This window comes from Quercus lobata, chromosome 5, assembly GCF_001633185.2.
Source record: "Quercus lobata isolate SW786 chromosome 5, ValleyOak3.0 Primary Assembly, whole genome shotgun sequence".
Classification (NCBI taxonomy): domain Eukaryota; kingdom Viridiplantae; phylum Streptophyta; class Magnoliopsida; order Fagales; family Fagaceae; genus Quercus; species Quercus lobata.
Genome location: NC_044908.1, coordinates 16093570 through 16165658, shown reverse-complemented (window position 1 = coordinate 16165658; position 72089 = coordinate 16093570). Strand labels below are relative to the sequence as shown.

Sequence of the window (72089 nt, the reverse complement as noted above, 5' to 3'; positions counted from 1 at the left end):
CATTTCACTCTCCCCAAGGGTGATCATGACGTTGGCATGAGTCAGGGACACTATTCCCTTTGCCAATATCCCCTCCCCTTTCCTCATGGCTTATCCATGTGTGTGTGTGTGTGTGTATATATATACATATATATCCTTGACTGGTGTATTGTACATTAGCCCCCTCACTGTAAATGGAATTAATAGCTAAGGCTATTGACAGTCACATCTTCTCAGACTTTAATGCCTTTGAAATCATGCCCTGTGACATTTGAAACTGAGACATGCGACATCCGCGGGTGATTCTAGCCATTTTGGTGTCTCTATTTCCCGCGCTTGGCAGACAGACATTAAGTATCTTAAATGTCACGGTTTTTCACTAGCTTCAATTGGTGATATTTAAAAAGAAGGCAACCTTTGTTAGGATATATGTGGAACTTGTTATGAACATATGTCATTTAGAATTCGCTAATCCTTTGACAAAACGCACTTTACTTGTAATTGGGTAGATCTAGGATATGTTTAATACTTCAAGGAACAAGAGTTTAAGTCCAAGTATTGAAGCCATACAAATCTACTCAAGAATCAAGTGAAGAAGTGTTGTTCATTAAAGTTCGACAGATGTATCTATCGAGATTTAATATACGAAACTCGACAGATATCTCGATAGCTATATCTATTGAAAATTACGAAATTCAGATTTCCAGATCTGTTTTTCACGCATATCCAAGTTATGTGTTTAGGTTTTCTTTTCTCACAACCTTAGATATATATAAAGATTATTTTAAGGGTCATCTCAGATGATGCAAAGCTTTTATTGATGCATATTATGACCGAAGACAATTTTCCCTAGTTCATCTTTCTCTTAAAGATGCTGTTGCGTTTGTACGTCGTAAGATTTTGTAACCAAGGAGCTTCTTAATCTTCATCGTGTGGATGAACTGAAGAACTTTGTAGCCAACATCCTTCTCAAGTTGGTGTGTTAGTCACGTACCGAAATCCGTCCATTAATTGGTTAGTCACGTACTTGGAGCCGTGCAATGAAAGGAGAGATTGTCACTACATTACAAGCCCAATTGTGTATTGGGGTAAGGATTCAACTGTAGGTTGGTATAAGATACTAGGATTCCTTTACTTGTAGCCACTTGTTTTGATAATAGTGGATTCTTAGGAGTGGTGACCTTAAATTCATGCGGTAGGGTTTTGCTTTGGAGGTTTTCCCCATTCGTAAACAAATCACCGTATCAAGTTTAATTTTCGCTGCAATTAGTTGTTTGGTGATTTGTTTATGCTATCACGTTTATTACATGTTAATTGATTTAATTAATTCACTTTACTAATTAATTGGTTAATTTACCCAAGGGGTCAATACTTTCTTGGTCTATCAAGTGGTATTAGAGTGGGCACACTCTGATTTGGGTTAATCTTTGTTATGTGATCCATTGACCCCTGTTTGTCATGGATAGAGGACAATCCTTAATTATCCCTCCTTTATTTGATGGCACTAACTATGCATATTGGAAAGTACGTATGAGAGCTTTCTTGTAGTCTTTAGATGAGAAAGTGTGGCAAGTTGTGAAGATAGGCTGGACCAAGCCAAAAGAAGCACCAATTAATTGGGATGATGCTAAGATCAAAATGGCAAACTTCAACAGTAGAGCATTGAATGTGTTATAAAGTGCGATCACAAATGAGGATTTCAAGAAGATATCCTCCACTGAAACTACGAAGGAAGCATGGACCATCCTCTAGACAATCTACGAAAGAACTAAGGCTATCAAGGATTCAAAACTTCAAAGGCTTACCATGAGCTTTGAAGAGATTAAGATGGAGGAGGATGAGTTGTTTGCGAGTTCTACACCGAGCTCAAGGACATAGTAAATTCTGCCTTTAATATTGGGGAAACCATTCCCGAACCTAAGATTGTTGAAAGGTGCTCAGATCTCTACTTGAGAGATTCCATGCCAAAGTCACTGCCATTGAGAAATCAAAGGACATTGATCAAATTCCTTTGATAGAGTTGGTTGGCAACTTGCAGACCTATGAATTGGGAAATCGAGCAAGAGCAACAGTAAGAGCATGGTACTGAAGGCCAAAAGCAGTGACACTGATGAGTCTTCAGATGATGAAAATTCTAAGATGAAATCCTATAACATAAGGCAGTTCAAAAAGTTCATGAAGAATGCCAATGCGAAAGGAATTGACAAGGACCGAAAGCAATCTAGTTCTTCACAGTTCAAGAACCAAGATAAAGGGAAGAAGGATGCTAGGGATGGCGATTAGTACATTGTTCCCTCCAGACCAAAGTGCTTCGGATGTCAAGGTTTTGGACACATGAAACAAGAATGTCCAACTTACCTCAAGACCATTGGGAAAAGCAAAGGCCTTGCTGCTACCTTGAGTGACACCAAACCTGAGGATGATTTAGATAATGATGATGAGGGAATCTTGAATGCCTTCACTGCCACTGTGAATCCTATTAAAGGGATTGTTGAAGAAGTGGATGAAGAAGAAGACTTGGTAGAGTCTAAGTTTGAGAAGATGGATGAACAAGATGACATCCATATAGCCTATGTAAAATTGTATAAGGTCTCTGAAAAGCATGAGAAATTGTATAGGTTGGCCACCAAGGAGCTCAGTGATGTGGAACTTGAACGAGAAGAAATCTCCACAAAGTTTGATAAAGCTAATCAGACCATTGGAGCCTTATGATTTGAGAACAATTTCTTGGCTGAAAGGACCAAGAAGCTTAAAGCGGAGCAGTTTCAAGTCAGAGCTCAATTGGAGAGGACTTCGAGTGTAAAGCTTGATGAGATGCTTAGCTTGATGAAATCTGCTTCTGATCAAACTGGTTTGGGGTATGATTTCTCTTCTTCTAATATTGCTTCTTCTAGTACTATTGTGTTTGTTTCACCTGCTAATAATGTTGAATCTGAGAATAATGAAATGAAAATTTTTTTAGCTAGTGAGAACATACACAAGGGTAAATCTATCTCAGGAGCACCCCCTAAACTTGATAAGAAAGAAACTAAAAACCCTAGGACTAAGAAAGGTAATAACCAAAAGTCTAAACAAAAGAATATGTCATAATTGTGGAGCTACTGGACATACTCGACCTAATTGCTACAAGTGGTTAGGCACTCAACAAAGTAACAGTATGATCTCAACTGGAAACCAGAATTAGTTTGCATCCTCTTTTGCTCCTCTTGGAGATCTTCTTAAGACCCTCATGTTCCTTTCAAACTTGAACGATTTCAATTCTTCCCCCTCACTGCTGAATCAAGGGGTTTGCCAAACAAAAAGGTTCTTCCAAGGTGTGGAAGAAAAAGGCTCAAAGTGATTTAGTTACTTTTTCTCTCTCCCTCCCTTCTTTTTGTTTATGCATTACTTGTGTGTTTTGTTTTCTTATTTTTAAGTCAGTCTAGTTTTTATGCTATGCTTTGTTATCATGTTTTTGTTTGTTTTTTCAATGTTGCTTTATTTTGTTTTTTATAAAAAAAAATAAAAAAATAAAAAAAAAATTGAAAAATCAAAAAAATACAAAAAAAATGTGTGAAATGTGTAAATTGGTACTTGTATACCTTTGATGGTCATTGAAACAAAGTTTTCTAAACTTTGTATCTTTTGTAGCTTGGATGAGCATCTCTATGCACAACTAAGCAAGTGAGTTTTGTGGCTCATGTTTGTGATGAGTACGATTAAATAATCTCTTATACTTAACACTCATATCACTCTTTTTTACGGAAAGGACTAGAAAATCCTAAGAAAAAGGCATAAATAACCATCTCACCACTAAAGCCCGCCAATCATGAAATAACATATGTATGCTTCAGCATAGCAAAATTGTGATATTTAAAGCTTAACATAATTGGGTATTTTCTTCTCTCACTTATATGCCCATGCATGATATGCTAAAAAGAAAAATATGCAAAGAAAAATAAAAGCTAAAAGAATCAAAATGCTTTTAAAGATGATTGCAAGCATGTTTCTTGGAGATGTGGGAGTTATAGAATGTACCTTGAAAGTGATAGTCCCTATCAAGTAGTTATGATTATGTGTGAGTTAAATTAATTTTCTCAAATCTTAAATCATCATAAGATGTAGACACTTATGCAATCTTGCGATGTTTTCACACACAACAAGCAAAATTCTTTGCTACTTGATGGCACATGTGTAGGTACAATGTGAGTTGGTCATTATAAGGAATACATGTGTTAATGTATGCTCACTAAACTGTCTTGACTTGTTTTTGAAATATAAAATTGGTTAGACTTGTTTAGTGTGTGTGTGTGTGTGTGTGTGTGTGTGTGTTTTGGATCTAAATGCTTTACATTTTTCTTGTTGAGAGATGATTTTGGAAGCTTAAAATGTTGTTTGGATTTTTGGTTGAGTAGCTTACTTGATTGCATTCATTTATGTGTTTTTCTCTTTTTTGAAAAACTGTTTTTATCAAGCTCAACAACTTCTTGACAGATCTCAATAGATAGCTATCTACTGAGACCCTTGGACTGCTTTTTCTCGACAGATCTCAACACAACTTCGATCCATCGAAGCTTTCTGGAATTTGTCTTAATAGCTTCTCGACAGATTCTCGATCCATCGAGAAAGTTTCTGTCTAGCCAATAGCTTCTCGATAACTGTTCGATCCATCGAGGTACTTTTGCCATCTACAGATTCTCGACAACACCTCGATAGATTTATCTGTCGAGAATTAGTGCTCAATAGATTCTCGACAGATCTCGATCCATCAAGATGCGTTTTCTTTTAATAGATCCAGCGCAATTTCTATTTCATTTTTCTCCGATCTCTTTCTATAGAATCTCTCTTTTTTCTCTCCTAAACACTTTTCCCTCAACCCCTTCATCTTCCCCACTAGTTTTTTGGTCTAAATCTTGCTTCTTACCTCGGGCATGCTTCTCTAATCTCTCATTCTTCATGCATTTCACTCATTTAGACCTAGGTTTTAGGTTTTGTGAAATTTTTGGGGTTTTTAAGAAATTGATGAGTTATTTGTGAAATTTCTGGGTTGGGTTTTGCTTAAATGATGTTATATGCTCATGCATTGCATTTCTTTTGCATTTTTAACAATATTTCATGCATTTAGATGTGTGTTCTCTATGTTGGAACCTTATGTGCTGGTAGGTTTGGATTGGGCTGAGCCCATGATGATTTTTTTGTTGCACATTACACAATCATGCATTATTCATGCATACGTACCTTCTTTTCTTTCTCTTTTGTACTATATCTATTGATTGGTGCTTTTCTGTCTCTCTCTCTCTCTCTCTCTCTCTCGGATAGTTTGCGCATGGCACCCAAACGCAAATCCACTCCATCCCATAACCCTCTTTGTTCCGAGGCATCATCTTCTTCCGAGTCTACTCCACTCTATGTCAGGTTCCTGATGAGAAGGCCCGTCAAGACTTCTCAGAGAACTTCTCCAAACGTGGCATTCATTCGAAACGCCATGTTATCTTATCGAACTTCTCTGATAGCACTCTACCCACTATCATTCACAGTCGAGGTTGGGAATCTCTTTGTAAGATCCCAGTGAGTTGTCCTTCCATGATCATATAGGAGTTTTACTCCAACATGCACGGATTGGTGCTTTTCTGTTTGTCTTTCTCTCTCTCTCTCTCTCTCTCTCTCTCTCTCTCGGATAGTCTGCGCATGGCACCCAAACGCAAATCCACTCCATCCCAGAACCCTCTTTGTTCCGGGGCATCATCTTCTTCCGAGTCTACTCCACTCTATGTCAGGTTCCCTGATGAGAAGGCCCATCAGGACTTCTCGAAGAACTTCTCCAAACGTGGCATTCATTCGAAACGCCATGTTATCTTATCGAACTTCTCTGATAGCACTCTACCCACTATCATTCACAGTCGGAGTTGGGAGTCTCTTTGTAAGATCCTAGCGAGTTGTCCTTCCATGATCATACAGGAGTTTTACTCCAACATGCACGGATTCGATCATTCTATACCTCGTTTCATCACTTCTGTTCAAGGTATCCGTATAGTAGTCACTCTAGAGCTTATCTTCGATGTGCTACATGTTCTGAGGGTATCACATCCTGATTACCCTAGATTTCCTCATCAATGGACTGTGTCCAAAAACAAACTCTTGTCTCTTTTTTGTGAGACACCTTCATCTTGGGGTAACCATCAAAACACCCCTTGATCGGGCTTTGCAAAAGGCCCGAGGTTCCTTAACATGGTGATGACATTCGTTCTTCATCCTTTGTCTCACTATAGCTTTATTACCGAGCCTCGTGCTCGCTTTTTGCTTTCCCTCATTGAGGATCTTACTATAGACTTCCCTTTTCACTTCATTCTCTCTCTCATCAATGTCTTTAAAGACACAACGACCCATGATAAGCTTATCTTTCCTTTTACTATCACGAGGATCATTCACCACTCCTCTGTTCCTTATCTCAAGTCTCCTCATTACTCCATCATGGGTGCCATTATCGCTGTGTCCATTAGAAAGAGCGAGGCCCAGCTTCTACAGAAGCAGCCACGGACAGAAACGGTGACTCCTTCAGCACGTTCCACCCCATCCACCTCTGCTCCTTCTTCTTCCGCGGGTGGTATGACTTTAGAGGCCATTGTGGCACAGCTTGAGCACATGGATGCTCACCTCGACACTTTCAGTGATGAGTTGTGTCAGGTGAACTCCTGTGTTGGTCGTATCATACGACGACAGGCTGTCATGGGTGGCTTCACCGCGTCTCCATCTCCATCTCCATTTCCATCTCCACAGGCTTCTGAGGATGAGGATGCTAGCTCTTCCGGAGATAAAGAGATGACTGCTTCTCAGTAACTTGCCCTTTGTCATTTGTGACAAAAAAGGGGAGTAGTTTTAGTATGAGAGTGGTCGTGTACTTAGAGAAAGAGTTAGCATAGGATTTTTTCTATTAGGGGGAGCGTTTTTTTTTCTTTTTTTTTAAAGGGATGTAGTAAGGACTTTTGTATCTTTTCTTTTTTTTTCTCTTTTAGATACATTGGTATTGTGACCACTTAGTGATAGCAAACATTGTATTCATTTTGATATATATTTGATGATGTTGTTATCACATTTCACCTATCTCTCCATGTGTTGTTTCTTTCTCTCTTTATATACATGTTTCTTATTTATTGTATGCAATCTTATATTTATGTTTCACACTAAGATGCTATGATGAGTTTGTTTAAAGTGTTTCAGAAATATAGGTTGTCAAAATCTTCCATGCCATGAACTCTCTTCTTGCAAAGTTTTTCAAGAGTTTGTTTTAGGGTAGATTTTATTGTATTCAACAAGTGATTTTGAGTTAAGTGATTTATGACTTCTCTCATATTTCATTTGTTGGTTGTGGTTTTGTCATGGATTGCCAAGGGGGAGATTGTTAGGACATATATGGAACTTTTTTAAGAACATATGTCATTTAGAATTGGCTAATCCTTTGACAAAATGCATTTTACTTGTAATTTGGTAGATCTAGGATGTATTTAATACTTCAATGAACAAGAGTTCAAGTCCAAGTATTGAAGCCAATGCAAATTTGCTCAAGAATCAAGTGAAGAAGTGCTATTCATTAAAGCTCGACAAATGTATCTATCGAGATTTGATATACGAAGCTCGACAGATATCTTGACAGTTGTATTTATCGAGAATTACGAAATTCAAATTTCCAAATCTGTTTTTCATGCATATCCAAGCTATGTGTTTAGGTTTTCTTTTCTCACAACCCTAGACATATATAAGGATTATTTTAAACGCCATCTCAGATGATGCAAAGGTTTTATTGATGCATATTGTGACCAGAGATAATTTGCCTTAATTCATCTTTCTCTTGAAAAAGTTGCTACGTTTGTACGTCGTAAGGTTTTGTAACCAAGGAGCTTCTTAATCTTCATCGTGTGAATGAACTTAAGAATTTTGCAGCCAACATCCTTTTCCAGTTGGTGTGTTAGTCACATACTAGTATCCATGCATTGATTGGTTAGTCACGTACTTGGAGCCGTGCATTGAAATGAGAAATTGTCACTACATTACAAGTCCAATTATGTATTGGGGTAAGGATTCAACTATCGGTTGGTATAAGGTACTAAGATTTCTTTACTTGTAATTACTTGATTTGATAATAGTGGATTCTCAAGAGTAGTGACCTTAAATTCACCCGGTGAAATTTTGTCTCGGAGGTTTTCCCCATTCATAAACAAATCACCTTGTCAAATTTAATTTCCGCTGCATTTAGTTATTTGGTGATTTGTTTGTGCTACCACGTTTATTGCATGTTAATTGATTTAATTAATTCACTTTACTAATTAATTGGTTAATTTACACAAGGGGTCAATACTTTCTTAGCCTATCAACCTTCCTTATTATTCATTCCTTTTGTATTTGTATCTCCTTTTGCTTGCATAGAAAAACTCTCATTCTTAAAAAAATTGTCAGTCCTTATTCCGCAGCCTCCAACTCCCCAAAAAATGACTCGAATGCACCGAGCATTGGGAATACCCCTCATGTTGCTCCATATCCCATTCCGCCTCCTCTTCCTTCCCTATTCCTCCCCTTCCCCCTCATGTCTTCCTGCTTGAGGCCGAGGAAGCCCAACCTTGGGAGGAGGTTAATGAAGAGGAAAATGAAGATGATTACAACTCTGAGAAATTTTAAGCAAAGGCTAAGGAGGATGCTGAGGAGAGAGCGTATCGCGACTTTATAGGAAAGCTCCCACGGTGAAGGAGAAGGCATAGAGGCTCTCAGACTAGTTCTAACTTTAGCACGGAGGGATCGGACACTTCAAGTGGTTCTAGCTCCGAAACAAAGGAGTCAAGTTCTTTAAAGACTTCAAATTCTAAGGCAGAGGAGTTAGACCTCGTCCTAGACCTTCCATAGGAGGGTTCTGAGTCCGACACTTATGGGCAACCTTCTCCTTGAGTTGCTCGCCTTTAAACCTGCAACCTTTTTTTTTTTTTTTTTGGTTCTATTTTTATGTAAATAGGCCATACTAGAGGCCTTGGGTTGTAGGTTATTTTGTTTTTGTCTTTATTTTCTTAAAGTGTAAAAGGGGGCCATAAAGGCCAAACTAGATGTAATCATTTTTTTTTTTTTTTGAATATATAAAAGTAGTTTTTATTTTATGCTTTTGAATAAAATGTTTATTTAAATGTTTATCCTTATGTTTTGAAAAATAACTTAGTAAATAAACTGATTTATTAAATAAAAGGGACCCTTACAAAGGAAAATAACATCTAAGTTTATCAGTTAAACAAAGGACAAAGCAGAAACGAAAAAGAACCTATTTGTGATACGTTGTGCCTTTTTACAGTTCCTTCAATGGCAGTTTTCTTTTCTTTCTTTAAAAAAAATGACTTGCCAAACATAATCTAATCTTCCCTCCTTTCTTCTCTATAGGAACTATATTGGCTAACCATTCTAGACACTTGATTTCTTCTATGAAACCTGCTTTCAACAGCTTGTTTACTTGAACCTTGATCTTTTCCTCAATATCCAAATAGTATTTCCTAGCTGGCTGCTTCACAGGCTTGGCTTTGGGGTTAGCATTCAACTTATGTATCACTGGCTTAGGATCCAAGCCTAGCATTTCTTCATACTTCCAAGCAAAGACATCCTTGTATTCTTTTAGCAAAGCTATCAACTTTCTCCTTTCTTCCTCCAGTAGGTTTTTGCTTATCTTGACCAATCTTTCTTCTCCTTCTTCATTTAGGTTGACCTCAATAAGTTCTTCCTAAACATTCTTGACAATGTTATTCATGCATTCGAGGGCTTCTCTCAAGGGTTCTTCTGCCACATGCACCCCTTCTCTCAAGGCCTGCCATTCTCCCGACCCTTTACCTCTAACCGTCAGAACTTATATATCACCTTGCCATCAAGCTTGGTGATCCTCCTTATCTTAGGAGGCCTGTCAAGCTCTATGACTTCTCCTTCATCTTCCTTAACACTCCTTAGCACTGTAGAATTAAAAGGAAGGATCATGTTTACCCCCCTCAAACTCAAACTCTTGGTACATGGCTGCTTCTACAATGGAGTTTTGCTCTATCATAGGACATCCTAGTGGCCTCAATGGTCATAGGCCTTCCTCGCCAAACAACTTACACACACCGGTGATAAGTGGAGGCCACATATTTGTGCGCATTAAGCTAAGGGCAGCCCAGGGTGATATGGTATAAAGTATCCCTAGCCATCACATGCATAAGAGTGCGTGCTATGATAGGCCCTAGTCTCAAATCCAAGGACACATGCCCCAAGGTGCATTGCTACAATGTTCCTATCCCAGACACTTAGAATGATTCTTGGATGATTCTCTCTCATAAAATACTCAAGGCATCCAGTGTTTGAAGGGGCAAGATGATAGTTGAAGCACTAGTGTCCACCAAGGCTCTCTTGATTTGAGAAGCTCCCAAAAGGGTAGTAACATACAAGGGTCTTTAGCCATCAACTGCTCGATTGGCTAAGTCTCTCAAGGAAAAAGTCATAAACTCCCTAGTTTCTTGATAAGTCACCTGTAATAAACTTCCTTCAGAAGTAGCAACTCCTTAGATTCTCTTCATTACTCCGGTTAAGGCTTGCATTGCTTCTCTTCTAGCCAATGGCCAAAGACCTATCCCTTCCAAAAAGGAATGGACTTTATCATCTTGCTAGAATTTCAACACCATTTATTCATCTTGTACAGGTGGACATGTGAAGCTATTACTGGCCAAACTCCTAGCCTATCCATAGGATCTTCACATCCCATAAAGAAGGCCATAGCCACCTCGAGCCTATGCATCTTTTGATCTACACGCTTTCCATTCTTGATGACCAAATTGCCCTTGGCCACCTTTTCATGGAAGATATTCCTTAGAGCATAGCAATCTATGGTATAATGGTCACTCCTCCTGTGGTATCTACAATAAAGTGTGCCTTGCTTTTCTTCTTCTGTTGGCTCATGTTTATAGGTGAGTAACACCACCACTAGTACTCCATCTTTAACCCAAGCATCTATGATGCTATACAGCTCTTCTGCTGACATAGAAAAAGGGGGAGGAATACCACTTCTCTCCCTTTTTCTTCCTTCGGTAGCTTTCTTCGTCTCCTTTACTACAACTACTTCTCTCTTTTTGCTCTCCCACTTCCAAGACTGATTAGAAGCACCAACAGTTTGTGAAGTCAAACACTTGGAAGGCCTCCTTACTGACATGTTGGTCCTTTTGGCAGATTCCACTAGCCTAGTGAAACTAGGAATACGCAAGTTCTTTAAATAAGGACGATATTCATACAACATCCCAGCAATGCACATGTCCATCAGTATTTCTTCCTCCACGAGGTCGTAGCATATCAAAGAGAGGTCTCTAAATCTACGAATGTAGTCTAGTAAGTCCTCAGAAACCCTCAGCCTCTCCTTTTGCAGAGGGTTTCTACTAACCCTAAACCTAAACTTGCGAAAACTGGACTCAACAAAACTTAAACAGAGGATTAAAACTAAGCAAAATAATCAAAATTGCAAGAACCCTAAATCTGCATTTTTGGGTATGAGTATGTGTACGCATACATGAGTATGTGTACGCATGCGTCTAGTATGCGTACGTATACATAAGTATAAGCACGTATACACACCCAGAAACAGAGTTTTAAGGCAAGCAACAAAACAACAATCAAACCAAACCTAACATGCTTCTAATATAAAACTAAACAACCTAAACTAAGAACAAATATATAAAAGATAAACAAAACAAAAACTATTCCTAACATGCATTGGATCTAACATCAAACAAAAGTAACACTTAACACATCAAAACATACTCATCAATATATGTTTTGATGAGTTGAATGATGTTTTTATTGGAGAGTTGAATGATTTCATATATTTATATATATTATACATACATACATATATATATATATATATAACAGCAAATTATTAAAATTTCTAAGGCAACCATAAAACACATGAGAATTTTGAGTAGGGAAGAAATGGAGTGGAACATATACATCATTTATAACAAAATTAATTTTGGACTTTGTAAATGTTAAGCCCTGGATGGGAAAGTTACTTGTATCTACACAAAAAATCTTGTGGCTTCTTCAACATCCAGAAATTGTGTTTCTTTGTTTAAAATATGTTTCTTACTGATTTTTTTTTTTTTTTTTAATTTAACTACACTATGCAAAAAATATATATATAAAATAAAAAACCCAAAAGTAGGTTTCTTTTTCACCTTGACAGGTCATCCTTTGGCTTGAGGTTAATTTTCTGGGTTGGTCCTATATTCTTGGAATCTTCATTTAGAATGTTAAAAGACTAAATAGAAACCCAAAGTTCAAATTCCATTTAATATTGACACGAAATTTTTCAGAAATTTTTTTGAAGTGCTACTTTCTATGGAAACATAAAGGGAATAAAGCCTATACAGGTAGTGGTACATACGGAGTCGCTGAGATTCTCAAAGAAGATGATAATCTTTTTATTTTTTTCCCCAAAAAAGAATGAGAAAGAGAAAGACCTTAACATTTTATTTTTAAAAGAAACAGAGATAGAGAGATTTAGGCACCTGGTGAAATTGATGCCACGCATGGACAACATCTTGGTCGTGTCGTGTATTTGAGAGAATTGTGTTACGAGACAGAACTTCAAAAGCACTACGTCGCATGTTCTCTGTACATGGGGTTAATTGTAGCTATTACTTATTAGTACTTTTTAGAGTTTGGCTGGGATTAAAAATGGGCTTGGGCTTGCTATGAACTTTGATCTTGCACAAAACATTTTCTCAATTTTAAATGTCAGCCCATGTTTTTGCAAAACTACTCTTTTAAAGCGCACATAACCTCATGCGGGATCCACTTGACATAATTTCATGCTCTCCCGTATGAAGTCTTTGCTTATATATATATATATGTGTGTGTGTGTGTGCGCGCACGCACGCACGCATGTATTGATTTTGCATCTAAAATAAGATAATAGAGCTTAAGAACCCATACCCAGGCTTTAAAGAAACGTCCACTATTTAGTCCACATACCTTTCAATCTCAAAGTTTTAATCAAGGTCCACTGCAGCTAAATCTTTAATAAGGTTCTTTGGATTGCCAGAGGTTCTGGCCTCTGTGAGGAAATCAGTACATAAGGATTCCAAAGGTTTTGGGATTAATGTGGCAGGAAAACAAGTGAAGCATTTACTAGAGGTTGCTTAGAGAGTCTATGCTACAAATGTTTTATGAGTCGTCAACTATAGTGGTTTTTCCTTTGAAGAGATTATTTATCTATTTCCCACTTCATGACCAAAATTTTGTGTTGTTAGCTTTATTGATTTAATTGATTTGGTTTATTGCTTGACTACGGTTAAATTATTTTTTTCTGTTGGGAAATTTTTTCCTGATTTGATTAATTATTAAATTTGTTAATTTCGCGCAAAATTAATCACAAAGGGATCTTAACTTCCTTCTTTTTTCACAATCCTTCCCAAGAACAAAAAAGACTGAGCTGAGGGAAACCAAAAAGAAACAAGGGCAAAAAAAAAAAACCCAAAAAACAATTTCGTGTAACTAACATCTTTGAGAAGTAAATATGCCTTTTTTAAGAAAAAAAAACTTAAAAGCACAATGGCTGCTCTAAGCTCTTTTACATATGTGCTTGTCAACTTGAAAGGCACATGCTCTGCCACATTCCCTGCATTGATTTCCAGCCTTATTTGGCTTAGCAAGGCACTTTTGTTTAGACTCATTCTCAATCTGCCTTTGGTACTCCAAATTCTTTTCAATCATTCTTTGCTCCTCCTCAACCTTACACTTTTTCTCAGCCTTAAGTGTATGATGCAGCAAAATACATACAGAGTATACTAAAAATTAAGAAGAAATGAGAGTTGCTTAGAGTAGCTCTCAAGTGGACACACATCTGCACAAAGAACTAATCTCTGAAACAATACCGAAAGCTTTGAATTTATTTACTAACAAATGATTCAATTACAATGGTTCAAAGAATTTATACTACTAAGCCTAGAGGTTGAACTAGCTGTAATAGAAAGTAACTAATTGATTACAGAATCTGTTAAAAAAGTAGTTACATCAACTAACTGTCATGTACACTAATGGATTTCAACTACCAACAATTAACTATGAAGCTTTTCAATTATACTGAGATGCCCCTGCATCAGTGTAAGTTCCCATTCCTTTTGCTCTAATTCATTAGTGATTACAGGACCAACAACCTTAGGATCAAGAGGATAATGTCTGCCATGTGCAGCCAGAAAGGAACTGAAGCACAACAGATTTAAGTCTAGAAAGTAGGGGCACATTTTGCCTCGAATCTCCACAATTGACATGTTTTAGCCAAGCAAAAGAAAAGAGGTTCCATAAATTTCTGCTGCTCCTCACTGCCTCCAGTTGCCTACAATAAGGGAATTGCATATTGTTAGGACATTCATTTGCATGATAGATTCTGTATACTATATAAATGAAATTACAATAAAAAGAAAGAAAACAATAACCAGTGTATAAGACCTTAAATTCCTTAGCGTTTCTGTGATCTATTTTTCTTCTTTTTATTTTTCGATTTCCCCAGTCCTTGTCTTGCACCATCACCTCCTTTTTCAGTGTTCTTGTCATCAAGATCAAACTTGGACAACGGAGCTTCTATTGCAACATTAGACTTCTCTGTAGCATCTTTGTCAACCATATTCTCTAGTTGTGCCTATAAAGGAGAGATTTATACCAAAAAACATTAAATCCTAAGATGACAAGTTACTAAAAACATTCAATAGAACAGCCCAGAGGATAAAACACAAACCCGCATGAATGACTTCAACAATGGCACAACAATTGATTGATAGTCAAAAGAAGATATCATCAAAAGTTTCTTCCATGTATTCCACTTGGCAGCATAAGTACCCAGGATTATAGCATCAAGTGTGAAAAACTGAAAAAAATAAACATAGTGAGATCCAACAGCAACAAAAAATTATCTAATTTCTTATATTTCAGAATCATTCCTTCTTTAGGCAGGACAGATTCAAGAGTAAAACTACAGTGCATCTCACCTAACATTTCACATGTTTCAAACTATTTCATCTAAATTTGGAACCATCTAAGGAGAGAAAATAGATATACCATTTAAAATTTGGTACCGTACCTTCCCCATTAGCTGATCTTTGTGCATCTGGATAAACATTTTAATGTCCTTTTCTGCTTTTGCTTCTAAAATGATCCTAATGATTTTTAACTCGAGTTTTCACATCTCATCATCACTTTTCTCCTTCTCAATCTCTTGTTGCCGCTTTAGCAGTGCTTAAGCAGCATTTCTGGGATTCGATTCTTCAGCATTTCCAATGTCAAGCCCTGCAGCATATAGAGATGACTCGGAGCAAAACATTCAGTCTTAATAAGCACTTCCAATATTGTTACAATAAGGCCAGGGCTTCAACTTCAAATCTTGTGACTCGTCTTGATCTCCGGACTCATTTCTTGACCAATCTTCCACCAATTTTGCAGCGGCAGTCACATCCACTGGCCTCCAATCACCGATTTCAATTTCTGAGTTAGGAACAGGTATTGGAGCCACATAATTCCACTCATATGCTCGGACGTCATATGCTCTGTATATTTTCTACCATCCAAGAACGTCGTTCCGTAACAACAACACATTATAAACTTCCAATCAACATCTTTTGACATTACCGCATGGTCCACATCGTTTGATTTTTTTGACAATACATATATATATTTTTTTTACATTTTGCATGAAAGTGGTATAAAGGGTTTTCTAAAATAGTCCATTAACAAATATTGGGCTTGCACTGTTAATTAGACTCTTAATTTATTTACTATCTTGGGCTTGCACAATTTTTTTTTTTTCTTTCACAATTCAGAAGTTGAGGATGGGGGATTTGAACATGGATGTTTCTATTGAAAACACTATGAGTTGACAACTAATCAAGCTACAAGATTAGGTGGCACCTCATTCGTTTTAATGTAAAAATAAATTTTTTTTATTTAATTCAATTGTTTATTCAAAAAAATTTGAAAACAAGACTTAATTGTTATTGTTGTATGATTTAAATCGGTCAATAGGTATTTACCAGCTAAGAATTGCATCATAAATACATGACCAAGGAAAAAGACTACTGTGGGGCCCAAATGATTTATGGGCCAGGCCCATCTACTCGGGGAGAATCCGAAGGCCCAAGCCGAGGAGGGCTATGGCCCAAGCTCGACAAAATGGCCTATGGATACCGCCGAGGATAGCTCAGTCCTCGGCAGACCCAAAGTCCCCCCTGAAGGAAGGGTAAAAACGGTATAGGACTGAAACTGGGAAGAAATATCTAAAATATCCAGGGAAAGCTGCCCTTACTGCCATTCAATGCTCTGAACCTGACAGAGCCGCATTCTTTGGCTTTTACAACCACCCCCACCGACTTTGAATATGGGCTGATGGGACAAGTATCAATCCTGGAAAGGTTGACCCTATACGTGGACGAAGGACAATGAACGCAGGCAAATATAAAAGGAAAAATAAGTAACCTAAAGGAGGGGGTTGGGAAAAATGGCCAAAAACCAGAGCCTCCCAGCCCACCTCCAGGAGAAAGACTCCAGGGGTGAAGGAAAACTTAAACTTGTACGAACACCGCGAAAAACCCACCGCCTGTCAACCTGGGCCTAGCCTTCCAAACCCACGCTCTACAAATGATATTGTTATGGGCTTTTTTACATGCGAACCCGACACTGTTATGATCCGCCACGAATTGCGTCCTTACAATTGGCGCCGTCTGTGGGAAAGGCTTGTGTGTAGGTATAGGATGTAGGTCGATAGAGTTTCTTCGTTATTTCTAACCGTTGGTTATAGAGTTCTAGTATAAAGTTCTGCTAGGGGCTACGTTTCTTGACTAGGGGCTCGGCTGAGGAGCTAACACCCTTAAAGCCAAGGTCCCCCGTAAAGAGCAAACTAGATACTTGATAGCGTTAATCGTATGGATAAACTTTAGGGGCTTGGTTGAGGAGCTAACTCCCATAAAGCCAAGATCCCACACAAAGAGAAAACTAGGTTTTGGACAGAACCAGGGCATTGCATGGTCCTCGGACTCAAGCCTATGGGGAAACCAACTACTTGGATGAGGAAAACTAGGTTTTGGACAGAACCAAGGCATTGCATAGTCCTCGGACTCAAGCCTATGGGAAAACCAACTACCTGGATGAGGAAAACTAGGTTTTGGACAGAACCAAGGCATTGCATAGTCCACGGACTCAAGGGGGAAACCAACTACCTGGATGTGGAGCCCTCGGACTCAAGCCTATGGGGAAACCAACTACCTGGATGAGGAAAACTAGGTTTTGGACAGAACCAAGGCATTGCATAGTCCTCGGACTCAAGCCTATGGGGAAACCAACTACCTGGATGAGGAAAACTAGGTTTTGGACAGAACCAAGGCATTGCATGGTCCACGGACTCAAGCCTATGGGGAAACCAACTACCTGGATGAGGAAAACTAGGTTTTGGACAGAACCAAGGTATTGCATAGTCCTCGGACTCAAGCCTATGGGGAAACCAACTACCTGGATGAGGAAAACTAAGTTTTGGACAGAATCAGGGCATTGCATGGTCCTCGGACTCAAGCCTATGGGGAAACCAACTACTTGGATGAAAAACCAACTATTTTAAAAAAAAAAAATTATGGCACATAAACCTCAAAATCCATGGGAAGAAAACTCTTCGTTAACAGATGAGTTAATCCCTCGATTGCACGGATTCCCCGGTCTACCCTCGGATCCCCAGTACCAAAGGAGTTGGTGCGGTACGGTGTAATATATTACCCAAAAGCACAATCAAAGTCCCTCGCTACTCGGCTACCCTCTCGGACGAATTATTTAGAGTTTATCGTTCTCGGACATTGGTCTAGCATGCATCGCGCAGCACTCAGCGATTATCCCGGTTAGTTCCAAGAGTTTAATTTATTGAGGATTAACCTTGTTATACTTGATAATATTTGTGAGTTTAAACCAGTAGGACTCTGTGTTAAGGGATTTTTCTGCCTGGAGTATCATTAAAGGCGAGCTTACATTTAATATTCATGCACCAAGTAGTTGTTGCAGAGAAGGAAAGTATGTAAAAAGAAATAAACACATCTTTTATTAAGACAAAGGAACAGTACAGTGTACAACGAAAAACTGAAACAAGCTTACATTAAAGCTAACTACGCAAGTAAAGAAAAATACAAGAGAATGAAGAAAAGCCGAAGAAAAAAGGCGCAGATGAGAGATTGGCTACTGTTCCAAGATGTCGTCTAAGGAAACTATTCCTAGACGCTTCTACATGCCCATAACTCAGGCAGCCAAAGAACCCAACTTGGGGCCTGCACCGGTGAAGAAAAGGTGCAGGGAACCTGACCTCAGGCTAACACCATCTACAGAAAAGGTGCAGGGAGCCGGAAGTTGGGGAGCCCCCGCAAAAATTTGCCTGCTACAAGGCAGACGGCGCTGATGGCGGAAATTCCTTATTCTGACATACCAAAAATCTGGCATGACCAAAACCTGCTTCGGATTTTGACTAAAAGAAGGAGGAATACCATCTTCCTCCTGTCAAGACGGAGGACTGGCTTGAATCTGTGCCATCCTTGTCCATACCATATCACCTTGAGGATTCGGTGCCTCTAAAGCGTGCGGAGACCTTTCATCCCCATCCACGCCTCAAACATCTTGCTTTGAGGCAGTGGCACTAGAAAGAGAGATCGCGGATATAGAAGAAATATGGTTCTGAAGGGAACAGGAGAGTACATGTGCAAGTGAAGTGACCCCCTATCCCATTTATACCCAGAAGTAAACCGGTGGCATTTAATTCACGCAGCGTCCCAAGGAACGCTACAGACAAAGCGTCTCTAGCTCGATTTCCAACGTCGTCTGCAACCCTGAGATTAAAGGAGTCTCGAGAAGGCGCACCTCGAACACTGGGACGCCAAAAAGTACCGCGTGATCAAAGACTATGGAAATACCTCTTAATTTGTGGGCCCAGTAAATTCGCGGCCCAGGCCCGTTCAGCATATGGGCCCAGGGACAGAACCAAGGCCTTGTATGGTCCTCGGACTCAAGCCTATGGGGAAACCAAGTACAAAAACGAAAAAATCACAAGTTTTGGACAGAACCAAGGCCTTGCATGGTCCTCGGACTCAAGCCTATGGGGAAACCAAGTACAAAAACGAAAAAATCACAAGTTTTGGACAGAACCAAGGCCTTGCATGGTCCTCGGACTCAAGCCTATGGGGAAACCAAGTACAAAAACGAAAAAATCACAAGTTTTGGACAGAACCAAGGCCTTGTATGGTCCTCGGACTCAAGCCTGGGAAACCAAGTCAAAAACTCACAAGTTTTGGACCAGAACTCAAGCCTATGGGGAAACCAAGTACAAAAACAAAAAATCACAAGTTTTGGACAGAACCAAGGCCTTGCATGGTCCTCGGACTCAAGCCTATGGGGAAACCAAGTACAAAAAGAAAAAATCACAAGTTTTGGACAGAACCAAGGCCTTGCATGGTCCTCGGACTCAAGCCTATGGGGAAACCAAGTACAAAAACGAAAAAATCACAAGTTTTGGACAGAACCAAGGCCTTGCATGGTCCTCGGACTCAAGCCTATGGGGAAACCAAGTACGAAAAAGAAAAAATCACAAGTTTTGGACAGAACCAAGGCCTTGTATGGTCCTCGGACCCAGGCCAATGGGGAAACCAAATACTTGGACAAGGAAAGGTTTGAATTTTGTAAGATGGGTTACTTGATAAAAATGTCAGGTCACTTCATCCACGGCTTAAACACCATAAAAAGGTTAAGACCAATAAAGTTGTGAGGAAGGTGGTGAAACGCCCCAGCATTTAGTCGTATAAGAAGGCTGTTCATTTGGTGGGTGATATATCTTCAAATGGTTATTCCTCACACGGCATCAAACCTTCGTTTTACTCCTCGGCTAGCATGGGGTAAGTATTACTTTTCACTGGTCGGCCTTATTGTGCCAAGCGTTTCTATTAAAGTTATGGCGACATCTTTTTATTATCAAGTATTTTGGTCTTAGTCGTCATTGATTTAGATGCTATATTATTGTGCCGAGCAGCGTTTGTAAATTTAAAAAGAAAAGAAAAGAAAAGGCATAGAGACAAAACATGCGAAATAAAATAACAACAATTTTTATTAATACGAAAAATTATTACAACGTACAAAGAGGGGCTCAAACGAGCCTATACAAAATGAGAACTGCCTAAGCAACAATTACATCCGTAGTACAGATAAGTAAACTGTCAGGCGTCTTTTAAACTCGTCTTCAAAGTCTCTCCAATCTCTGCCTCAATACTGCTCATATTACGATAAGAACCTTCTTTGGGAAAAAAAAATGAATGAAGAGAAGGAAATAGTAAGGAAGAAATCAATGAAGAAGATGGAGGAGATGAATGAAGAAGATGGAGGACATGAGTAAAGAAGGAGGAGAAGAAGAGAGAAGAGATGAAAAGAAAGAAAAAGGAGCAAAAGAGGGAGAAGTGAAAGCACCAGGATGGAACTGGTGCTGGGAAGACTAAGAAAGGGAGACGGAGGATAGCACCAGTGAAGGAAGAAAGGAAGAAGTAGAGACACTTAGTCCCTGCCTCGATCTTGACTCCCAACACACTGGAGCCATACTAGGTATGCTCATAGGAGAGCGGTTGGTACTGATGATGGGTGTTCTCGACTCAGTCACGCCGAAAGTTTGACGTGACAAGTCCCTGCTTCGGATTTTGACTGAAAGAAGGGTGAGGTTGATTTTGAGTCTTCGCCATCCCTGTCCCGATCGAGTTATAATGAGCTTTATTGGAACATGGCGTTTATGGGAGGGATTTGGCTCCTGCATCACTCGTTGTTATGATAAAGTGTATCACGATTTAGTTTGTGAACTAGTGGGTAAAACGAACCCTAGGGGAGGCCAAGTATTTCAAATCTCAGAAGGATGAGAAGGAATTCTTTACAAAAACAATAACCTCCTCCCTTCCTTCTTATACCGAGGGTGGAGCGGGAGACATTTAATAGGTTCAGATCTCCAAAGGAATCTGCCAACACAAACATGCCGGTTCCGTTTCCCCACCCCATCAAAACAAACCGCCGAATTAAAGTAGTCTCGTAAATAGTGGTCATTAAAAGCACGTTTTGGGATACCCAAACGATAAGAGCGCATCAAGCGCGAAATCAAAAACTGTCTCATAGACCGGCGCATTTCTTGGACAGATGAAGAGCCGCCAGCATTATTAATAGGCCAAATTGATTGGGCCGTAGGAAGAGGTTCGGCATCACCAAAACCCCCATTTCCAACCAAGAGGTTGGACAGCCGGGTTTTGAGGGGCTATTGTAGGGCCCAAATGATTTATGGGCCAGGCCCATCTACCCGGGGAGAATCCGAAGGCCCAAGCCGAGGAGGGCTATGGCCCAAGCTCGACAAAATGGCCTATGGATACCGTCGAGGATAGCTCAGTCCTCGGCAGACCCAAAGTCTCCCCTGAAGGAAGGGTAAAAACGGTATAAGACTGAAACTGGGAAGAAAGATCTAAAATATCCAGGGAAAGCTGCCCTTACTGCCATTCAATGCTCTGAACCTGACAGAGCCGCATTCTTTGGCTTTTACAACCACCCCCACCGACTTTGAATATGGGCTGATGGGACAAGTATCAATCCTGGAAAGGTTAACCCTATACGTGGACGAAGGACAATGAACGCAGGCAAATATAAAAGGAAAAATAAGTAACCTAAAGGAGGGGGTTGGGAAAAATGGCCAAAAACCAAAGCCTCCCAGCCCACCTCCAGGAGAAAGACTCCAGGGGTGAAGGAAAACTTAAACTTGTACGAACACCGCGAAAAACCCACCGCCTGTCAACCTGGGCCTAGCCTTCCAAACCCACGCTCTACAAATGATATTGTTAGGGGCCTTTTTACGTGCGAACCCGACACTGTTACGGTCCGCCACAAATCGCGTCCTTACAACTACAAATTTCAATTATTCTTGCTCCTTGATCTAAAATGCCTACAATTGAGCAATTAAAACAGCTAGTAAGTTGCTCGTACGATGATAATATTGTGATGTCTTCTATAAGACAGTTTTGGAGAATGTTGTACATATATTACAAAGAAAAAAGTAAACTAATTTAATAATTAGAGTAAAGATACATATACATTTTCGAGATATTAGAAATTAAATTAATAGTAACGTATCACAAAGATCAACCTACTCAAACTATATAATGAGTTTTCTTTATCACAACAATGAGTTAATGATTAAAAATAGAGAGACAAACTACATAGGAAAGAAAAGGCAACAGTGCAACAACATATATTAATATTTTCTCTAATATTTCTCCATAAGCATATTTTGTTTTAAAATTATTGCTTTTTGCTTTTGTTTTTAATACTAATACAGTGGGTTTGCTAAAAGTCACAAAGAAGTGAAAATTTTAGGTGTAAGCTCTGACAATTAATGAAAGATTAATAAGATAACAGTAAAATAAAAAGTGTTCTCCATGTTGATGAATTTTAGCTATATATTCATCTTGATTATTTTTCCAACAATTACAATCTTGAGAGTTGAGAATACATAGGACCATCATATTATTAATTATGTAAATCTCTTCATTAAAACTTAAAAGCCATTTTTTTCACAAAATAAAATCTTTTGAATTTTGTATTTAGAGATTTTGGAATGCATAAAAGATTTATTCTTTTTCCATTTGAAGAAAATATCCTATGATATCCTTTTTTTTAGAAGCAAAATTTATGGTAACTAGTTTGGGATTTGTTTTACTTTTATATCCATAAACAAAAGAACTTTTTTTTTTTCATTATTGATGTTATTATTATATTTCTCTTATATTAAATTTTATATGCTAAAACATATTAAAGTGACATCAATTATTTAATTTATCTAAAATTAATTGAATTTTATACATTATATATTTTCTAAAAACTATAATTTTACTCTAACATGTAATCTTTAATTTTGACATTAAAAAGAAAAAAAAAATTCCTGAATAAAAATGAGAGTCTTTTGGGTTAATATTGTAAAATTTAAAGTTTATTTGCGTTATACCAACTGTTCAAAGATAATTGGGAATCTGAGGAGAGAGATTGAATTTCGGCAATGGCATTGCCGAAATTCAGCCAAAAAGTAGGAGAGAGAATGAAGAAAGAGGAGAGAGAAAATCTTTGAATTTCGGCAATGGCATTGCCGAAATTCCACTGCCCAATTTTTCCAGTCCTGTGCGTCCGAGTGTGCCCGAGTGTGGAGTGCTCTTAAAATAAAAAAAAGCAATGACGGCAATGTCATTGCCGAAATAGGGGAATAAATTTTTTTTTTTTAACAATTGTGATAATGACATTGCCGAAAATGGAAAAAAAAAAGTGGTTTCGAAATCTCTAGAAGAGTAAAAAACAGATTTCATGTCTACAATATTTTTACAATAAATCACATATAATTAGTTATTATTAGTTAAAAAAATTGGTGACAACTAATTGTGGCAATGGCATTGCCGAAATAGGAAAAAAAATTGTGGCAATATCATTGCCGAAATAGTGAAAAAAATAAAAATGACAAATAATTTGAAACAATTACATTGCCGAAATAGGGAGAAAAAAATTGGAAATACCATTGCCCAAAAAATATTTTCCCCTATTTCGGCAACATTACCGTAAATGGAAAAAAGAAAAAAAAGAAAACGGCAATGGGATTGCCGAAATAGGGGGGAAAAATTTTTCCCCCTATTTCGGCAATACCGTTGCCGTAATTGTGAAAAAAAAAAAAAAAAAAAAAAAAAAAAAAAAAAAAAAAAAAGGCAATGGGATTGCCGAAATAGGGGGAAAATTTTCCCCCCTATTTCGGCAATCCCATTGCCGTTTTGTTGTTTTTTTTTTTTTTTTTTTTTTTTTTTTTTTTTTTTTTTTTTTTTTTTTTTTTTTTTTTTTTTTTTTTTTTCATTTACGGCAATGTTGCCAAAATAGGGGAAAATATTTTTTGGGCAATGGTATTTTCAATTTTTTTCTCCCTATTTCGGCAATGTAATTGTTTCAAGTAGTTTGTCATTTTTATTTTTTTACTATTTCGGAAATGATATTGCCACAATTTTTTTTTCCTATTTCGGCAATGCCATTGCCACAATTAGTTGTCACCAATTTTTTTAACTAATAATAACTAATTATATGTGATTTATTGTAAAAATATTGTAGACATGAAATCTATTTTTTACTCTTCTAGAGATTTCGAAACCACTTTTTTTTTTTCCATTTTCGACAATGCCATTATCACAATTGCTAAAAAAAAAATTATTCCCCTATTTTGACAATGACATTGCTGTCATTGCTATTTTTTATTTTAAGAGCACTCCACACTCGGGCACACTCGGACGCACAGGATCGGGAAAATTGGGCAATGGAATTTCGGCAATACCATTGCCGAAATTCAAAGATTTTCTCTCTCCTCTTTCTCCATTCTCTCTCCTACTTTTTGGCTGAATTTCGGCAATTCCATTGCCGAAATTCAGTCTCTCTCCTCAGATTCCCAATTATCTTTAAACAGTTGGTATAACGCAAATAAACTTTGAATTTTACAATATTAACCCAAAAGACTCTAAAAATGAAATGTAAATATTTGTCTTGAATTATATGTTGGTAGCTGATGCTGAAATTTTCTTATATACAAGAAAACTGTAAAAATGAAAGTAAAAGTAGTCTTGAATTATATAAAACTAACCATGAAATTTTCTTATATACAAGAAAATAATATATATTTATATAATAAATTCTGTGTTGGGGGGGAGGGGGGGGGGTTTATTTTGTGTATTTAAAAATTATGGATTTATTTTATCTTGGTCCCCAAAGAAAAATTAACTCAAGTGGTCTAATTCTGGACCATTTACTAAAGTGATCAATTTAGATGTAGTATATATAGATTAAAGTGGTCTAATTTTAGGCCATTTTTTAAATATTTTGATTCTATCGATATGCTAGATTTAGATTGACTAATATTTGTAATAATATTGTAAGACTTGGTCAAATTGTGGAGCAAAATTTCTCATGAGAGCTGGTGATGCAAGTACATAAGGGATATGTGTTTAGGATTGGGGTTTAGAAAGAGTTGAGAATTGGTTAGAGTAGCTTATAGCCTATAGGTGGACAAACCTCTACACAGAGAACCATCTCTGAAAATTGTAAAGGCTCAGGGAAATTCTTATCCATTACAATTAGAATTACAGCTACTTATAATACTAGCTACAAAAGCAACCAAAGCTTTGCTTAGTGGCTCCTACTGTAATGGAATTAGTTACAGTTATAACTAGCACATGCTTAACTGTTTCTAACTAACTAACAGATCACCTAATATATTCATGTGCACTAATTGTCAACTAAACTACAATGAAAACAATAACATGACACTGAAACACATGACTCAATTCAGCTGCTGCCCAGAAAATATCCACTGTTGTTGCTGTATTTTCCATCCGGCTACTACTGCATACATGAAAATTGAAATTACTTCTAGCTGCTGATTTTGATTACAATTAAAACTTCATAATGTAGATGCTCCTGCATCAGCTGCTCAAGATTTACCTTTTTTAAAACTATGGTTAAATTATTTCTTTTTTGAGAACTTTTTTATTGGTGTGACAGGGATCTTAAGTTATAGTTTTCACCATCCTCTCAAGAACCAAAACAGGCTTTGTATTCCCATAAAAAAAAAAAGACTTCGCATATTTGCCAATGAGAAGCACAACAGACTACACTCTCAGTTTGAAGATATCTTGAAAACAGCTTCATAAACGAAAGCAGTAAATCATTGCATTAGAACATCTACCTCAGTTGCTAGCTAACAAGTTCATTTCAGTTTGTCATCAATAATGCGCTTAATGAAGCGACAGTCAGCATCACAGGCAGTAAAATATATCATGTTCAAGTTCACTGAAGTCTTCTCAAAAAACGAAAATTAAAGTTCACATGATTTCTCATCCTATCTGATGAGAAATAAAATCTATCAAGTCAAAAACATATTAAAGTTGATGCCATTGAAAGGCACATCCTCTGTCACATTCCCTGTACTGGTTAAGCCTCATCAATCTCAGCAAGGCGCTTTTGTTTGGCCTCATTCTCAATCTGCCTTTGGTACTCCAAATGCCTTGCAAGCATTCTTTGATGCTCCTCAATCCTACTCTCTTCCTCAGCCGTACATGTAATTTCCCTTTCCTCTTGCTCTAATTCATCAGTGGTTACTGAACCAACAACCTCAGAATTAAGAGGATGATCTGTGCCATGTGCAGCTGGAACCAAACTGAAGCAGAACACAAGTGAAAAGATATTGAACTTACTTTGAGCCTAGAGATTGGTATGACATATTGCCACATATTTACATAATTTACATGCATATTTTCCAACCAAAATAAGAAAAAGGATTCCCGAACCAAGTATAATAGTATGAATAAAATAAAGACTTACTTTTGCTCCACATTTTCCTGTTGATCCTCACTACCACCGGTTGCCTATAATAAGGGAATTGCATATTATTAGGGAATTACTTTGCATGACAGACTCTGTATATAAGATAACCAAATCACAATAAAAGGAAACAGAACAATAACTAGTGGCAGTAATTAAGACCTTAAATTCCTTAACCTTTCTGTGATCCTTTTTCTTCTTTTTATTCTTTGATTTCCCCTGTCCATGCCTTGCATCATCACCTCCTTTTTCAGTGTTCTTCTTGGCATCAAGATTAAGCCCAGATAACAAATCTTCTAGTGCAGCATTAGACTTCTTTGTAGCATCTTCGTCAACCATTTCTTCTAATTGTGCCTATAAAGAATAGGTTTATACCAAAAACATTAAATCATAAGCCAACAAGAAGGTAACTAAAACATTCAGTAGAACAGCCCAGAGGATCAAACACAAACCCGCATGAATGTCTTTAACAATGGCACCACAATCGATCGATAGTCATAAGAAGTTACCATCTTAAGTTTCTTCCATGTCAGCTGAATGGAAGCATTAGCACCCAGGATTAAAGCATCGGATTTGAAACACTGCAAACATTAAACATGGTAAGAGCCAATGGCAACAAAAATACAGTATCTCATTAGTTATATTTCAGAATGATTCCCTCTTTAGAAGGGACAAGGGAGGATAGATTTAAGAGCAAAAGCTATTAATGTATCTCACCTAACATTTTGCATGTATCATACTATCTCATCTAACTTAGGAACCATCTAAGTAGAGAAAATAGATATACCATACCTTTCCAAACAATTGATCAATGTGCATCTGGATTAACATATTTATGTCATTGTCAGCTTGTGCTTTTTTCAAAATACTCCCTATGATATCCAACTCCATGCTACCCGTCTCATCATTACATTCCTCCATCTGAATCTCTTTTTGCCGCTTTAGCAAGAGTGACTTGTAACTCTGTGGATTGCCGGAAATCTCTTCTCTTCTCTTATCTTCTTCCAAACATATTCCCTCCATATCCAGCCACAGCTTCTCCTCTCTCAAATACTTGTATTTCCTCTCACAAATTTTCTGTAGCCGGCGAAATTCAGACTCAATGATCTTGAAAAGATCCATTCCTAGATTTTTGCTAGCTTTTCTATAATTTGCCCACTCCTCCAATTTCTCCCCAATAGGCTCACTACCCATATATAACCACTGAACAATATCATCTCTATATTCCTGACAAGCATTCCTGCTTTCATCAACACTTCTAGAAGCTTTTGCACTTGTTTCATCAAGCAGCAGAATTAGATGAGACAAGTCATTGCTAAAAATTATCCTCTCATGACTAATAGTAAGATCATCTATAGCATTGTCCATCGTGAAACTAGAGTAGACATCACCTAATCCACAAGAAATCTCAAGCTCTTCCTCGATGAATTCACGGACGCTTTTAAGCTCTGGTTCATCGAGAAACAACACTGAGACCAGTGTCCTATTCATCCAATGCTGCTTAAGCAGTGTTTCGGGGATTCGATTCTTCAGCATTTCCAATATTAAGTCCAGCAGCATATAGAGATGACTCGGAGCAAAACATTTGACCCCTATTAACACTTGTAAAATCGTCCAAATTCTCTTGATCATATCCTCGCGGTTGGTATCGTTGCAATAAGGCCAGTTCTCCAACGTCAAATCTTGTGACTTGCCTTTATCTTGGCCTTGATCTCCAGACTCATTTCTTGACGAATCTTCGATCAATTTCACAGCAGCTTCCACGTCCACTGGCTTCCAATCGCAGATTTCAATTTCTGACTTCAGTAAAATTCTTGGCACAACAGACTGTAACTCCTCGGACAAAGTCCCTAAATGGTCAATCTTTATATGCTCCATATTCAATTCTTCATCAAAAAACCTCTCGCCACAACAACAACACGTCGAAAACTTCCAATTCTTCGTCTCCTTCGCATACTCCACAGCCTCCGCCAACACCTCTTTTGCCTTCACCCCCATCGATTTATTCATATCGAAATTCACATCGACACTAACACTCAACAATTCCTTCTTCGCCTCCAAGCTCATCTCGTTGTTCCAATAAGCCCTGGCTCGTGTTATAGCGTCCACATTCAACAAGACTTTCTTGAGCAGTTTTCTTGAAGTAGACGGTGATGGCAGTTCCACTAAACGCTGCCACACATTTTCAAGTCTTGTGTTTATCTCTACCTTTATCGCTTGTAAAGCTCGAAATGCAAGTGAATTGTCCTCCACGAGCTTCTTGAACTTGTACTTCTTGGCTTTCGCTATTAGCTCCCTGAGTTTCGTTCTCACTTTCCCAACTCGAGACTCCAGGGTTGAATCTATGGGAGTGTATTGGACGATGCCCAAGTTATCTTGCATGGGGTCCAATGGATTCTTGATGGACAAAGCCGACTCGCATTCTTGGATGGCGGAATCATATTGCTCATTGGTTAACAGCACCACAGCACGCAACATTGGGAAAGAGATGGAATCCGGGGAAAGCACCAGGGCTGCATTGCTGAAGTAGAGGGCGGAGACAATGTGTTCGCGTCTTATGACGACACTGGATGTGTCGCTGATTGATATCGCGATATCCTTATGGACGAGGGCGATGAGGGCGTTGGCGAGGGCGGAGTCAGGGTGGCGGGTGACTAGGGACTTGGCGGCTTCCAGTGCCTCGCTGTAGGTCCCATTATGAAGAATTCCGAAAACTCGATTGCATTCATTGGACAGTGGAGAAGAGGAAGAGGAAGAGGACGAGGTGGGTTCGGGTTCGGAGGAAGAGGGTGGGGGTTGCGGGGCAGAGGAGCGTTTCTTCTTGCCGGTCATTCTTTCTTCTTGATTTTGGCGGTAAATGGGCAGAGAGGATGGGAATTCTGGCTTGTCAAATGAAGTGAAACAAGCCTTATATAGTTAATATTCCAAATGCCTCCTATTAAAACTCCTAGCTCTGACGTCTTTTTCTTTTTTTCGTTTTCTTTTTTTCAAAATTCAGGCATATATTTGGTACTTGGTTTAAAACTGGTCAATTATTATTATTATTATTATTATTATGAGAAAAAATGTATTTGATTATTTATAATGATCTTCAGAATTTTAGTTAAACCGACCATAAAAACTCATCTTCTGCTATTTTAATAAATAGACATTGATTAGTCTCAATATTTATATATCTACTTCAATTAAATATTATTTTTCTCTCTTTTACAACAAATAAAAAAAAATTTATCAAAAAATAATATAATTTTTTTCCTCTTCTCCATCCCATAGCAACACACAGACCCACGGTACCCACTCTTCAAGTCGTCAACACCACCACTACCAATCACCACCAAGTACCACCGATCACAACAGATACAATTACAAATTCAAACAACTCATACAACCAAATCATTGGCAACTACCAAAGATCAAACCCATTAAGCACCACCAATCACAAACATTGGTGGGAAATAGAGTTATCATTAGAAATTAATGAAGAGGATGGGATTCGACTCTACAGGGTTGGATTAATTATGGTGTGTATTGCCACTTTAATTATCCTATACAATTATAATTAATGGAGCCCCTAATTGTTATATTTCTCCCTCTAGAGGTGGAATATATCAGGGTGACCCTCTTTCGCCCAAATTATTTATTTTATGTAATGAAGGACTAACAGTTTTATTGCCTTCTCAAAAAAAAAAAAAAAAAAGGGTGTTATTGGGACAAATAGAACAAAATCATAGGTTTCGGCTTTTGCTTTTCCTTCTTTCTTTAGAAGTAGAAGTCGCTTCTTTCTAATAAAAAAATTAGAAGTCGTTGAGGACTAGAATTCCACTTAGAGAGACCTTCTAAAATACTTGGAAAGTCAACTAATTAAATTTTTTTTTAAATCCCTTTATAATTTAATTATGTTAAATTTAAACATTTTTTGTGATCGCTTATTGTAAGGTATATATTTACCCCTCTTTTTATATTGTATCCCTCTATGTTTGCAAATTTTCAACAAAAAAAAAAAAAAAAAAAAAAAAAAAGTAAAAAATCAATAGATTTATTATTAATCAAATTTTTATATTTTATATTTTTGTAGTTTTAAATTGTGCATAAAAATTAAATTTATGGAAAGTAATAAATAGCATTCAATTTGAACAATATTTATAGTTTTTTTTTTTTAGACTTGAATTCCGGTCTTTACCCTCCATACCCCACAAATACTTATATTTATGGAGTGACTATCGCACTAAAGGTGTGCAATAGTGAACAAATTTTGATACCCGTTTTAAAAATGCAATTCAAACAGTTAAAATTTTAAAATATCTAATTATATTAAGCGTGCGTTTGGCTTGGGTGTTTTGCCCAATCTTGTGTTCTACGTTTTGTCTATGAGTCCTATGGGTACTATTTATGGACCTACAAAAGTCATCCAAACACAAATTTCTAATAAAATTTGGATCTCACGGCACTATTCACACATTTAAAAATTATTTTGCTCCAATATTTTCAGCAAATAAACGGTATCCAAACACACCCTAAGTTTTTGGTCTTTTCTTTTCTTTTCTTTTTTTCTTTTATTTTTTTTTTTATTTTATAAAAGGTCTTTTCATAAATACAATTGCGAGACTGAGTTTTTTAAGGAATTTAAGATAATTGGACATATAGACTTCATGAAGAGTGTGCATAAATCTTTAAGAAGATTTATCAAGCGTGATTTGCAGATGCAGAAATTTAAACTTCACACGACCCTTGTTAACTTCAGGTTGGCCGCATTGGTTGATAAATGGATAGAGTGGGCCTTTGAACATGATGCCAAAGAGGCAAGTCTTCGAGTTCAAACTGTAAATAATTCATTCTATATTCTGCCTAGGACAATATTTGTTGCAAAATTAACTAATGGTGGTAAGTTAGAGCAACCATTTACTTGCAGTGCTGTGAAATTTTATTCCCTACAGAAGTTATGGCTTGAGCAAATTTGTGTGAACGAAGAGATTATCCAAGAGATCATCAGAACTTGCCCTTTTATCACTGATTTTGGTATTGTGAGCTGGTGTCAGGGATTTAAAACTCTAGACATCTCCAAACTCTCTAAACTAAGTAGGGTTGAGGTGGCTTTTCTTGAGCAAGAAGTTGAGAGTATCAAGGCCATGTTTCGATTTTTTTTTTTTTACTTTATCAAGACTCACCGGTTTCTTTTATTAATTTAAAAAAAAAAATTATGGCTTTCTTAATTCCTAATCTCATGTACACTAGACCAAAAAAAAAAGAAAATTGTATATATAAATATGAAATTTGATATTATGACGGTTTTTTACTTATGGGACCGGCTCCCCTCCCTTCAAAATTCTCAAGTTTTCCCTCTTTCTTATCTAGATGAAGGACATGTGACACTTACGACATCTAAAGGTTAAAAAACATGCCACATCAAAACATCATTTATTCCCATTTTACCACTCTTTTAACTCTTTCAACAACCCACTTTACAAGAAATTATATTGTTATTATGGTGGACCATGTCACATGTCCACTATTCCACTATAAAACTCACACTTATTTAAAATTACTAGATCAATAGTTAGTTTCTATTTAAAATTATGACATTGTATCATCCTTATTTTTGAAATTTATCTTTTTGAAGTTTTATATTTTGATTTCCATTTGTTTTAAGGATAAAGCTTAGTCTTAGTTTCTTTTTGTTCCTTAGGCTAGAGACATTCTTATTTTTTGAAATTTTCTATTTTGATTTCCTTTTGTTTTAAGAATAAAGCTTAGGCCCAGTATTTTTTACATTGTTTGTGAGGTTCTCTAATAAAATTCAATAATTTTTTTTTTTAAATAATTAGATAGTTACAATAGAGGAGAATGGATTTAAACTCTAGATGTCATGGAAAAATCAAAATGTGCCAACCAATTGGACTAAAAGCTCTCAACAATCATTTGGTCGCATTAGCTAACAAATCACGTAATTTTGATACATAAATAGTGGAGGAAGAGAAGGAAGTGTTATTCGTATTAATTATTTAATTTAATTTAATTTTCCTTATGAGAAGATAATATTTTTTTGTGCAGAATTGGTCAATTTAGCCAAAGCAATGCTACAATTGAGTTAACAAGATTTTACTTTTTATCATTTAGGCTTTAGGCCAACCACTGACGTAACTTTTTAGAAAATGCTAAAACTATAAACTATTTTACAAACTTTTTTATAAACTGATGGCATGATTGATGATTAGTGGTAAGTAAAAATTTAATAGTGGGTCTAGATAAGAACTAGTAAAAATTTGTTACATCAACAGTGTGAAAATATTATCGTATAGTTTGTATTTGTAACATTACTCCTACATTTTTACCCACCATTAATAGTTTACGAGTTCAAATCTTCTATCGCACTCTTCCTACTCCACTATATACCTACAAATAAAAACATGCCACATGTCTATCTAATTTATTAAATGCTAAATTTATGCCTTCTATTATTTTAATTTTCTAAATATGATGGGTTATTTATTTATTTATTTTAGGAAATTAAATAATAAAAAGCATAAATTTAGCATTTAATAAAATAGATAGACATGTGACATGTTTTTATTTGTGGAGTATATAGTGAAGCAAGAAGAGTAGGATGAAAAATTTGAACTCATAATTTACCATCGGGTGTCAATTTTTTTTATGAAATTATTTGTACAGAGACTTATTCTTTTTTTTTTTTTTTTTTTTGGATATTAAGGATGTCGAGACTTCTTCGAATATCTCACTATTCACTTGGGTAATTATAGGAGAATCCCTAGGAGGTAGGCCCAAGATATTGACAAAAGGTTTCAAATTCAGGATCTCATAAATATCATAAGACTTTATGAACCATTAAACCAACCCCTTGAAATTATAGACTTATTTCATTCAACCAATATGGTGCATAGCTAATCTAATTAATATCTAATTATATCATATATTATATATATTATAATATTATAAGTTCGATTCCCAGAACTTGAGATTGCATGTAATCATGACATGCCTTTTGACAATGACATGTGTCGAAACTTCTATATTCTAGCTAACAATTACATTAGAACATCTGTTGCTAGCTAACAATTTCTCATCAGTTTGTCATCAATAATGCGCTAAATGAAGCAACAATCATCATTACAGGCAGTAAAATGTATCAAGTTCACAGACAGTAAAATTTATCAAGTTAAGAATACCAAAGTTGATCCCACTGAAAGGCACATCCTCTGCCACATTCCCTGCACTGGTTTAAGCCTTATCTATCTCAGCAAGGCGTTTTTGTTTGGCCTCATTCTCAATCTGCCTTTGGTACTCCAAATGCCTTGCAAGCATTCTTCGATGCTCCTCAACCCTACACTCTTCCTCAGCCTTACTTGTAAGTTCCCTTTCCTCTTGCTCTAATTCATCAGGGGTTACAGGACCAACAACCTCAGGATTAAGAGGATGATCTTTGCCATGTGCAGCTGGTACCGAACTGAAGCAGAACACAAGTGAAAAGACATTGAACTTAGTTTAAGCCTAGAGATTGGTATGACATATTGGCACAAATTTAGATAATTTACATGCATATTTGCCAACCAAAAAAAAAAAAAAAACAAAACAAAACAAAACAAGAGGGTTCCAGAACCAAGTATAATAGAATGAATAAAATAAAGACTGACGTTTGTTCCTGTTGATCCTCACTACCACCAGTTGCCTGAAATAAGGGAATTGCATATTATTAGGGAATTACTTTGCATGACAGACTCTACATAAGATAACCAAATCACAATAAAAGGAAACAGAACAATAACTAGTGGCAGTAATTAAGACCTTAAATTCCTTAGCCTTTCTGTGATCCTTTTTCTTCTTTTTATTCTTTGATTTCCCCTGTCCTTGTCTTGCATCAACTCCTCCTCTTCCAGTGTTGTTCTTGGCATTAAGATTAAGCTCTGATAACAACACTTCTATTTCAGCATTAGACTTTTCTGTAGCATATTTGTCAACCATATCTTCTAGTTGTGCCTGTAGAGGAGAGGATTATCCCAAAAACATTAAATCATAAGCCAACAAGAAGGTAACAAAAAACATTCAACAGAACAGTCCAGAGGATCAAACACAAACCCGCATGAATGTCTTTAACAATGGCACCACAATTGATCTATAGTCATAAGAAGTTACCATCTTAAGTTTATTCCATGTCTGCTGCATGGCAGCATTAGTAGCCAGAATTGTAGCATCGGATTTGAAACACTGCAAACATTACACATAACAGCATCTCATTAATTAGTTAAATTTCAGAATGGCTCCCTCTTTAGAAGGGACATGGGAGGACAGATTTAAGAGTAAAAACTATCATTTCACATTTTCATAGTATTTCATCTAAGTTCGGAAACATCTAAAATTTGGTACCATACCTTCCCACCCATCTGATCAATGTGCATCTGGAATAACATTTTTATGTCATTGTCAGCTTGTGCTTTTTTTAAAATACTCTCTATGGTATCCAACTCCATGCTACCCATCTCATCAATTCTTTTCTCCTTCTCAATATCTTTTTGCCGCTTTAACAAGAGTGACCTGTAACTCTGTTGATTGCCAGAAATCTCTTTTCTTCTCTTATCTTCTTCCATACATATTCCCTCCATATCCAGCCATAGCTTCTCGTGTCTCAAATACTTGCATTTCCTCTCACACATATTCTGCAGCCGGTGAAATTCAGACTCAATGATCTTGAAAAGTTCCATTCCTAGACTTTTGCTAGCTTCTCTATATTTTTCCCACTCCTTCAATTTCTCCCCAATAGGCTCACCACCAGTGAATAACCACTGAACAATATTATCTCTAAATTCCTGTCCAACATTCTTGGTATCATCAACACTTCTAGAAGCTTGTTCACTAGTTTCATCAAGCAGTGGAATTAGATGAGACAAGTCATCGTCTCTGAAGACGATACTCTCATGAGGAATAGTAAGATCACGTCTAGCTTTGTCCCTATGGCAACTGGTGTAGAGACCTTGTAATCCACAAGAAATCCCGAGTTCTTCTATCAAGAATTCTTGGACACTTTCAAGCTCCGGTTCATCAAGAAACCAAACTGAGACCAGCGTTGTCTTCATCCAACGCTGATTAAGCAGCGTTTCTGGGATTTGGTTCTTCAGCATTTCCAATATCAAGTCCAGCAGCATATAGAAATGACTCGGAGCAAAACACTCAATCTCTATAAACAATTGCAAAAGAACCCAAATGCTCTTGATTAACATGCCGCGGTTGATATCATTGCAATGAGGCAAGTTCTCCAACTTCAAATCTTGTGACTTGCCTTCATCTTGGCCTTTATTTCCAGAGTCATTTCTTGACAAATCTTCAATCAATTTTGCAGCGGCAACCACGTTCACTGGACTCCAATCACCGATTTCAATTTCCGAAATTGGTACAGTTTTCGGCACAACAGACTGTAACTCTTCTGACAAAGTCCCTAAGTGGGCACTTTTCATATGCTCCAGATTCAATTCTTCATCTGAAAACCTCTGGCCACAACAACAACATGTTGAAAACTTCCAACTCTTCGTCTCCTTCGCGTACTCCACAGCCTCTGCCAACACCACTTTTGCCTTCACCCCCATTGATTTATTCTTATGGCAGAATTTTTCAATCTTGACACTCAGAAAATCCTTCTTTGCCTCCAAGCTCATCACGTTGTTCCAATAATCCCTGGCACGTGTTATCATGTCGACATTGGACAAGACTTTCTTGAGTTGTCTTGTTGAATTAGACGGTGATGGCATTTCCATCTTTTCAAAACTCTGCCTCTCCCTATCAAATCTTGTTTGTATCTCTTCCTTTCTATCTTGCAAAGCTTGAAATTCCTTACTTATCTCTGCCAGTGAATGGTCTTCAACGAGCCTCTTGAACTTGTACCTCTTAGCTTTCACTAACAGCTTTCTGAGCTCCGCTCTCACTCTCTCAATTCGCGACTCTTTGCTGAACTCTCGGGGATTATATCCCTCGTTGATGATGCCCAAGTAATCTAGCCAGGGGTCCCGAGGATCCTCAATGGACATAGCAGACTCACATTCTTGGATGGCAGCGTCGTCATGGGCATTGGCTAAGTGGATTTTGGCGTTCAAGAAACCGAAAGCAATGGATTTTGGGGAAAGCGCGAGGGCTGTTTTGCTGAAGTCAAGGGCGGAGGCAATGTATTCGCGTCTTTGGACCACGTTGGAGTCTCTGAGTGAGATTTTCATAAGGGTGAGGGCCGTGAGGGCGTTGGCGAGGGCGGAGTCCGGGTGGCCGGAAACTAGGGACTTGGCGACTTCCAGTGCCTTGATGAATTCATTAGCAGCAAGAAAATCGACAACGCGACCGCTTTCATCATACATTGAGGAAGAGGAGGAGGAAGAGGCCATTCCTTCTCTCTCTCTCTTTCTTTCTTTCTTTCTTGTTCTCTTTGCTTTGGTGGGTTTTGGCGGTAAATGGAAATAGTGAGTGAGATTTATGTTTTAAAGAATGTAATTTCCCAATAGAGAGTGTTTAAATAGGTAAATAGCAAATAAACCAATTGGAAATTATGTGATTTCAATACAGGTTAAAAAATAAATAAACAAGTATGGAAACTTGGCAGTCAGAATGTTTGATACAATTGAAATTTTGGTTTTAACTTCTTACTATCTTGGGCTTGCTCTAAATTATTATGATCATTTTTTCATCATAATTCCTTAGTTAAAGCTATTGCATCATGCAATTGCACCTTTAATGTAAGAGATAAAAGTTTTAAAAATATAAAATTGTAAAAAGATAAAAAATTAAAAAAAAAAAATTGATCCAAATATATATAATATCTAAAAACTAAAGTATAAGATTTATTATTGTTATATTTTTATTGAGTTATAATAGTGTAGCACTTCGGTCAATTTCAATCTAATCAGTTGACTTTGGTTCATTTTGTCCAAATCTATTAGTACATGAAGTCATTTAAGCTTTATTTTAATTAATATTAATTAAATAATAATATCTTTTAAATAATGCATCTTATAAATGTTTTCATTTAAACAATATCATTTACTAACTAAAATTTTTACAATGTGACATAATTGGTTAGTTTCACATCGACAACATAATAAAAAAAATTCGTAAATATTTTTTAGTGATACTTTAGTTACATATAAATCTTACAAATCTATATAATATGTAAAAGTTGAAGTATAGAATTTATTGTTCACAGTCTACTTATGAATCAAATTAGCAAAATATTTCAATCATTAATTTGGTCCATCATCTACTTTAGTCAATTTGGTCCATTTTGTCCACTTCGATCATTAATTTTGGTCCACTTTGGTCTATTCGATACACTTCAGTCCACTCAGTTTATTTTGGTCCATTCGTTTAATTTCGGTCCATTTTAGTATAAGTTGGTCCATAAGGTCCAATTTGGTCCACTGCAGTCAATTTGATCCATTTCGGTCTACTTAGGTCCATTTAAGTCCATTCGATCCATTCAATCCACTTTAATCCATTCGGTTCTAAATGGTCCAAATCTTTAATTTTAGTCTAAAATATACAAACAAAATAGACATTAAAAATTAGAGATATGTGCCCCTTAAATAGCAATAAAAATTATAAATATTCAAAAAATTACTTTAAAATTCAAGTTTCAATCATGCAAATTTATAAAGTGATACAAAATATTTGTTTTCATTTATAAATATTGGTAATATCAACAACTTTAGAATAGTCTAATAATCATGATTTTTTTCTTTTTTAAACTAATTTGATTGTTACAACAAGAGAGGGAAGATTTGAATCTGAATATCTCTGTTAAAAATATCAAAAGGTGTTAATTTGTTGAAATCATCAAATTACAAGGCTTTTGACATGAATTTCAAGTTGTTGCTACCTCTAGAAGTTGAGTGGGTTGCGCTAAAACTTTACTCTTTAAATCGGATAGAAAAGAGAAAAAATTTGGCTTAAGCCCCTTTGTTGGAATGCCCTATATATTAAGAAGGGTGTTCTTTAGTCTCACTCATTGGTGTTTTTCAATCTATTGAATTTGAAAAGTCAAAGATCATGTAATAGAAGACCCGTTTGGTACTTGTATTTAAATAACAGTTTTCAATTTTTTTTAAAAATACGTGTGAGTGAAAAAGTGTATAGAAATACATATAATATTATTTAAAAACTGAAAACATGTATTTAAATTCATGTACCAAACGGGCAAGAGATTTTTTTCTACTCTGTTAGTTTTTGTGGTTCATTACTGTGTGGCGGGGTATGTGATCTATATTCGGCTTTAAGTCCAACATGTGTTGTGATGCCCATCAAACTTAGAGGCCCATTGTGTTGTAGTTTCGTTCATTATAACTATTGGGCTTGGACTAATCAAAGCCCAACAAAAATTATTCTAGAACTATATATATAAACAACCACACCTTACCATCACTAATTTTTGTAGGAATTTCAATTTATTAAGTTGAACCAAAATGTGTCCATATGATGCAGATTAATTGGATTCTCAAAAAATAAATCAATGATGCAGATTAATTAGATATTATATATTAACTAATGGATTTCAATAGCTTATCTGATTTTTTTTTTTCTCAAATAAAAGATTTATGTTTAAATCTAGCTTACATTGGAAAAAAATATATATTATTTTTTTTAGATTTTTAGAATAAAAAAAAGTAAAAAATAACATTAAAATAATTTAATATAAATGGTTTATATTTTTAATATCTTGCAAATGATATGACATTACATATCCGTTTAAGAACTGTTTATTTAGTTAAAATTGAAATTTTTTTATTAAAAATACCGTAAATAAAGGTAAAAATTAACTAAAATGGTACATGAGATCCATAAATAGTATCAAAAAGTACAATAAAATCTATAAATAATAGCAAAAATAAATTAAATGATAAAATAAACTAGTAAAAATGATCAATGTCAAACATCGCTGCATCTTCAAGTCAAAAAGTAGGATGTCATGTACTTTCTCTTGTAATTTTTAATTCTGGCCTACGAGACCAAAAAAATGTTGAACTTCAAGGTGATAGAGTGGGGTTTTTTTTTTTTTTTTTTAAACATTAATACGAGGTTGACTTTTTGGATAGAAACGTTGAAATTTTTGGATTAGGATCCGGGGTATTGCAGTTTGCACCCCCTCCACCTCTCACATGCCTTTCACTATTTTGACTAAAATTCTTTAACTAAGCAAAGCCCAACAAAAACAATATAAAGTTATATATAATATATAAATATATATATATATATATATATATATAAACAACCACACCTTATCATCACTAATTTTAGTTGGAATTTCAATTTATTATGTTAAACTAAAATGTGTCTATATACTACCATACACATTTGATGCAATTGTTACTTTACAAATGTTTGAGGGGTGTTTGGAAGGGGGGAGAAGAGCCGGTGTTCAAGTCTCTAGAATGAAATTTTATATACATATACACTTAGATTAGACTAGAGTATAATTTTTATTTTGTATAAAAAAAAAATATGTGTCCATATGATGCGCAGATTAATTAGAAATTATATATTAATATTAACTTATGGATTTTAATAGCTTATTTGATAATATTTAAAAAAAAAAAAGATTTATGTTTAAATCTAGCTTACATTGGAAAAAAAATTATTTTTTTAGACTTTTAGAATAAAAATAAGAAAAAAATAACATTAAAATAATTTTTTTTGTTAATACATTAAAATAATTTAATATAAATGGTAGTATATGTTTTTAATATCTTTTGGATGAATGACATTACATCTTCAAAGTTGGATGTCATGTACTTTCTCTTGTAATTTTTATTTCTAAGGCCTACAACACGGGAAAAAAAAATGTTGGGTCCGGATTAGGTTCAGTGTTTAGTGACACTGGACCTGTTAAGATTATGACACGAGTCTATTTTTGGACACTTGTCATCAACCGACCAGATCCAGTGCACTCGACCCAGACCTCCCAAAAAATGTTAAACTTCAAGGTGATAAAGTGGTTTTTTTTTTTTTTTTTTTTTTTTTTTTTTTTTTTTTTACATTAATACAAGGTTGACTTTTTGGGTAGAAATGTTGAAATTTTTGGATTAGGATCCGGGGTATTGCACTTTGACTTTCCACCCCCTCCTCTCACCAGCCTTTTCACTATTTTAACTTTAATTCTTTAACTTTTTTTTTTTATTATTATTCAAGAATTGAAATTAAAAGTTATATTTTTTTGAAAAAAAAAAAAACAATCTCAGCTCTTAATAACTAATGCATTAATTGATCTTAATGTTAATTGGTGGGGAGTCATCATACATCAATAAATAAGTTTGGAGAGTATATATATATTAAAGTCAATTTGATATAGGTAAAAATTACATTGATATGTTTTTAAAAATTGGATCGATTATAAAACTGAAAAGAGAGCGGTTCTTGGGTCGGTCCATATAAAATAGATATTAATTCTCACACACTCCTTATCATACATTAGTCGTACACATCACACTTTTCATATTTAAAAGCAGATCTCAATAATAAAAAAATGTGAATATCATATGTATGAAATTATGGGTGTAATGTGTACACTTGTATATCAACAAATGTGAAAGATCAAAACCCGCAATTATAATCCCATCAAGACTCCGGTAGTTTACGTGGTATTATTCATTACCCTTATTTTACTTGAGATTGATAAGTTCACACTAAAGATAAGTTCACACTAAAGATCCCCTTTTTCATTCAATTAAAAAAAAAAGTGTAAAAGATCAATTACTCTAATTTGATTGTGATTTCAAGTATTGGGTTGATTAGATTTGCACTAGGGTTTGGGCCTTATCCTAGACATTAGGAACTTAGATTGGGTAGATTCTCTCGTGTAATAATGAAATGTATTCATGATAAGCCCAATTAGAAGATAAATTAGCCTTTATGTGCACATTTTTTATTAAATGTTTAAACAAATCATTCTTTTTTGTTTAATGGTATAATTTCTTATCATTATTCAAAATATCTATAATTAAATCCTGCATATACGGCTACCTATCAGTAAGTAAGCCATAAATGCAATAAATCTTTAATAGATAAATTTTAAAAAAATTATGAAGGCAATTACATTGTTCTCTCTCAAAAAGAAAAAAGAAAAAATTGTTTGCTCAACCTCATTGTCCTGCTAGTTTTATATTTTCTATTTGTTTGGTGGTGCATCTAGTGCCTCCCTCTCTTGATGTCCAACCAATCGAATTGTGATTTGTGCCATACCCTATGAATTAGAGAGGGTTTTGAGAGCCTATGACAAGTATTGCTTTTTCTGACCTTCATTTATTGACATTATTGTAAAGCTAGTGCGAGAGCGACTTCACTCTTTACACTATCACCATGAATCCAATAATGCCATATAATTGCGAGAAATCAATTCAAGGCCATGTCACCATGTTACAATGGTCCAAAAAACTTCAAGGCCAGATATAATTAAATCAGAATTGAACAAAAATATTTCAAAATCTTGAAAGGTATAAGAAAAAAAAAATTCAGTCTACTATAACAATCGAAATCATTTTAGGATTGGTCATAATGTCTATGTGATAAAGTGATGGATATTTGATTTATGACATGAAAAGAATATAACTGATCATGAATTTGTCGAAATCCATGATGAGGATTGGCTTGGAAAACTCCAAAGCCTCATAGAAGCCAACTATGCTTCGTTTATCCAATGACCAATCAACAAGGTCAAAATCAATTAGCAATTGGTCATATTTGTGAGATGTTACTATGAAAGACATATCTTCATCATTTATGTTTTTATCAACAATCCAATGCACCATATCCATGTTAGTATTCTAGTTCCCCCTTCTTCCACAACCATTGGATCAAATGACTTCTCAACTTAATTGCACTTCATTACAAAATTAAACCCCAAAATAAAATAAAATAAAATAAAATAATTTAAACAAAAAATTTCTAAAAAATAAAAAAGAAAATGCAAAGACATTCATGTCATAATGAAAAAAAAAAAAAAAAAAATCCCTTCTCACATTCTTTTTAATATAAAAGTAACTTATTTGTGTGACGACTTCTTAATAGCTTAACTACTTTATAAAAGTATTTTTTTTCTCTAACAACAATAATTATCTTATCCATAAGATATTTATATGCATCATTCATCCTTCCACAAAATCCTAAAAAAACAGCTACTAAAAATTTTCCAATCATTTACCCCACACACACATAAAAACACCCAAATCTCAACAACCAATCAAACCCCAAAGTTCTCACTACTTTTCCTCTGTCCAACCCAATAACATTCGGCCACGCCAACGCCAATCACTTTGCCAGGTAAATTTATCATAACCCCCAAACAAAAAAAAAACATTAAAAAAATCAAAAATTACAAGCCCATTATTGAGAGAGAACTAGACAAAGAACGAGGTTGTGTTTGTATATGTGCTTTTTGGTTCTCTCCGAAGCCCAAAGCCGAAGAGCGGTTTGCTCAGTCACCCACATTTTAATCTCCCAAAAAAAAATAAAAAATAAAAAATCAAATTTTATTTATTTATTTATTTTTCATTGTAGAGAGAGAAATAAAAATTTAGAGAGAGAAAAAAGTGGGCCTTTTTATTTTTTTATATTTTTTTTGGTTTTTACTAATTTTCTCAATGCTTCAATGGTTGAATTAGAATAGAAAGAAAACCCAAATGATTTTGTGAATTCTTTTTACTTTTTTTTTTCATTGATGGGGTTTTGATTGAAGCTATGATCTCTGCGAACCCAAAAGAGCGATCGATCTTCGATGCAGTGATTATTGGATTGGTTTGGATTTGAATTTGATTGGTGACCGTTTGATTTAGTGGGGGAGAGCACAATGAACGGTGGTGATGAGGTCGTCGCAGCTCCGGTGGACCCACCTCAGCCTCTGGAGTGGAAATTCTCTCAGGTTTTTGGAGAACGCACCGCAGGTGAAGAAGTTCAGGAAGGTATATATAAATATATTTATTATATAATGTTTTCAATTTTTTTTGGTAATGTTATCAATTTGTGAGAATTGTTGCTATTTGTGCCTGTATTTGGATCCAAGTGATATTTTGTGGAAAGTATTGGGATTAGGGTTTGTTTTGGGGGTTTGGATCCATTTTGGATCATGGGTCGTTGAGAATTTGTGATTTTGGGATGTGGGTATCGGAGGAAATGTTGTCTTGGATGTTGGGTTGTGGGGGGTTTTGTGATTTGGGGACAAAATAGTTGGGTTTGAGTGTTTGTGCATGTGAATTGTGATTGTGATGATTGGGTTTTGCATTGGGTATTCATTGGATTGGGAGAATGGAGAGTTTGGAAGTGAGCTTGGTTGAGTTGGTTTTGTGGGTTTGGTTTTGGTGCATGCACTTGTTGTGGGGTTGGAATTGGTTCCTTTTTAGTTGTAAATGCGTGAATTTGCGTGTTTAATCTGGGATCTTATTGATTATGCTTTTAGTTTTGGAGTTGTGATTTTGGTTTGTTAGTGCATGGATTAAGTTATAATTTTGCTACTTCAATTTCAAGCAGAATTTGGCTGTTCAACAGCAGTTGCTAGCTAGCTGGGACTATCACTTAGTTTTGTAAAATTTATTAGCCAAAGTGATAGTAATGGTGCCTTGAGAATGTTCATGTAAATATGGATAGTATGTTAAGTGAATCTTTTTTACTTATCAAAAATAAAAAAGTGCCTTTTTTTCCAGATTCAGGGTTATGTGCAATGGTGCTCTGCCTTTTTCTTATAATTGAGTGCACTTTGTGAAAACCAAACTGCAGAGTCATTGTAAGCCTTGTTATTTGGATCTCAAGTATGATGTGGGATATGGGAGAGGGCAGTTTAAAAGGAGAATGTGAGAGGGTAGGTGAGATGACTAATCTCGTGGTGAAAGAGGTGTCATGCATTTGGTGATTGAGAAACAAGGATTGTCAAGTCAGTATGTCTGATGAGACAGTTTCATTGATGTAATGGATCTCCTATCTTCTTCATTGATGTAATAAATTTAGATCATTTAAAATAGAGAATTGAAGGTCTATAAGAATCCAATAGTTAAATCATTAAACTACACAAAAGTTTTGAACTCTAGTGCATCATTGTAAATGAAACAAATACCCGGAAGTATGTGCTTCTGTTTTAGGTTTAGGATGTTTGAAGTAGAGTGCCAAAATTAGCTTTACATGCCAATTGTTAATTAAATTTCAAACTAATATGTATGCTTGCTATATATTACAATCGAAGGTTCCTCCAAGCATGGCTTTCTTTTCATGGTCAACTTCTTTAGGTAAGATTCTTACAACTGCTAACCTTCGCAAAAGGCGTATTGTTGTTCTTGATTGGTGTTACATATGCAAGAGGTGTGGAGAGTCGGTGGATCTTCTGCTATATTGTCCCTTAGCCTATGAGTTGTGGTCGTTGGTGTTTTGTTTGTTTGGGCTGCATTGGGTTATGCCACATAAGGTTATTGAGTTGTTTGAATCTTGGCAAGGTAAATTTGGGCAGCATCGCAATATAGATTTTTGCAGACTTGTGTTGCACTGTTTGATGTGGTGTATTTGGAGGGAAAGAAATGCTCGCTGTTTTGAGGGATGTGAATGGTCCTTGCTGGAGATTAAGTCCTTTTCTTACACACTCCTTGTTTGGAGTGTAGCCCTGTCGCATTTTTCTTGTTTTCTCTTCCTCTTTTACTTAATCATTGTAATTTTGGTTCTTGATTTTTGCCCCCACAGTACATCTCCAATGTACTCAGGTTGGCTATGGAGATTTGGGATGGAGAGGGCTGCCCTTTGGAGGCAAGTGATAGCTGTGAAATATGGCTGTGGATGGGGTAGTTGGTGTACTAGGCCTACTAATGGTCCATATGGTGTTGGCTTGTGGAAAAATATTAGTCGGGATGGCCTTCTTTCTCTCACCACATTCTATATGAGATTGGGGATGGGTCTAGGGTGAAATTTTGGCAAGACCATTGGTGTGGCGAAACATCTCTTGCAATTAGCTATCCTGAATTGTTTAGTTTTTGTCGAGATCAAGAGGTTAGTGTGGTTGAGGTTATGAAGTTTGATAACGGAATCCTGTTTTGGGATGTAAATTTCTTTAGGGGTGTGCATGCTCGGGAACTAGAGGCACTGGCTGGTTTCATGGATACCATATATGGTGCATCAGTGGGAGGGCTTGGCAAGGATAAGATGTGCTGGAAATTTGATAGAAAGAAGGGCTTCACGGTTAAGGATTATTACAATCTCTTAGTGGGCTCTAATGACTATTGCTTTCCTTGGAAAAGCATTTGGAAACAGAAGATTCCTTCTCGAGTAGCTTTCTTTGTTTGGATTGCTGCTTTAGGGAATGCTTAACGATTGACAATTTATGAAGAAGGAAGGTTTGGATATTGGACTGGTGCTATATGTGCAAGTGTAATGGTGAATCGGTTGATCATCTTTTTCTTCATTGTCCGGTTGCAATGGATATGTGGGCTATGGGGTTCGGGTTGTTTGGAGTGAGCTGGGTTATGCCGCAATCTGTAGTGGAGCTTCTAGCATGTTGGAAAGGCAGTTTTGGCCGTCATTGAAATAGGTATATATGGCTGATGGTTCCCCATTGCTTATTGTGGTGCCTTTGGAGGGAGAGAAATAGTCGGTGCTTTGAAGATAAGGAGAGATCCATATCAGACTTGAAGCTATTTTTCTTTAGAACTTTAATGGATTGGTTGATTGCCTTGCAGAACCAATCTTTCTCATTCTTTCTTGATTTCTTAGATTCTTGCAATTTTTGTTCTTGATTGTTTGACCCCCTTGTACACTCCCTGTGTACTAGGGTGTTCCACTTTTTTTGATATTAATAAACTTTTTACTTATCAAAAAAAAATTACTTTGATCCATTCATGCATAAATTTTGGCTGGGTGATTTGCTTCTGAGGTATAAACCTTGTTGGTTTTCTGGTAATTCATTTGAAATTTATACACGACCTTTTCAGTTTCTATGTAGGAAATTTTTGCTTGTAATGAAGAGATATTGCAATACTAGAAGGGGTGGCAGACTAGCAGTGGCATATTATATTTACCTTTTGTTTTCTTTGCAATTTTTTTTTTTTGATAAGTCAAAATTTTTATTAGATAAGTCTACTTTATGCAAAACAAGCACGAACCAGCCAAATAAATACAAAGAAAACTAAATGCTATGTACAAGAAAGAAGAGAGTCAATAAACATTGAGAGGGAATCACTAGATGTGGGATTCCAAGCCCGAGACCAATCAAACAAAGTGCCAACAAATGAGGCAAGGAGTTGATCTCCCAAACTCTCTACATCCCCAAACGTACGGATGTTGTGTTCCCTCCAAATACACCACATTAAACACAATAGTGTCAAGTTGTTTTCTTTGCGATTTCTAGTCTAGGCATTTAAATCTTCAATAGTATGAGCAGGTAGAATGGAATTTCTTAGTTAGTTTGTCTGTTTTTCCCTCTGCAGTTGATATAATTTCAGCAATCGAATTTGACAAAACGGGTGACCATCTTGCTACTGGTGACCGTGGGGGCCGGGTGGTACTCTTTGAGAGGACAGATACAAAAGATGTATGTTCTTTCTGCCCTAACAGGTTTCACTACATGCAATAGTGATATATTAAATCGTCATTTCTGGTTTGTTGTTACATTATAACTTCTTTGTATACTGTGATGTGTAGCATGGTGGCTCTAGAAGGGATTTGGAGAGGTTGGATTATCCAATTGGTAGGCATCCTGAGTTCCGTTATAAAACAGAGTTTCAGAGCCATGAACCTGAGGTGATTTTTTTATTTTTTTATTTTTCAATTAGTTACTGGTTCATGTCTGCATCATTTCTATGCTGTTGCATGCTGGGATCTAAATTTTTTATACTAAAAATTGTGCCTGCATTTCTTCATGTCAGTTTGACTATCTCAAGAGCTTGGAAATTGAGGAGAAAATCAACAAAATTAGATGGTGTCAAACAGCCAACGGGGCTTTATTTCTTCTTTCCACAAATGACAAAACAATTAAATTTTGGAAGGTAAGAAAGGAACGTCATCTTATGGCTTTTTTTATTTTTCAAGGTCTCTATCTTTTAATTTGTTCTGCACAAATTACTGCACTTCAATTGAAGTGAATATAAGTATTTTCTTTCATTGAAGTGAATTAATGGAGATTGAAGGATTGCCAGCTGGCAGAATTTATAATTTGTTTGTATTTCTATGTTGTATTGGTTCATAATCTTGTGTGCAGAGGATGCAGTATTTGGTATACGTCTGTTATAATTTTTTTCCACCCTCAAATTTCATATCCTGGTTTTTGCCTTGTCTAGAAATGCATGCATGCAATGAGGTTGCATGTTGTACAAACTGAAAAGTTGCATGTTGGACTTTGTTCAGTAAAAAGAAAAAAAAGAAATGCAAGGTCACTTGAATTAATTGCTGTATTAAATGGTTTGTAAAGATTCACTTACTGAAGGTTGCAATCTCTTTGGCTGATTGGTTATTTTAGATGGGGCATAGAAATGGTCACTGTATGTTGTAAAGATATAAGCATGAGTATAAACAATCAGCCAAGGAGATCTCAACAAAATGGCATCTCCTTCCTCCATTGGAAAAAGGTGGAGGGCAGAGGTCACTGGATGAATTCTGAGTGTGTGGGTGAGTTGTTTTTTCTGGGAAATAAGAACTATGTATATAAAAAAGGCATACTGTACAAAAAATCTTATTGAATTGTGACACTGGTGCATGTAAATGCTTTCTATGAGTTCTTCACTTCCATGTATCTAAATTTTTGGTTTATGGATGTATGATGGTTCAGAAAGTGACAAAACAGATGTAATGATTTCCACTTTTTATTTATTTTTCTCTTACTTTGATTATTGATGGCTTCATGTGAAAACTGTGGATTTCTTTGCTGTTGCAGGTCCAAGAAAAGAAGATCAAGAAAATTTCTGACATGAATTTGGACTCTTCAAAAGCTGTTGGAAATTGCAGTGTTGCTAGTTCGAGCAATTCAATTAGCCCTAGACCGTACCTTGCAAATGGAGGATGCCCAGACAGATCATACAGTTCTCTGAGCAATGAGCTCTCATTCCCACCTGGGGGCATTCCTTCACTACGTTTACCCATGGTAGTTGTATGTGATCCAGTATATTGATTTTTTTGGTCTGTATAATTTTTATTTTTTGGTTTTTTATGATGCATACATTCTTAAAATGGGCATGAATTACGTTATTATGAATTTTATTTGTATATAAAAATAAATAAAAAATCATCATCAATTGATGCCACTACTCACTAGGTTATAACTTAAACCAGCTCTGAGCACCAAGAAAAATGGATGAAAGAGCAAGAAAAACCCTAGCTGCAGCAAGGCATGCCTTGAAGCCTCTCCTTCTTCAGAGAGCAATGATTTTGTCTGGGTCTTAGATTTGGGCTTTAGCGCGAACCTTATTTACATGCAAGTGCTTGTCACGTCTACTTGGATATGGGGCTTTTGTATTATGAGTACAGCTCTTTGGATAAAGTTTGGTTTTATTGGTCAAATTTGTATTAATTTGTTTATTTAAATACTTATTTTTATCCTTTTCTATTTGAATTATCCAAATATATGAGTGTGCAGCCATGTCTATATGTGAATATATTTGCACTGTGGAAAGTGTAAAATATATTTTCCTCATTTTAATTGGATGAAAGGGTTCTTAGAACTGGAGCATAGTCTTAAAGGTCAATGTGGTTTTCTTGTTGTTGCCATGTCTAAATGTGTGCCCATGTCTATCTCTTTTTTTTTTTTTGGGGGGGGGGGGGGGGGGGGGGGGAGGTTGTGTTTAGAAAGAGAAAGTTTTTCCTCTTATGCAGCACTAACACTTAAACTTATGAAAATTGCAGGTAGCTAGCCATGAAACCAGTCTTGTAGCTAGATGTCGAAGGGTATATGCTCATGCTCATGATTATCATATCAATTCCATTTCAAATAACAGGTGCCTCCATTTCTTTTGCTAAACTACTACTTGTGTTATTAGTTAATTATTTTTTACTTCTTGTATTATTAGTTTATACTAGGGTTCTTAGGACCTTAAGAAGCAATAAGGCATTGTGTCTGACTTTCTATGTATCTGTGCTTTACTGATTTCTTATATCTTAAGAATGGAACATCAATTGATTTGACTTCCATTTTTTTGAAACATCAATAAGATAAGGGTTAAACTTTTAAATGTTTGCCTGAGATATTATTTCAATAAGATCAATGATGAAGGCCTTTAGGTTTAACCCTATGTTTGGATGAGCTTATTTTCATTAGCTTATTATTTCTTATAAAAAAAAAATAAGGTATGTAGAATCGTATGGTTGTGGCTAGAAAAAAATGAGGTTTTAAAAGCTTATACATAAGCTAGCAACTGGGATTTTAAGCTAAAACAGACCTGGATCAACTAGTATTGAGTTCCAGCATCCCCCCTCCACACCCACGTCACACAATTGAAAAAGCACATTGAATTTCATATTTTGATTTAAGCATAGATTTTTCATCAAGAACCGTTTGAGGTACTTAGAGGAAACTGCTGCCTTTTTTTTCCCTCTTCTCACAATTGCAATGGATGGTGAAACATATTTGTCACCATCCATGAGATAAGGCATTGTGTCTGACTTTCTATGTATCTGTGCTTTACTGATTTCTTATATCTTAAGAATGGAACATCAATTGATTTGACTTCCATTTTTTTGAAACATCAATAAGATAAGGGTTAAACTTTTAAATGTTTGCCTGAGATATTATTTCAATAAGATCAATGATGAAGGCCTTTAGGTTTAACCCTATGTTTGGATGAGCTTATTTTCATTAGCTTATTATTTCTTATTAAAAAAAAAAGGTATGTAGAATCATATGGTTGTGGCTAGAAAAAATGAGGTTTTAAAAGGTTATACATAAGCTAGCAACTGGGATTTTAAGCTAAAGCAGACCTGGATCAACTAGTATTGAGTTCCAGCATCCCCCCTCCACACCCACATCACACAATTGAAAAGCACATTGAATTTTATATTTTGATTTAAGCATAGATTTTTCATCAAGAACCGTTTGAGGTACTTAGAGGAAACTGCTGCCTTTTTTTTCCCTCTTGCTTCTCACAATTGCTATGGATGGTGAAACAAATTTGTCACTTCAGCTGCACATGCACATCCTTGATGTTATCTAGTTAATCTTTCTAGAGGAAGGTAAATAGGGGATTAAATGTTGATACTTTTTCCACCTTCTACAATTACCTAGCAATGAAATTTGGTTATCTATATATAGCATTTTGTTTGATGATGTTTATGGATGAGGGATAGATGAGAGATTGGTTTTTTTTTTTTTTTGGGGGGGGGGGGGGGGGGGGGGGGTGGTGTGGAAGTAAATAATATATTGGAAACCTTATAAAGGTCACAACCCTATTACTCAAGAAGTATATAAGAAAAACATCTAAAGGAAATCTGACCTCAAAAACTTAAGTGGTAATCAACACCAACGATCAGCGTCAACAAATTAGAGAAAGGAAAACAAGTAGTAGCTGTCCAATCATACAAGGACCGTAAAAATCAAAGCTTCAGTTCCACAATGGGAGACTTGAGATCCTTCAAAGTTTCAATCATTTCTCTCCCTCAAAATACTCCACATAACGAACAAAGGAATTACATATCAAATATTACTACTAAAATGCTTGCCAAAGTTTCCTTGCCAGTATGCCAATAGTTCAGCCCCTATTCTAGGCATAATCCATAAAATTCCAAACAGACAAATCACTGAGAATGCCTTAAAATTTTGAGCCATTGGTGCCACTAAAATTTAGTTGCTAAACTTGTATGACTGGTCTTTATATAAATTTGTTACTATTTTGTCCCTTTATTACTCTAGATTTATTTTGTATCTTGATAGTATTTGTTTGGCTCTGATAGTTGTGCTAGCTGCAGAATCACTGAACGTGTGAGACATCCCAGTCATTGGAATCCACTAATAAATTGCTCATGACTGTTTCATTCTTTTAATTGTGCATGCTTAGAGCCATCTTTAGCTTCCATTATGATTTCTGCTGAATCCTTTATTTATTTTATATCCACTGAATGGCCAATAGCCTTGTAGCTCAATTGACATTTCCTAGTGTTTCCAATGGAGACGTCTAGGGTTCAAATCGTCCCCCCACCCCCCTCCCCCACTCCAATGTAACTATTAAATTATCAAAAACAAAATTTAGCCACTGAATGTCTGGGATTCATGATTCATGTTTTCAGCTTGTTATTGAACTGTAACTTCACATTTTTCTTTACATATCATCAACTTATAAGCATTGAGCTATAACTATCATGCCCACAATTATGGTTTATTGTTCACCTTTCATCTTTAGAATGGTTTCATGAAGCTTTCACTGATCATTTTGTTCTCTCACTTCCAGTGATGGTGAAACTTTTATATCTGCGGATGATCTTCGAATAAATCTTTGGAACTTGGAAATTAGCAATCAGAGTTTTAATATTGTGGATGTGAAGCCTGCAAACATGGAGGATCTGACTGGTAAGCTTTTTAATTTTACTATCCATGGCTTTATCAAGAATTTTAGTGTCAGTTACATTCTTGAGTTGCAAACTGTTTTAGCAGATCATATTTTCTTTTTCTTCTTTTGGGATGACAATTTTTTTATTATTAATTGAATTTATATAATAAAAAACTACCTCATGCCATGTCTTATATATATATATAAAAAAATTAAAAAAAAAAAAAAAACTGACGTACAAAAGATATACGCCAGATAGTCTTAGGAATTACATCCAAAGAATTATAAGCAAATGAAAGAGATTCCACCTATATTATAAAAAAAAGAAAAAAAGAAAAGAAAAGAAAAACAAATTTATCTATGAACTCTTCAAACTACAATCACTGAAACCCAAAACAGTCAACCATTCACATAGTAATATAAGGGAAAAGGTCTTCAGTTGTACTAATAAAAAAAAAAAAAAAAAAAGGAAAAAGGTCTTCAGCTGCAAATCTGAAACTTTCACTTCTTTAAAAGTAAGATAATTCTGCTCCCTATATAATACCTGCACCTTACATAAGGGGGATATATATATCACTTCATTAAAAACAGATATACAGGAAGTATGCTGTAAAAACAAAGAATAACAACTAGGAGAAATAGGAAAAGAAAAGGTGAGAAAGCTAGAAGTCTAGAAATTAAGTTATGTCAATTCATTAAAAACCGATATATGGCAAGTATGCAGTAAAAACAAAGAATAACAACTAGGAGAAATAGGAAAAGAAAAAACAAAGAATAACAACTAGGAGAAATAGGAAAAGAAAAGGAGAGAAAGCTAGAAGCCTAGAAATTATTGGTGAATAAGAAGAATCCAAAAACTCCATCATAGAATATGCTGAGAAAGTATAGGATTTTGAGGATAAGGAGAGATCCATATCAGACTTGAAGCTATTTTTCTTTAGAATTCTAACGGATTGGTTGGCTGCCTTGTGGAACCAATCATTTTTTTTCCTTTCTTGATTTCCTAGATTCTTGTAACTTTTGTTCTTGATTGTTTGACCCCTTGTACACTTCCTGTGTACTAGGGAGTTTCTTTTTTGATATCAATAAACTTATTACTTATATAAAAAAAAAAGGATTTTGAACCCCATTCATAAAGGGTCTTCAGAAACCAGAACTTAAGATTAGGTTAGGCAAAGTTAACACTTTTCCCTCATATGTACGCCGATTCTTCTCCTTCCACAAGCACCACATAAGACAAGCAGGAGCGGCAACCCACATTTCCTTGAATCTACAGGAACTCAAGGCTCCTTTCCAAGACTCCAACATAGTCATAACAGAACTTGGCATGACCCAAGTGATCCCAACTAGGATGAAAGCCTACAGGTCACAAGCAATAGGAAAATGGAGCAGGAGATGACTCACTGATTCACCATCAGATATGCAGCAGCCCCAGTCTGATATGATAACAACCCTCTTTCAGAGATTATCCGTTGTCAAAATATGCGCAAGTGTCGCCACCCAAACAAAGAATGCAGCTCTTAGCGGGGTTAACGTTTTCCATCTGCATTTCCAAGGAAATTGGATAGGATTTACAGTCCTTACCGAAGCACTCTATTATAAGATTTAACCTGGAATCTGGTCTTAGGTGATGGAAGCCAAATCAATCTATCAGGATCTGTAGGGGTTACCTTCACTGCATACAGATCATCCAAAAAATGGGCCATAGAATCTACTCCCTGTCTTGTGCCTCTCGGATGAATATAGGTTTCCAATGCACCTGGCTGTTGACCCAATCAAAATAGTCTGAAACCAAAGCCTCATTATCTCTAGCAAAGCTGAACTGCTCAGGTATCTATCCTTGATGGTTCCATTCCTATCCCAATGGTACTTCCAAAACAACACTTGGGAACCAGCTCCCACCTCAAAATGAGTGTAGGATGGAATTTTTATTTTGATAGGTAATATTACTTATATTGAAAAAACTGAACATTGTGTTCATGATGGTGAACACTCTGAACAAGAAACAAATACAACAAGTTCAAGAACTAAAGCTAACAGATTGTAAGAATTCAGAAATTGAAATACAATGCGTAAAACCCCAAATACGAGCCCATTGGAACTAAGTACCGGAGAGAAGAGATTTTAAGAGGCTAACTCATACAGACCTTTCTGATATTTTTCTACAAGCCTACTTGTACAGAGCTTTTACCATCCAAAGTACCACTGACATCGAGTAGAATAAATCACTACTCAATATCACCCATTGAACCTCAAACACACAAAAGACATAGCTGCACATAGCATAAGCGATTTCACAATGAAGTAACACATGATCCACCATCTCCCCATCACACCTACACATACAACACTGATCTACTAGTATGATTCCTTTCTTCTTAAGAATATCATTAGTCAAAAATCTTACTTTAAGCTGCTGTCCACATGAAGAAAGTGACCTGCTTTGGAGCTTTGGCACGTCAAATACCTCTCTGTGGAATATATATCTCCCTTAGAGCTTGCAAAACAATGTAGTAGTACCGAACATCAAACGCCCCACTTTCTTTTAATGTATGCTTTCTGATGCATGTTTCCACACTAGAATTGATTTCATGATGTGAGCGTCACAGACTTGCATGTGTGGTGCATGCATGTGCCTGTGGCTGGTCAGAAGACTCAATTTGGTCATTTGAAATTGCACCTGGCTTAGTTTGGTTAGTGGCAGAAAAAGAGACATTTTGGAATATCTTTCATTGTGTGACATCTCTTGTAAACCTGTGAGTTGTTCATTTTCACTACACTGCCAGTCTGTTTTTTTTCGTAAGTTTGAGCTGTCCTTAGGAATTTTAAAAGCAGTACATGAAAAACTACCAATAGTTTTCATTTTTGATTACTTGTTTCTCTGATTTAAGTAGTAAGATTTTGTTCTATGATATGTTCTCTCCTTGAATATGTATTCTATTTATTCTTGCAGAGGTGATAACTTCAGCAGAATTCCACCCTAGCCATTGCAATATGTTAGGATATAGCAGCTCCAAAGGTTCAATCCGCCTTATTGATTTGCGGCAATCAGCTTTATGTGATTCTCATGCCAAATTGTAAGTGTTAACTTGTTTTTGCTCTAATTTGGTCATTCTGCAGCTGCCTTAAAAAGGAAATGTGGTCTGATTTGCTTGCAAAATGTTAGATGGGGGGAAAGAGATAGAGAAGCCTATGAGCTCTAGCTCAGATGGCATCTCCTCCCCTTGGAAGAGTAAGGTGGAGGGTGAGGTCATGGGTTCAAGACCCACTGATGTGTGTGTAATTACAGATAATAAAAAGAAGGATAGAGAAAAAGTACTTCTAGGGCTCAGCATATAGATTAAAAATACTCTAATACCCTTCATGGACTAACCAGTAATATCCTTTTGATACAGGTTTGAGGAACCAGAGCCACCTGGTACTAGATCATTTTTCACCGAGATAATTGCTTCAATCTCAGATATTAAGTTTGGAAAGGATGGAAGATATATACTTAGTCGTGATTACATGACTCTTAAGGTTTGATTTCTGTACTTGCTTGTGATTTTTGTTTTGTGCTTGGTATTGAATTTCATGATCTTATCAAGTTACATGCACAGAAATTTGCTCTTTTTAAGCACTCAATGACAAGTTTTATTTGGCTACATTTGATTTATGAAAGAATCATGTATCTGTATATCCATGAGGTGCTGAAAGGGTATGACTGCAATAAATTTGATCTGCAGTATGGAGAAAGCATAAAATTTTGAAGATTACATTTTCCTGTATATTCTTTCTGAAGAGAACCATGCCAGGACAGAAACCTGATGCTTTGCATGGCAAGCATATAAATAGGATTTCTTGTTCCACTGAAATGTTAGTCCAAGGATTCTCCACTTTAGTATTAATATAGCAAAAATGTGCCGGATTGTATGCGGAAGGAGTGTATGTAGGAATATGTTGCACTCAGTTAACAGGGGGGTGGGGGTGGGGAGAGAAAGGGAGAAACATGGGTTGCATTAACCAAGATAGAAGGGGATTTTGTCGAAGAGAAACAACCTAACACTATGTTTGGGAATTTATAAAAGAATAGAATGGAAAAGAAAGAAATATATAATTTTACTAGTATGCCTTTTACGTTTTATTTGTCTTTTCTTTAGATATGGATAAAATTGAATTTTACCTCCTTTTTATTAAAGGAATAAGCGTTTCTCTAACTTTTGTAAGGAACTCTTTTTGTTTTTTTTTTTGGGGGGGGGGGGGTGGGGGAAGAGAATGGAATGGAATATACTTTCCTATAGCCATTCCGTTCTTTTTCTCTAAACTCTTAAATAGGAGAATAGATGAAATATCATTTAAGGATCCTTTTCATTCCTTTCTAAGGAGGTGGAGGGTGATAAATTACCAATTCTCACAAAAACTTAGCTACTAGAAAATTGTGAATTTAATCATTTAACCATAATTCTAACACTCCTCATTAAATGTGGGTCTAAACTTCCCCTTAATAAGTGGGGCCCAACATGTGGGATTTTTAACATTTTAAATGAGAGGTAGAGTGAAGACATGAATCGAATCCAGGATCTTCTGCTTTGATATCATGATAAATGACCAATTCTCCCAAAAGCTTAAGCTAGCAGAAAATAATGAATTTACTCATTTTACTTTAATTCGAACACTTCCTCTCATGTGTGGGCCATAATATCATCAGAGGGTGGAGGTCATGGTTTCAAAAGGACGACAAAGAGCAACCTGGTTCACTTTCAGTATGTCCTACTACAATCTTAACACACACATAAAATAGTATCCAGGTTCTATAACTCTTCTTTCTGCATCCACTCTGTTCTGTGTGATAATAGGTTCCACCTAAAAGAATAGGGTAAATGAATAGGATAACGTGATTTAACAAAAAAGGGATGAAATAGGGCTACCATATTTGATATGTTCAATTTAACAAAAAAGGAGATGAAATGGGTCTAACATATTTGATATGTTCAAAAATAAAAATGATGAATAATTAGGCCAGCCATACTAAATGGTTCAACAAGTTAGGTAGTTTAGAAACATGTTCAGAGAGTTCAAGGCAGCAAGAAAAATGTATGTTAAGTGCTAGTCCAAACTGCAGACAAAACTGGGGGATAATTTCTCTAAAAAATGATTTCCAATTGGAGACCAAAGGTACACTTTTTAGGAAGAGGACAGGAGGAAGGCCAATAAGAAACAATATAATTTTTGATAAACATGAATCAAGATAATAATATAATACTGTAGTCAGCAGAAAATTTGTCTCCTTTTAGGCTTCAATTTCCTAACAGAAATTTGACCAATTTAGATAGATGGCAATATCTAGTTCTCTAGCTTTGAGTTGGTAGCATCTTCTGTGAACTAAAACATGCTTTGATAGCTTTAGACTTCATAGTCATGCCTTACTGTAGGTACCTTTATATTGGTTGGATTAGAATGTTAAGACCCATTCACATGGATGTAATTATAAAGGAGAAGTTTTAAATGAGTCCATGAGTAAACCAAGATAAATGCCTAGCATAGTATAATTCCGTAGATTCAATAACTAATCTTAGTTCATTACTTGTGGCTTCATATCTCAAATTGATTTCTAGGGTTTAACATTGATTAGATAATCGAATTACATTGTCTTCTATTTCAAGGGGTTGCAACTGTCACTGAACCTTAACAAGTTTTGTCATTCTATGGAGAATATTTAAGACGAGTTGATGTTAATGGTTTCAATTTGTAGTGACCATCCTTCACAGCAAGCTCTCTCCCTGGTAATTTTAGCATTTCGCTGAGATTTAGCTCAATAGTGATTCTTTCCTTTCTGAAAACAGGGAGAAAACATAAAAGTGATGTGGTTGATAAGGAGATGAACGTAATAATGAGTGATAAAAAAGTACTAATGAGTGATAAAAGTTACTTAGACAGCTATGTCATAGTGTACACAATATGTTAGGGTATCAAAGAGAGAGAGAGAGAGAGATGACTGAAGTTTCTTTATGCCTTCGCATTCTTAGGTCTGTTGTCCCCTATCTCCCTCAAAACAAAAATAAAAAGAACTCCGCTCAGGAGGAAAACTTGTGTCAGGGGTGGTAGTTCTTATCTAGACATTCCCCTAAAAAAAAAGAAAAAAAAAAAAATTACATCTTCAATTTATTGGCTTAAGTCATGACTTTCTCTTGTTATATACAATAGCAATGACAATTCAAAATTAAAAATAGCTACTTTTGATTGGTATTTGCTCATCTGTATTTTGATCTCTGCACCTTTTTTTTTAATGATATTTTTTGAATGTTGATTTTTGTGATGTTTATGTCCTACCGTTGCTCTTTTTTTTTTTTTTTTTTGGGTTTCTATTTTATGTTTTGATGAATTATTGCCTTCAATTGAGCTCTAGAATATGATTTTGGCAATGAGCTCTAGATCAAATGGAATATCTTTGCTCCTTCCCTTGTAAGTGCAAGGTGGAGGGTAAGGTCGTGGGTTCTAGACCAAGCAGTTGCTTGTGTACCTTACCGATTTATTAAAAAAAAAAAAAACGTAATAATATTTGATGTTTTTGTTTTATGCTTGTATTTCTTCCTGGTCTCTAACTTGAGTCTGCATTAATTGTTTGTATAGTTATGGGACATTAATATGGATTCAGGTCCAGTTTCGACCTTCCAGGTTCATGAATATTTAAGACCAAAGGTGAGGTTCCTACTTTGTCAATGCTTAATCTAAGATTTGTGTTGCTATGTTAGGTCTATGCTGATCACAATATTATTGAATGAATCCAGCTGTGTGATTTATATGAAAATGATTCAATCTTTGATAAATTCGAGTGTTGTCTGAGCGGCGATGGATTACGAGTAGCTACAGGTTCTTACAGGTCTGTGTTTTTATGCACATATCTCTGTTTGTAGTCTCATTATTATTCAGAATCTCTGGAGTGCATCTCATGTTTATGTTGATTTTCCCAGCAATTTATTCCGTGTGTTTGGTTCCTCCCCTGGAAGTACTGAGGCAACAACTTTGGAAGCCAGCAAAAATCCTATGAGGTAAATTTTAGCGGAAAATATTGACAAGCATGGCTTTAGCAATCATTCATGTGTCTAATAATAAAAAATTTGATGTGCCCTTTTAGGCGACAAGTTCAGACCCCTTCAAGGCCTTCCAGATCCTTGAGCAGTAGTTTAACAAGAGTTGTCAGACGAGGTCATCAATCCTTTTTTTGTTTATTTCTCATCCTTCTTGGTTTATGACTATTTATTTCTGAGCAGTTTTTCCCGTCCTCTTAACATTGAGTTAATTGTTATTTTACTTAAAATTTGTCATTTTCCATGATGGGATATCCATAACAGGAGCAGAAAGCCCTGGGGTTGATGCAAATGGAAATTCATTTGATTTTACAACTAAGTTGCTGCACCTAGCATGGCACCCAAGTGAAAAATCAATTGCCTGTGCTGCTGCCAACAGCTTGTACATGTACTATGCATAAAAATGGTCCAAGAAGAAATGTAATTTGCTTGATTAACTGCTTTTTGGTTGCTGTTGGAGAAGGCTCCTCGCCTTTCCCACGACCAGTCCGTTGGAGGCTACATCAAATTCTCACAAATTCAAGTGCCCCGTAAAATCTGTAGCATGTGCTTTAAACATCGAAGTTCAGAAGTGGCTGCCAGAATCCATGAGGAAGCAACCTGATTTTGTTCCCGGGTGGGCAGTGTTTCTTTTTACTTCCTCCTCCCAACCTCCAAAATTTCTTTGTTTTTCTTTTATCACCATCTTTTTTCTTTTTCTTTTTTTCCGTATCTTCTTCTGAAAGGGAAGATGCAGTTATGTTCTAAATTTGCGTTGGGTTGAAGTCAAGAAAGAAAAATGTGATTGTAGCTCTCCTACAACAAACACTAAAGGATGTTCAATATTTGCCACTAGGTTTAAGATAAAAATGTAGCTTTTACTCAGAAATCTTGCTGGGATGGAGATGTTGAAACTTGCAGTGCGTCAATTTTTTTATTGATTCTTTGTCGTGGTTTAAATTTCATTGAGGCTGTTTAAGTCTAGTACTTATTTGTAGCTTTCAATTTCAGTATCAGTAAAGAAAAAGCAATAATGGTGTTAGATTTTGATACAAATGTATTTTGGAGTCTTTTTTTTTTCTCTCCAGATTTTGGTGACAAGGCTGTGAACTTCAGCTAAAAGTTCCTTATGAAGCTAATTCAATTCTCTGAATCAATGTCCCCCTTCCCCCGGTGGGTGCCCGAAAAGGGAAAAATAAAAGAGAAAATGAAAAATAAATCTGAACCTTTAACCAAACTCAAAGGTGGATTAAAACAAAAGGGGCAAACTATGATATTGTGGTTTCTATTGTATCAAACTCTTTCCTTTTCTTTTCTTTTTTTTCCTTCTTGTGTGTGTATATGATAATCACATTAATCATATATCTAAACTATTCAAAACAAATGAAAAATGTATTTTTAAATTTGGCCTAAATCAATGAAGAAATAATCTATATCGTTATTTATATTGGATTAAGAATAACATGTTTGTTTTCTACTAAAAATAAATACTGATTTATAATTTTTACTAAAATATCTTGGATATAAAAGATGTTTAATACATTGAATGGCTAAATCAAATGCTATAATATAAAATAAAAGTTGAGTACAAGAAGTTGTGGATGTATTTAGTGGCCAACTTCTTTACTTTACAAATGGTTGTACTTGTATTCTTCTTGCATCGCGTTACTTTTTATTAAGATTTGAATAAATTACATAATTTCTCTGTATTTTTGGATGGTTTCAAATTAAATTATAAATTATAAAATGTTTGAATCAAAATCATGAAGCTATTAAAATCAGTTTAAATCATGCCTTCAATGATTCATTATTAATATAAAAAAAAATTCACATAACTTATAACTAAACTAAACACAAATAATCCATTCTAAAAAAAAAAAAAACACAAATAATCATTTAAAATAAAATTATAAGACCTCTAGTGTACTATATGAGGGTTATGAAATTAATAATAAATCATGTCTCTATTGTTCCTAGCACATTTATGTGTAAATTATATCATATCATATCATATCATATACCATATAATAAAAATTATTTCCTATACATTATGTTTGGTCATATGGATGCCCTCTCATTTTTATTTTTCAATTTTCATTTTACTTCTCATGTCATGTGATATACTATAATTACATTGAAGTAATTGGTATAATTTTTCTAAGTAAGTTCCTATAGCTAAAATTTCGATAAGTTTAGAAAACACAACTTCAATTGAAATTATATTAACAAGAGTTTCTAGAATTTTTATTTTTATTTTCTTTAATAATCTATCATAATTGTCTATTTTAATAATAGAAGTTAGATATTACAAGTTGAACTTACATCATGTAGCTCAATGTAAATATTATTTATTATGCGACATAATTTCGTCATATGACCCATTGTAGGTAAATTAAAATTATTAGTGCAGTTAACAATAAGAAAAACTCCATTATTATAATTAAAATTTTTTAAAGATTACTCATGTTAAAACTAAATCCAAATTATTATATATATATATATATATATATAACCCAAAAACTCAACTCTAGCTATGGCGTTAATTGAGCAAGATTAGGATTGCAATTAATTTGTGCTATGGGCTAATATTAATTCACAATGAGAGATTTGAATAAGAACAAGAAACAACTACATCCTAATCATATAGAACTAAATTTCATTATTTTATATCTTGGATTGTGTTACAAGGGTTTTTCTCAAGAACAAAGATACTCTATTCTTCTAGAAAATCTCTATCTTTCTCACATGTATTCTGTGTCTCTTTTCTTTGCCCTTATATTTCCTTATATTTGCCCTATCTCTTTCTTCAGTGTGTGCTGTCCTTATCTAGCTAGATAACTTCATGTCCTATCGGGCTTTTCTTTTCTCACTTTTTTATCATGAAATGAGACTTTTGGGGTTTTTTATATTGTTCTAGCTTGTTATTCTGCATTACATGTGGTGGTGCTGGGCAGGTGACTCTCATTAATGTGGAGGTTATTGTAGAATCATCAGGAAGCTTCAAAAAACTTCCTTAGATGAACTCGTGTGTTCTAGAATTCTTCCTTGGGAGCTCGACAGATATTTAACTTCTACCAATTCTGTGTGGATCTTGTTCTTGGATGGGATTCTTGGATTAAATGATCTTCGGAATTGAGATGACGAATTATTTGATTCATGATCCGAGATTTGGTTCTTTCAGGGAAGGCCCATATTTAGAGTGGACTTGTTGATATTGGGCTTATGTTTGCCCATGGCTTGATATTATTTGGGCTCTATAAAACCATACTCCTAAATATATATATATATATATATATATATATATATATATAAAAGTTTCATTATTACATTGCATAAAAATATATAATAATTTTTTGTTTTAGTAAAAATTTAATCTTATAAGTTTTACCTTTTTCCACACAATTTGAAGCTAAAAATTTGTTTTATTATTCAATGAAATATCTTTTTTAAATTACAATAAAATTTTTTAAATTTTTTAAAATATATTGAATGACATAAATTACACTAAAATTTCATTATTAGAAAAGAAAAAAAAGTGTATAGGTATAGCAATATGCAGTTTTAGCCCAATAAAAATTCAGTCTCGAATTAACAAACGTTCACATGTTTTGTACTAAGAATCAATAAGTAGGCTACTTCTTAAACCTTTGAATTTGGGTACATTTTAATTAAATCTTTAACTTTCAAAATGTTTCATCTAGTTAAATTAAGCACATATTTTATATGAAATCTCTATCACATGTTTTCTGTGAACACCGTTTAACATCACATGACTAACTAATTTAAATGAAATTTATTTCAAAATTTGAGATTATATTGAAACATAAACACTAAAGTTTAAAATAAAGCCATCTCAGACTATATAAGGTTTAACAATAATTGAAACATTTTTATAAGCCTCAAATTTAAATAAAACATTTTGAAAATTTAAGATTTAAATGAAGCATGTTTAAAATTCTAAAATTTTAAAAATAAATTACATGTAATAAATCTAATTCTGTCTAAAAAAAGAAAAGGAAAAAAAAAAAAAAAAAGGATTCTAGATATTTTTGTATAGGTGGGCCATACATTCAATTGAAATTTCTGGGGTTTAATTCTTGTCTACACCAAAATTGATTAGTGTCTCGATTTAATGATAAAGAGTACAATCATCAGAAGTGGACGTTATAGGTTAAAACTCTCTCTCTCTCTCTCTCTCTCTCTCTCTCTCTTTATATATATATATATATATATATATAAAAGTAGCCTCCTTTGTGCACAAATTGCATTTTAGTACATAGTATTTAACATGACATGCATTCTCACATGCACACACATCTTTACATGATCACATGTCCATGCATATATACTCACATATAGATGCATCCCCATGGGTGTCCTTGAAAGCCAAATGCCAAACATTTCAAATGATAGAAATTATGACTAAACCAAAACAAGGTACAATCTGGCATTATGGGGTGCCTAATATATTCCCAACACGTAATAAAACTTTCGACTCCATGTCTTTTGTTCGAGACATAGGAACCCTTAGCGTAATCCTTAGTTAAATAGGTATAAAATGGATTAGACATAAGTGACTAGTTCCACCTAAAAAACTCAATGGTTAATAGAGACTTCTAAAATATAAAGACAATAAATAGAGTTGTCACTCTAGTGTAGGACATAAATCACACACTTGGTTCACACATGGCCAAGAAACTCCTCAAATGTAGGAGGTCAATTAGATGCATTTGGGCACTTTTTCCGGCTTCAACAATGAGTTGTCAACCTCTCCTTCTCTTTCTCAAATATAAAATCTTGTTAGTTAGGGGAAGAGAAAGTTATGTAGCTAATCTAGATCTAGCCTTTTTGGTATCAGCTGCTATTTCGATTGGTATTTGGTTATAAGGGGAATCTCATTTGTAACGTAACGAGCTTTTTGCTCCTATTTTATAGATTTATTCATTTCTTTTGACAATATATTCTCTCTAAAACAAGCTTTTCTTTAATCTCCCTCTCAAAGTTAGAACTTTGACTCTCTCTCTCTCTCTCTCACACACACGTACACAAAAATAAAAGTTGAGTTCTCTCTTTTTCTCTCAAATATAAGTATCTAAAAAACTCTCTTTCTCAAAGCTTCAAGCTCTTTCTCTGATAAAAAAAAAAAAAAAAAAAAAAAAAAACTACAAACTCTCATATTGGTGTGATCAAATGGCTGCTCTTATACCAAGACATACAGCTAGAAAGCTAGCCTTGCTCTCATCCCAAAGGTCCACCTTGCTCCACACAACCCCTTCATCACTCATGTCCTCCTCCCACTTTCCTGCTACTCAAAATGGCCCACGAACTACCCTTCCATCCAGATCCCCTACTGCAGGCTTGAGCAAGACGGGAGAGTACTTAGTATTAAAGGTAGATGCTCTCGCGAACTGGGCCCAATCAGCGTCCATATGGCCCGTGACTTTAGGGCTGGCCTGCTGCGCCGTTGAGATGATGCACGCCAGCGCCGCCAGGTATGATATGGACCGCATGGGCACCTTCTTCAGGCCCTCTCCACGACAAGCCGATTTGATGGTTGTGGCTGGCACTCTTACCAATAAGATGGCCCCTGCACTTCGGAAGTATGTTTTGATGATATTGATTATTTTGTTATCAGCTCTTTTTTTTTTTTTTTTTTTTTTTTTTTTTTTTTTTTTTTTTTTTTAAATTGTATATGTTTTATCCTTCGATTTAAAAATTGAATTTTTTGGTTTTTTAAATTTTAAATATTTTAGAAAAATTAAAAATTTTAAAATATGATTGTCCAATGTTAAGGTATTAATATTTTAATGAAATATAATGTAAAATATATAATATAATGTGATGTGTTTTGAAAAGTAAGTAAAATAGGAAAATTATGTTCTTATACTAAAATAGACAACAATTTTCACACGAGTTAATGCAAATGTTCTTAGTTGCCAAAACTATTGCCAAGTGGGAGTGACAAAATTCAACATGATCTACGAACATGATATAGCACAACACAAACTTAACAGGTTATGCTTTGAGGATTAATGGGTTTGTGTCTTATTTATGTTGTCATGACTATCCCGTTTAATTAGCGTATAGGGTTTGTGTCCAACTTACGGAATCTATTTGACTCGTTTAACTAAATATCATTTTACCAATATAGCATTTAAAACCTTAGGTGTATAAACTTATTTTCTTTCCCAGTTGCATTTCTCCAAGCCACATGACCACCTATCACTCTCCAACCTCAATCTCACCTTATTTTCTTAGTCATTGTCACACATCTGTCATTGCGGTGCCAATTTGCCGTTGCCCTCATCCTTCATTTCTCTCTATCACTTGAAATTCAGGTCGTTGTCATCCTTTACTTGTACCTTTATCTTTTTATCTATTTTCTTGAAATTGATTGCTGGGATCTAAAATTAGCTATTGTGGTTTATTTTGTTTAACATATTATAATTGATTATTTGTGATCTTGAGATATGTTTTACTTTTGAATATTTATTTATGATGCAATTACTCTGTTAGTTTTGAATTATATATTAAAAAAATCTATATTTTTTTTTCATAATTCAAATCAATTGAATTAGTACTGAAATTTGTATTTTTTTTCTTTAAAAAAAAAAAAAAAAACTGGTCAACACAACTAACTCGTTTAATAACGTGTTAAGATTGATGATACTTAATCTATTTAATAAATATGTCGGGTTAATGTCAACCCATAAAGTCGAATACTAGTTAAAATGGCTTTTTTTTAAACCTTTTGTTTACCTTTTTAACTTTTTACCATCTTAACTTTTAAATCTCACAAGAATAGCAATTGCATACTGTAATAGTCCTAGTTATTGTACTAGATGTAAATCTTACCAAGGAGTCATAATTGAAACAATTTAACTTTTGATCATTATCTTAATATTAGGTCACATAAACTTTGAAGCCTCACAATTTTCACATTATTATTATTATAACTATTCATTAAAATCTTTTCATATAAAATTTTCTTAATTTTTCTTTAAATGATAGAATGGATAGTTACATTGACAAACATAATAATAATAAATATCAATTAATAATTATTAAATTTCCTAGAAAAAAATAAAAGAGAGAGTTAAAATTTTTATTGTATTTCATGAGTTCCTAACTGATTGTTAAATATTCATCAATATTTTGGAAGAAATATCTTAATAGAAATAACCGTGTGAATCTTTTGTAATCAATTGTGGTTGGCATCATATAATGGGTGATTTATATGAGTTCAATGACAAATTTGTTGAAAGCCCTTTGATTTCTTTATTTCCTTATGAACTCGAATTATCTAAGTGAAGATGATGAATGAATTTTTGATTTTATGAAAAAAGGGTGAGAGAGGACTAGCCGTGACTACCCCATCCAATTATGGTCATAATTATATTACTGCCCATCAAGAAATTAATGACTGAATAGTCATGTGAGTTGAGCCATAATCCAAAACTTAACCAAATCTAGAATATCTGGCTCAAAGAATTTCAAAGAGTTCAGGTCAATTTTTAACTCCCTCGAAGAATGGGAGAAATTGGAAGGAATAGAGTATGTTTTAAATTAATTTTTACTTACGTCCCCGTGATTCTATTTTTTCTTTTCTTAAATGTCTACACCTCCACTTTAATTAAAGAAATGAAATGTTATAAAAGGATTTCTTTGCATTCTTTCTATAAAAAAAAAAAACTCCCAAATTTACTTATTATTCCACTAATTCTCTTTTAAACATCTAAATACAAGAGAGATCAGTATTTAATTCATTTCTTTTCCATTTCTTTCTATTCTATCCATTTCATTCATTTCTCTTTCTTTACAAACTCCAAAACATAGTGTAAGTCGCACCAATATGACACCTTTGTTCATGAAGGTTCAAATTCAAAAACCACCACTGAGGCATGACTCTAGATGATAGATGTAATTTTGTTTCATTTTGTTTGAGGGATTGTATTAGTCTTTTGTCTAGAGGTCATTACCAAATGTGGTCTCATTTAGTGGCGGCTCCAAGAATTTTGTTTAGGGAGGTCATTAAGAAACTTAAATTAAAAAAAAAAAATTAATAAAAAGATAATTTGAATATATCTAGTTATCAACAAAATAATAATAATACATGAAGTTTTACAATTTCTTTTTACAAGTTTTCAAAATTTTAATTGCTACATAATAGTTCATTATGAGTATCTATTGCCAATGTGGGTAGCTATGAGCCTATAAACATTTTATTTTGTTAAGTTTGCCAAACATTTTTATCATTATGCAGTTGTTATTATCTATTTTTCTTTGTTTTTATAAAAATATTTTAAACTAAATGACTAATCTCAATTCTCAACTCATTGGTTCTGTATTAATTATTGACACACACAATCACATATATTCATATTACATAAAATTATACACTACGTGTCTACTTAACCATTAAAATGCTTAAACAATCACTAACTTTACAATTTTTTTTCTTGAATTTTACTAACTTTATAAAAAAAATTTTTATAATATGATAACAATACACAAACATGAAAAAAAACCATCTCTATTTCCTAATTATTAAATTATATAAAGTTATATCACATATATACTGTACACACAAACATCCACACATCATAATTCACGCAAATAATATTAAAATAAAAAGTAATTCAAACAATCAATATTAGACACACTTATACACATATTATATAAATTTATAATAAAGAGTAACTCTTACAATTCACAAAGACTTACTTTTTACTCTTAGAGTTTGAAATACTTGTAATAAGGGCGTGCAAGATTGAAGCCAAGGTGTGAAAAAAAAATATTTTTAAGAATAAATTAAAGTATAACTAAAAAAAATATTTCATGTATATAATATTATTTATTTTTTTGAAGTTAGGGGATTCATTTGAGCCCCTGAATAAACTATAGCGCCACCCCTGAGTCTCATTTAAATGGGAGATTGAGATTTTTTTTTTTTTTTTTTTTTTTTTTGAGAAACAAATAGGAGAATGAGAATGAGACTAATGAATCAATTATGATCCTATCCTCTGATATTTTTGTCTACTCTTGGACCTTCGCAAGACTCGAAATCAAAAACTTGTGCTTAACTGCCCAAGATGTTACCTTTTTTTTTTTGGTAATTTTTTAATCAACAAATTTCCATTTTCAAGCCAAAATAATTGATATCCACCAGTATGCCTGGTGGTATTTTCTGCAGTATGCTTTATGGCTTTGTTTTGATTGAGGGAGAGATTTGTATTGATTCATCTATAGGCACGACAAATACTGACCATACCGCCAACCAATACAGTACAATATCGAAAAATTTGATCTCTGTTACAAGGAATCACATATTTGAACCAAAACTCATTGACCAGAACAATACTTCTTCATTACAAACGGCACTGACCCCCAAGCTCCAACCCCAACAATGGTGTTCTTTGGTCTAGTTCTAATGTATCCACCATAATATCAATCATTGATTTCTATACGGTGAAAACTGCCCACTTTGCCATCTGGTATTAATATAATTTGATTGGATTTTGAAACTTTATATTGCATTAATTTTTAAGGTAATTTTTTTGTAGGGTCTATGATCAAATGGCAGATCCACGGTATGTCATCTCTATGGGAAGCTGTGCAAATGGAGGTGGCTATTACCACTACTCATATGCTATTGTTCGAGGCTGTGACAGGATTGTCCCGGTTGACTTTTATGTTCCTGGGTGTCCTCCAACAGCTGAGGCCCTAGTCTATACATTACTCCAGTTGAAGAAGAAGATAAACAGAAAGAGGGATTTTCTTTACTGGTGGACTAAGTGATTAATCAAACATTTACTTGGACTGAAGCTTAGCCCTTCCATGATCCATATGTGTAGCATATGAACTTGTCCCTTGATGGCTTCTTTTAATTAGATGTAAATGTGGTATTATGTGTGACGTGTTGCATATAACATTCTCTCACATTGGAGTAGATCAAACACTTGTTGGGTATACACATGTGGGAGGATGTTATATACAACATATTATAAAAATAATAAATCTTACTTTTGTGTTTTTCAAGGAATTTTTTCCTTTGTAGCATGTTATGAAATAATAAACACCATTGAAAAGAATTATACAACCGCAATGCATTTTTGTTTTTTAATTTTAATTTTTTATTATAGGCGGAAATCACATTTTTGTCCCTACATTTCCGGGCGATTCTCACTTTGGTCCCCAGATTTTATTTTTACTGCTTTTAGTCCCTATCCTAAAAAACGCTTCCGGTTTTGGTCCATATTGTTACATCAGAGATGGAAAATGCACACGTGGTAAATAGCAGAATTAAAAAATATTAAAAATATTTTATTTTATTTTAAAATAAAATAAAATTTTAGTTATCAATAATTTTAAAATAAAATAAAATTTTAGTTATCAATAATTTTAAAATAAAAATATTAAAAATTTTAGTTTAAAATAATTGTTCTTCACGTTCTTCCCCCAAGAACATGGTTGCTCAGAAAATAAGAAATTCAAGATTTTCTTCTCTTTTATTTCATTTTCTTAGTATCCAAACAAGCAAAAATATATACAAAACCATGATCAAACTCAGATACTCTAACACAATCAACTAACAAAACCCAAAACTTATACCACAACCCCTCTTCAGAAACAACGTTGTACCCACCATTCTCTCTCACAGCAAACAAAAGCATAAGCAAATCCACACACTGCCCATCTCCAAGCATTGGAGGTAGAGGCCGAAAATAGTCTTGATCGCAGATCTCCTTGCCAAAACGTAGAAGAAATCCTTCGAACTCGCATCGAAGCTTATCGGAATCTAGTTGGATATCAAATCCATTGGAACCCGGTTTTAGATCGACCCAGAAATCGTTTTGCTTTAGCTTCTTTTCTGGGGTTTTGACGCAATCTAAAGCAGACCCATCAGCAAGCATCGACCACCCTGCCATTGGATTTCGAATTCAAACCCTAAAAACCAAATCACACTCTTTTTTGTAAACTTTTTTTGTTTTCTTCAACAACAAAAGCCATCAAACCCCCCCCCCCCCCACACACACACACACACACAAAAACCCATAACTATATATATATATATATATATATAAACAGAGAGAAAAGACGGCTATGAAAGAGTTATGAAATGAATATGAAGATGAAAGATGGAAAAAAGGTACCTATTAACCATCTAGGTCATGCTTGCAAAAAACCATGTTCTGGGTTTTGTTAGTTGATTGTGTTAGAGTATCTGAGTTTGATCATGGTTTTGTATATGTTTTTGCTTGTTTGGATGCAAAGAAAATGAAATAAAAGAGAAGAAAATCTTGAATTTCTTATTTTCTGGGCAACCATGTTCTTGGGGGAAAAACATGAAGAACACTTATTTTTAACTAAAATTTTTAATATTTTTATTTTAAAATTATTGATAACTAAAATATTATTTTATTTTAAAATAAAATAAAATATTTTTACTATTTTTTTAATTCTGCCATTTGCCACGTGTGCATTTTCGGTCTCTGATGTAACAGTAGGGACCAAAATGGGAAGCGTTTTTCAGGATAGAGACTAAAAGCGGTAAAAATAAAATCTGGGGACCAAAGTGGAAATCGCTTGAAAATGTAGGGATGAAAATGTGATTTTCGCCTTTATTATATTAAACTAGTCGCAGGTTCACGTATAACATGGGAATAAAAAATTAATTTATAATTGTGGTATAATATACAATTTGTTCTCTAATTTGTTGAATATAATTTAGAGCATTTATTATAATTTAGCTCAAAGGCTCTTCTATTTTTTTGGTAAGGATTAATTTAGAGCATTTATTATAATTTGGAATTACTACATTTTCCAATCACAAAAAAAAAAACCTAGGGGTGTGATGAGTATTATGTGTGGTGAAATAATTTTTCATCACACCCCTTTTTTTTTTTTTTTTTTTTTTTTTTTTTTTTGTGATTGGAAAATATAGTTGTAAGGACACAATTTGTAACGACCCATAATACTGTTGGGTTTGCACGTAAAAAGGCCCAAACAATATCATTTGTAGAGCTTGGGTTTGAAAGGCTAGGTCTTTGTCATCGGATGGTAGGTCAGGTTGGCTCCGATCAGTTAATCTCGTCCGAGGAGTCTGGGGAGCTCTAAGCTCTTCTTATTCTCCTTCTTTCTAGGATGCCATGGTTGGGAGGACGGACTGTCCCCCCCCCCTTCTCACACTGCCTCTCTTATCCTTTTATACGGGCATTTATCCTCTCACCAGCGTCCACGTATAAGCTCAATTTCCTAGGACTCAAGACTTGTCCTGTCAGCCCATACCTAGAGTGGTTGGGGGTGGTTGTAAAAGCTGAAGAGTATGGCTGTGTCAGGTGCAGAGTATTGAATGGCAGTAATGACAGCCTTCCCTTTGTCCTTGGTCGTTATACTATCTAGCGTCTTCTTCTCTATTGACGTAGATATTTTAGATTTTTCCCCAAACTGTTCCTATGCCGTTTTTGCCCTTCCTTCCAGCCAGGGAGACCTCGGATATGCCGAGGACAGAATCATCCTCGGCTGTGTCTTAAGACTATTTGGACTTTTATTGCCTATCCTCGACTATACCCTTCCTCGGCTCGGGCCTTGGGCCCCAATGTAAAAATGGGCCAGGGCCACAAATTATTGGACCCCACAATAGTAATCCCAAATTATAATAAATGCTCTAAATTAACCCTTACCCAAAAAATAGAAGAGCCTTTGAGCATGCGCATAAGCGTGTGCTCAGAGGCTAGTAAAAATATAAAGAATATGCAATTTAACGGCTAGATTTTTAAAATATGCAGCTATGTTAATTTTTTTTACTGAGAGTTGTAGCTTTAGGCTATAACTAAGTTTATAGTCAAAATTTGTCCTTAAACTTTAGTCCCCTTAATAGTATACTATTCCCTTACAAACAAGAAGGAAATGCCCAAAAATAAATAAATTATTGAACTAAAATTTTGAAAGAAATGTAGCTTGCAGCATTAATAATAAAACTATATATTATGCAATGATTTCAAAATAAGAAAACTTGTAGATGAAAATTATAAGACTTTATGTATTCGCATGTGTTTGTACTTTGTATGTTTTTTTTTGGTCATATACAAAGTTCTCTTTTTATCAGATTTTGTATAATTTAAGTTTCATAACGACCACCTTAAAAAAATCAAGTTTCAAA

General features: G+C 35.0%; 4 protein-coding genes across 7 annotated transcripts; 2 read left to right on the top strand and 2 right to left on the bottom strand.

The window, feature by feature from the left end:
* Positions 1 to 25680: 25680 nt before the first annotated feature.
* LOC115993140 lies at positions 25681 to 28039 on the bottom strand. Of its 2 annotated transcripts, none has more exons than XM_031117425.1 (5): positions 27208 to 28039; positions 26868 to 26996; positions 26578 to 26769; positions 26416 to 26459; positions 25681 to 26251 (listed from the first exon to the last, which is right to left on the bottom strand). In XM_031117425.1, exons 1-5 carry the CDS (start codon positions 27973 to 27975, stop codon positions 26026 to 26028), a joined length of 1359 nt encoding a protein of 452 aa, XP_030973285.1. In that variant the 5' UTR covers positions 27976 to 28039; the 3' UTR covers positions 25681 to 26025. The 2 variants fall into 2 exon arrangements, with proteins under 2 accessions (XP_030973285.1, XP_030973286.1); XM_031117426.1 differs by having other exon boundaries at positions 25682 to 26251; positions 26593 to 26769.
* Positions 28040 to 33415: 5376 nt separating this feature from the next.
* Positions 33416 to 36953, bottom strand: LOC115992800. The gene is made up of 5 exons (XM_031117043.1): positions 34797 to 36953; positions 34504 to 34632; positions 34213 to 34404; positions 34062 to 34096; positions 33416 to 33874 (listed from the first exon to the last, which is right to left on the bottom strand). Exons 1-5 carry the CDS (start codon positions 36786 to 36788, stop codon positions 33649 to 33651), a joined length of 2574 nt encoding a protein of 857 aa, XP_030972903.1. The 5' UTR covers positions 36789 to 36953; the 3' UTR covers positions 33416 to 33648.
* Positions 36954 to 42954: 6001 nt separating this feature from the next.
* Positions 42955 to 59971, top strand: LOC115991856 (serine/threonine protein phosphatase 2A 55 kDa regulatory subunit B beta isoform-like). Of its 3 annotated transcripts, none has more exons than XM_031115804.1 (14): positions 42955 to 43346; positions 46842 to 46945; positions 47056 to 47154; positions 47280 to 47399; positions 48284 to 48490; positions 49249 to 49340; positions 51783 to 51901; positions 54835 to 54958; positions 55277 to 55400; positions 58491 to 58559; positions 58649 to 58740; positions 58832 to 58909; positions 58996 to 59066; positions 59213 to 59971. In XM_031115804.1, the coding sequence occupies exons 1-14, from the start codon at positions 43235 to 43237 to the stop codon at positions 59347 to 59349; spliced, it is 1548 nt and encodes a 515-aa protein (XP_030971664.1). In that variant the 5' UTR covers positions 42955 to 43234; the 3' UTR covers positions 59350 to 59971. The 3 variants fall into 3 exon arrangements, with proteins under 3 accessions (XP_030971664.1, XP_030971663.1, XP_030971662.1); XM_031115803.1 differs by having other exon boundaries at positions 48284 to 48493; XM_031115802.1 differs by having other exon boundaries at positions 48284 to 48496.
* Positions 59972 to 64079: 4108 nt separating this feature from the next.
* On the top strand, positions 64080 to 68883 carry LOC115992767 (NADH-quinone oxidoreductase subunit B-like). Its single transcript, XM_031116989.1, has 2 exons — positions 64080 to 64527; positions 68491 to 68883. Exons 1-2 carry the CDS (start codon positions 64118 to 64120, stop codon positions 68723 to 68725), a joined length of 645 nt encoding a protein of 214 aa, XP_030972849.1. The 5' UTR covers positions 64080 to 64117; the 3' UTR covers positions 68726 to 68883.
* Positions 68884 to 72089: the final 3206 nt, after the last annotated feature.

Coding starts and splice junctions, on each gene's coding strand:
- LOC115991856 (XM_031115802.1), top strand. CDS start 43,235: ATGAACGGTGGTGATGAGGTCGTCGCAGCTCCGGTGGACCCACCTCAG. Junction 58,560..58,648: donor ATGAATATTTAAGACCAAAG/GTGAGGTTCCTA, acceptor GAATGAATCCAG/CTGTGTGATTTATATGAAAA. Junction 58,910..58,995: donor GCCAGCAAAAATCCTATGAG/GTAAATTTTAGC, acceptor GTGCCCTTTTAG/GCGACAAGTTCAGACCCCTT.
- LOC115993140 (XM_031117425.1), bottom strand. CDS start 27,975: ATGCTGCTGGACTTAATATTGGAAATGCTGAAGAATCGAATCCCCGAA. Junction 26,460..26,577: donor GAAAGGTTAAGGAATTTAAG/GTCTTAATTACT, acceptor CCCTTATTATAG/GCAACCGGTGGTAGTGAGGA. Junction 26,252..26,415: donor CAGGAAAATGTGGAGCAAAA/GTAAGTCTTTAT, acceptor GTTCTGCTTCAG/TTTGGTTCCAGCTGCACATG.
- LOC115992767 (XM_031116989.1), top strand. CDS start 64,118: ATGGCTGCTCTTATACCAAGACATACAGCTAGAAAGCTAGCCTTGCTC. Junction 64,528..68,490: donor ATGGCCCCTGCACTTCGGAA/GTATGTTTTGAT, acceptor ATTTTTTTGTAG/GGTCTATGATCAAATGGCAG.
- LOC115992800 (XM_031117043.1), bottom strand. CDS start 36,788: ATGGCCTCTTCCTCCTCCTCTTCCTCAATGTATGATGAAAGCGGTCGC. Junction 34,097..34,212: donor GAAAGGCTAAGGAATTTAAG/GTCTTAATTACT, acceptor CCCTTATTTCAG/GCAACTGGTGGTAGTGAGGA. Junction 33,875..34,061: donor GAGGATCAACAGGAACAAAC/GTCAGTCTTTAT, acceptor GTTCTGCTTCAG/TTCGGTACCAGCTGCACATG.